Genomic DNA, 72,089 nt, shown 5'->3' with positions numbered 1-72,089 from the left:
TATAAATATTGGCTTCAGATGTCATTTTAGGACAGAGTTAAATCCTCTCAGGAAGTAGTAGCAAGGATTATGTGAGAAATCTCAGTTGAATCCAAAGTTTCTTGTGAGATTAATGCATTAGACCAAAGGAAAGCATAAAATAAACTTGAATTCAAGTTGTTTTTGAATTTTAAAAAGCTTTTGTAGCAAAGATGAAGGGTTTAATTTTCTTTTAACTTACCATGTTTTTATATGAGGCAAGTTACTTGAGTTCTCTAAGATTCATTTTCTTCCTGAATAAAATTTGAATAGATGGAGCTTACTTGTTTTTGTTCATTTATTTTGCTTACCATCTAAGCTTTTCTTTTCCTTTATTTTTTTACCCTTTTCTTCATTTTTTTCCTCACCTTCTCCTCTTCTTAGTCTATAATTAATATCATCATCATTTTTACACAATGCCTGACATATTCCAATTATCTGAGTCTTTTAAAAGATTATCTTTTAGCTACTAAAGTAGTTCTATGTAGTCAAAAAATCATATATTCACTTTCCCAATGATGTACATTTTGAATATTAAACACTACTTATTCAAACATCCATTTTAAAAATGATTAGAAGATCTTAATAAAATTACATGCATTCTAACAAGCCAAGAAAAAAAAAAACTGATGAAAATAAGAAGACAAAGAATGAGATGAAGTCAATTACAAGTTGCTATACTAATGAATGCCACAACATGATACACAAGAATTTAGACTGCAAAATGGCTGTCCGTTTCCAAGTTAATGCAGACAATAAAAAGAATAGTAAATAATAAAATATTAATAATATTGCCATGATAATAACATCAAAAAGGGAACAAAAATTGTTTTATAATTTACAGAATTGACAAGATTGTATCACATAAACAAGAACAGTAGTGGAGAACAACTCTTGGTGGTAAGAACAGAGAGTCCTGTAGTCCCCATGAGATGAGTACTGATTAATAGAAGGGGCAACAGTCTTGGCATTCTTTCAATAAATGAATAAGTTCCAAGAACCTCTGACTATAAAGTATTTTGAACTCGGGCATTGGCATAGGCCAAATTAAGGATCAACAAAAGCCATTCTATGACTGATCAAATAAATGTAGTCTCACTGTGGGCATCTATGATGATCTGATTTGATATAAGAAAAAGTTTTAGAGTATCTTAAAGAAATGGCTTTATGGCATATTTTTTTTCAATCTTCAGTGAATTCTACAGACCCAGGTAAGAGTTATGGGGCAGTGGTTTAGGGTTATGTTCTGATTAGTAGTTAGATAAGAGTACATCATGAGAAACGCTGGGCTGGAAGAAGCACAAGCTGGAATCAAGATTGCCAGCAGAAATATCAATAACCTCAGATATGCAGATGACACCACCCTTATGGCAGAAAGTGAAGAGGAACTAAAAAGTCTCTTGATGAAAGTGAAAGTGGAGAGTGAAAAAGTGGACTTAAAGCTCAACAATCAGAAACTAAGATCATGGCATCTAGTCCCATCACTTCATGGGAAATAGATGGGGAAACAGTGGAAACAGTGTCAGACTTTATTTTGGGGGGCTCCAAAATCACTGCAGATGGTGACTGCAGCCATGAAATTAAAAGACGCTTATTCCTTGGAAGAAAAGTTATGACCAACCTAGATAGCATATTTAAAAGCAGAGACATTACTTTGCCAACAAAGGTCCATCTAATCAAGGCTATGGTTTTTCCAGTGGTCATGTATGGATGTAAGCAATCAACTGTGAAGCAAGTTGAGCGTGGAAGAATTGATGCTTTTGAACTGTGGTGTTGGAGAAGACTCTTGAGAGTTCCTTGGACTGCAAGAAGTTCCAACCAGTCCATTCTGAAGGAGATCAGCCCTGGGATTTCTTTGGAGGGAATGATGCTGAAGCTGAAACTCCAGTACTTTGGCCACTTGATGCAAAGAGTTGACTCACTGGAAAAGACTTTGATGCTGGGAGGGATTGGGGGCAGGAGTAGAAGGGGACCACAGAGGATGAGATGGCTGCATGGCGTCACTGACTCAATGGACGTGAGTCTGAGTGAACTCCGGGAGTTGGTGATGGACAGGGAGACCTGGCGTGCTGCAATTCATGGGATCGCAAAGAGCCGGACACGACTGAGCGACTGTACTGAACTGAAATGAATGGAGATAATACATTGTCAGTTTAATGCGTACTCACATGGCAGTCCTAGAACTGACATTTCAATGTGAACAGTTAGGTAATAACTGGAACATCTATCTAGTTAGAAACCTCATTCCATTTCTACACAGGTATAGACAAAAAAGACATAGTTTGTCAGAGTGGTTGTTTTCCTCACAAACAAACAAAAAAATCCAACTTTGCTTTGACATACAGAAAAAAAAAATGTCTTGTGACATTTTCTAGCCATCTAATATTAATTTTCTTATAAAGGAAAGCATAGATTTAAGAATTGATTCTAATTTATATCACATTAATAGTTATTTATCTAAAGAAATAACACACCCTATGGTGTGTATAACTATTTAGTAAAACCTTTGCAAAATGCATCTGACAGTTCTCATGGTCTTGCCATATCTGTTTAAATATGCTGATATTCATAGATTCAACATTATCACACTATTATTGAGAAAGTGGCATAATATTATGTAAAGTTTGTGGACTGAAAATAAAGAGATTTGTGTTCTACTTCCAGAACTGACATTAACTGTGTAACTACCATCATCTTAGGCTGTTTTCCCTTTGGTAAATGAGAGATTGGTAAGAGATAAATTCAAAGGCTTATTCCACCTACAAATTCTGATGAGTTTTCACTCACTAACATTTAAGTGGGTGCACTTCATGCATTTCAAAATTTCATTTAATTGCTAAAATAGCCAGATACAGATGCTTTTATAAATTTTTCACTGAATACAGATGGTAACTGTCTCTTCAAAAATGAAAGAAGTAATGACTCAATCAACAAATCATTAAATGTTTACCTAACAAGCATCCATAGGTTACATTAACAAGCAAATGTGAAAGTGAAAGTCACTTAGTCCTGTCCGACTCTTTGTGACCCCATTGACAATACAGTCCATGAAATTCTCCAGGCTAGAATACTGGAGCGGGTACCCTTTCCCATATCCAGCGGATCTTCCCAACCCAGAGATCGAACTCAATTCTCCGACATTGGAAGCAGATTCTTTACCAGCTGAGCCATAAGAAAAGCCCATTAAAAAGCAAGTTGAATAATAAAAATCACTCACATACTTAATTCAGTTCAGTTCCATCACTCAGTCATGTCCAATTCTCTGCACCCCATGGGCTGCAGGACATCAGGCCTCCCTGTCCATCACCAACACCCAGAGCACACTCACTCAGGTCCATTGAGGTGGTGATGCCATTCAACCATCTCATCCTCTGTTGTCCCCTTCTCTGCCTGCCCTCAATCTTTCCCAGCATCAGGGTCTTTTCAAATGAGTCAGCTCTTCACATCAGGTGGCCAAAGTATTGGAGTTTCATTACAACATCAGTACTTTCAATGAACACCCAGGACTGATCTCCTTTAGGATGGACTAATTGAATCTCCCTGTAGTCCAAGGGACTCTCAGGAGTCTTTTCCAACATCACAGTTCAAAAGCATCAATTCTTCAATGCTCAGCTTTCTTTATAGTCCACTCTCACATCCACACATGACTACTGGAAAACCATAGCCTTGACTAGATGGACCTTTGTTGGCAAAGTAATGTCTCTGCTTTTTAATATGCTATCTAAGTTTGTCCTAGCTTTTCTGGAAAGGAACAAGCATCTTTTAATTTCATGGCTGCAGTCACCATCTGCAGTGATTTTGGAACCTGAGAAAATAATATCTGCAACTGTTTCTATTGTTTTCCATTCTATATGCCATGAAGTGATGGGACCAGATGCCAATATCTTAGTTTTTTGAATAAGTTCAGTTCACTCAGTTCAGTTCAGTTGCTCAGTGCTCTCTGACTGTGACCCCATGAATCGCAGCACACCAGGCCTCCCTGTCCATCACCAACACCCAGAGTTTACTCAAACTCATGTCCATCGAGTCAGTGATGCCATCCAGCTACCTCATGCTCTGTCATCCCGTTCTCCTCCTGCCCCCAATCCCTCCCAGCATAAGAGTCTTTTCCAGTGAGTCAACTCTTTGTGTGAGGTGGCCAAAGTATTGGAGTTTCAGCTTTACCATCAGTCCTTCCAAAGAACACCCAGGACTGATCTCCTTTAGGATGGACTGGCTGTATCTCCTTGCAGTCCAAGGGACTCTCAAGAATCTTCACCAACACCACAGTTCAAAAGCCACAATTCTTCCGCGCTCAGCTTTCTTCACAGTCCGACTCTCACATCCATACATGACCACTGGAAAAACCATAGCCTTGACTAGACGGACCTCTGTTGGCAAATTAATATCTCTGCTTTTTTAATATGCTATCTAGGTTGGTCATAGCTTTCCTCCCAAGGAATAAGCGTCTTCTAATTGCATGGCTGCAATCACCATCTCCAGTAATTTTGGAGCCCCCAAAAATAAAGTCTGACACTGTTTCCCCATCTATTTCCCATGAAGTGATGGGACTAGTTGCCATGATCTTCATTTTCTGAATGTTGAGCTTAAGCCAACATTTTTACTCTCCTCTTTCACTTTCATCAAGAGGCTTTTTAGTTCTTCTTCACTGTCTGCCATAAGGGTGGTGTCATCTGCATATCTGAGGTTATTGATATTTCTCCCAGCAATCTTTATTCCAGCTTGTGCTTCTTCCAGCCCAGCATTTCTCATGATGTATTCTGCATATAAGTTAAATATGCAGGGTGACAATATACAGCCTTGATGTACTCCTTCTCCTATTTGGAACCAGTTTTGCCAAGAGAACGCATTGGTCATAGCAAACACTCTCTTCCAACAACACAAGAGAAGACTCTACACATGGACATCACCAGATGGTCAACACTGAAATCACTTACCTAAGACATACATTATAATCCTCATCTTGGAGAGATAAAAATTAATAACCAGAAGATTTAAGTAAATTTCAAAGGTGATATATCCAGTAAGATAGAGTGGGAGTTTTGATTTTTGGATTACCACACTTAAGATATTTTTCCCAACAAAGAAAACCTATTGATGACATAGGCAGAGATTAGGGTTATGGAAGATATAGAGGCGATAGAAGAGAAATAGATATCTATAGAAATAGATAGATTATGGAAAATGCCAAAGACATTCTGAAGAGCAAATCAATAATATTAAATGACTTATTCAGTTCAGTCACTCAGTTATGTCCAACTTTTTGTAACCCCATGGACTGCAGCACACCAGGCTTCGCTGTCCATCACCAACTCCCAGTGCTCACTCACTCATGTCCATTGAGGCGGTGATGCCAACCAACCATCTCATCCTCTGTCGTCCCCTTCTCCTCCTGTCCTCAATCTTTCCCAGTATAAAGGTCTTTTCAAATGAGTCAGTTCTTCTCATCAGGTGGCCAAAGTATTGGAGTTTTAGCTTCAATATCAGTCCTTCCATTAAATATTCAGGACTGATTTCCTTTAGGATGGACTGGTTGGATCTCCTTGCAATCAAGGGACTCTCAAGGGTCTTCTCCAAAACCACAATTCAAAAGCATCAATTCTTTGCCACCCAACTTTCTTTATAATCCAATTCTCACATCCATAGATAAGTACAGGAAAAACCATAGCCTTGACTAGACGGACCTTTGTTGGCAAAGTAATGTCTTGTCTTTTTAATATGTTGTCTAGGTTGGTCATAAATTTTCTTCTAAGAAGCAAGTTTTTCTTAAATTCAAGGCTGCAGTCACCATCTGCAGTCATTTTGGAGCTCAAGAAAATAAAGTCAGCCACTGTTTCCACTGTTTCCCCATCTATTTCCCATGAAGTGATGGGACCGGATGCTATGATCTTAATTTTCTGAATGTTGAACTTTAAGCCAACTTTTTCTTTCATTTCATCAAGAGCCTCTTTAGTTCTTCTTCACTTTCTACCATAAGGGTGGTGTCATCTGCATATCTGAGGTTATCGATATTTCTCATGGCAATCTTGATTCCAGCTTGTGCTTCCTCCAGCCCAGCCTTTCTCATGATGTATTCTGCATAGCAGTTAAAGAAGCAGGGTCACAATATACAGTCTTTTGTACTCCTTTTCCTATTTGGAACCAGTCTGTTGTTCCATGTCATTATACCTCTTGCTTCCTGACCTGCATACAGATTTCTCAGGAGGCAGGTCAGGTGGTCTGGTATTCCCATCTCTTTCAGAAATTTCCAGTTTGTGGTGATCCACACAGTTAAAGGGTTTGGCATTGTCAATAAAGCAGAAATAGATGTTTTTCTGGAACTCTCTTGCTTTTTCGATGATCCAGCTGATGTTTGCAATTTGATCTCTGGTTCCTCTGCCTTTTCTAAAACCAGCTTGAACATCTGGAGGTTCATGGTTCATGTATTGTTGAAGCCTGGCTTGGAGAATTTTGAGCATTACTTTACTAGCCTGTGAGATGAGTGCAATTGTGTGGTAACTTGAGCATTCTTTTGCATTGCCTTTCTTTGTGATTGGAATGAAAACTTACCTTTTCCAGTCTTGTGGCCACTGCTGAGTTTTCCTAATTTGCTGGCATATTGAATGCAGAACTTTCACAGCATCATCTTTCAGGATTTGAAATAGCTGAACTGGAATTCCATCACCTCCACTAGCTTTGTTTGTAGTGATGCTTTCTAAGGCCCACTTGACTTCACATTCCAGGATATTTGGCTCTAGGTGAGTGATCATACCATCGTGATTACCTGGGTCCTGAAGATCTTTTTTGTACAGTTCTGTGTATTGTTGCCATCTCTTCTTAATATCTTCTGTTTCTGTTAGATTCATACCATTTCTGTCCCTTATTCAGCCCATCTTTGCAGGAAATATTCCCTTGGTATCTCTAATTTTCTTGAAGAGTTCTCTAGTTTTTCCATTCTATTGTTTTCCTTTATTTCTTTGAACTAATCATTATTGAGGAAGACTTTCTTATCTCTCCTTGCTATTCTTTGGAACTCTGCTTTCAAATGGGTATACCTTTCCTTTTCTCCTTTGCTTTTCATTTCTCTTCTTTTCATAGCTATTTGTAAGGTCTCCTCAGACAGCCACTTTGTTTTTTGCATTTCTTTTTCTTGGGTATGATCTTGATCCCAATCTCCTGTACAGTGTCATGAACCTCCATCCATAGTTCATCACAGTCTGTCTATCAGATCTAGTCCCTTGAATCTATTTGTCACTTCCAGTGTATAATCGTAAGGGATTTGATTTAGGTCGTACCTGAATGGTCTAGTGGTTTTGCCTATTTCTTCAAGTTAAGTCTGAATTTGGCAATAAGGAGTTCATGATCTGAGTCACAGTCAACTCCCGGTCTTGTTTTTGCTGACTGTATGGAGCTTCTCCATCTTTGGCTGCAAGGAATATAATCAGTCTGATTTCAGTGTTGGCCATCTGGTGATGTCCATATGTAGTCTTCTCTTGTGTTGTTGGGAGAGGGTGCTTGCTATGGCCAGTGTGCTCTCTTGGCAACACTCTTTGTGCCTTTGCCCTGCTTCATTCTGTATTCCAAGGCTAAATTTGCCTGTTACTCCAGGTATTTCTTGACTTCCTACTAATGAAAAGGACATCTATTTTGGGTCTTGTAGGTCTTCATAGAACTGTTCAACTTCATCTTATTCAGCCTTACTGGTCGGGGCATAGACTTGGATTGTCATGATTTTGAATGGTTTGCCTTGGAAATGAACAGAGATCATTCTGTCATTTTTTAGATTGTATCCAATTACTGCATTTTGGACTCTTTTGTTGACTATGATGGCTACCCCATTTCTTCTAAGGGATTCTTGCCCTTGGTAGTAGATATAATGGCCATCTGAGTTAAATTTACCCATTCCAGTCCACTTTAGTTTGCCTCTTCCTTAAATGTTGATGTCTTTGTCATCTCCTGTTTTATCACTTCCAATTTGCCTTGATTCATGGATCTAACATTCCAGGTTCCTATGCAACATTGCTCTTACAGCATCAGGCTTTACTTCCATTAGAAGTCACATCCACAACTGGGTGCTGTTTTGCTTTGGCTCCGTGTCTTTGTTCTTTCTGGAGTTATTTCTCCACTGATCTCCAGTAGCATACTGGGCACCTAATGACCTGGGGAGTTCCTCTTTCAGTGTCTTATCTTTTTGCCTTTTCATACTGTTCATGGGGTTCTCAAGGCAAGAATACTGAAGTGGTTTGCCATTTCCTTCTCCAGTGGACCACATTTTTCAAAACTCCCCACCATGACCCTTCCTTCTTACATGGCCCTACATGCCACAGCTCATAGTTTCTTTGAGTTAGACAAGGATGTGGTCCATGTGATCATGAAAAGTTAAAGTGAAAGTGAAGTTGCTCAGTCATGTCCAACTCTTTGTGACCCCATGAGCTGTAAGCCTACCCGGCTCCTTCATCCCTGGGATATTCCAGGCAAGAACACTGGAGTGGGTTGCCATTTCCTTCTCCAGGGGGATCTTCCCAACCTGAGGATTGAACTCGGGTCTCCTGCATTGTAAACAGATGATTTACCATCTGAGCCACCAATGATAAACATCATCAAAACTCTTAAATGAAGATTACATTTATTTTTTTTCAAAGAACACACATATTAATGTATTGAGAAGCACAAATAAAGTCACTAGTTTGCTAAAATATACTTAAAAATAAGCAAAAAGTTCTGAGAGATGAAAATGCTCAGTTTAATTATAAGCACTCATCTTGAGAAACTCATTGCATCATATTTAGCTTGATATTATTATGCAAAGAACCATAAAAGTCATTTTTAGTTTTTTGTGTCATGGAAATTTTTGAAAATTGTCAGGTGCACTTAAAAATAGACGTTAGAAATAATAGAGGTGCTTCTCCCCTATGTACCACTAAAACAGGACTTTTAAGAACAATAGGAGATAGGATGCAATTGTTCTCCTTTTAGCTCTGTGAGTTTCTTCTCAGTTTTATTTGCAGATATCTTTTCCTTGATGCCTCTTAAATTTTACTTGTCTCCTTGTCCATATTCTCTTAGAACACTACTTAATCTCCCTCATGATCACATCACTTACACTATCTTAGCTGTGACCTCAATCCTGATTATTCTTAAGTGTGTGTCTTCTAGGTCTTGGCCCTATGTAAGTGTTACAGCATCTCCCCTGGATGTCTTCCAGGTACCTTAAACTCAGTATGTCCATTGGAGAAGACATTATCTATAGACCTTGTTGAGGTCCTTATTGGAGGTAACAGTCACAACTCCACCATGCAAGTGCCCTATTTCACCTGTCAGTTATGGTATCTGCCTCTTTTACTAAAGTTCAAATCTTGAAGACAGATCCTATGTCTTTTTATCTAAGTATCTTCATACTCACCACTTCTCTTGGGGCTAATTGATATATAATAAAAGATTATGAAATGAATAAATGAAGCCATTGTGCATCACTCAAAACAAAATCCTGAGTATATCCAATTACTTTAAATGAGTACTATATGTTTTATTCTCTTAAATATCTCCCCAAACCATATCTTCTTTATCAAAACTTTTCCTTGGTTTAGGTTCAATTATATTTTCCTGAGGACATTGTTATGTTCCCTAAATGTTCTTTCTGTTTCCAGAATAGACCTTTCCCACTCAATCTTACACAAAGAACTTTAAAGCTCGACTTAGATTCTATTTCTTCTTTGCTTAAAATCCTTTTGCGGCTCCCCATTACTCAAGGGAAGAACTATCATATACAATAGCTACTTCCTACTTATTCACCTCTGCCTTTTTTTCAAAAAAACAGTGACCCAGTTGAGAACTAAAAGAGTAGAAGGAAAAATATATTTTTCCTCCCATACAGTATGATACCACAGGACTTTCGTTTTCTGATGTATAAAATATAGAGATTGGTCTAAATATTATCCAAGATCCTTTCTGACCAGACATATTACTAAAATAATCAGTGGTAAAATAGCTATAATAAAAGAGAGAAAAGGAAGGAAGAAAAAGCTAGTGTAAATAAAGTAGGGTAAGAAAGATCACATTTTAGCATAACCATGACTCTTTTAAGGAGATTTTTCTTAGTAGGAAACATTTCTCAAAACAGATGATATTCTCAATATGAGGAAGGCAGGTTTAACACTTGCCTCACTCATGTCTTATATCACCTTGCATATTGTCTAACAATTTCATTAAATATTGTAAAATAATGAGCCTACAATTAGACATACATACTACAAACTTTTGTGAGTTACATTTTGAAATTGAAGTCAATATTGAATTTCAATACAGAATGTAAAGGAAACGAACTATTCTATATATCAAGTGATGTTTTATTATGAAGACATGAATCAGTATCCTCACTAGAACCAAAGTATTAGAAAGAAAATGCCAGTATCTTAGTGTATTGCAACAGTGAATTTTTGCACTTCCAAAATATTGCATAATTCGTGTATAAATTATATGATATTGACAGTGATTTATATTTTCTTTTAATCTTTATAAATACAGAAACGCTCAAGATAATCACCACTTAGGACAATATCAACCCAAACAGCTTGCAAGGGGGAGCCTGAAACATATTTCTTGTTTGTCGGGTTCTGCACATTTGTATTTAAAAATAAACATCTTGAAAATTTAAGACCAAAGATAAAACTAAATTAAACAATAATCACTAAAATCCATAAGCATTCCCATCAAAGATGTTTAAACTGTAATTAGCATCACCAATATAATTCAGGAGTTGGAGAATACATGAGAGAGAGTTAAAGGTATGTTTAGGTTAAGAGATCTTATCCAGAACATGAATCTAAATGGAACAAATAAAATTAGTTGCTTATGACAGAGACAATCATTTTAAGATTCAAATCTCAAAACATTTCAGAATGACTTATTTATGGAAAGCTCATTTAACTAAAGACTATTTGGATATTCATATTGTTGAAATTTCATTCATTTTGTAACTAGGTTTGGGAATACAGCACAAAACTTTGAACTGGACATCCAGACGTCACTGCTAACCACAGACTTAGATTCTTTTGCTATTTATACCATTTGTTTACTTTTTGCATTTCCTCAACTTGGACAGGGACTTTCTGCTTCTAGTCAATTTCACTCTTATTTTTGGCACATAAGTAAATTTTCCAGTACTTCTGGAAAATGTTACATCTAACAAATTCTTAGCAAAAAAATAATGGAAACATTCCTATTGGGATTTAATAAACTGGTTAGTGATATTTACCACTATTGTCCCAGAAGAAACTCATAGTAACCAAAAATACATCTCCCAATTGTCTCCAGGAGGTTGGTAGCAGTAATAAATGGTACTTCCTCTCTTTCACCTTTATATAATGCTACCATTTAATGTTCATTTTAAAAACATAAATGGCCTCCAAGTTTAGCTTAGCAACAACTCAACATACTACAGTCCCTCTTGAGTTTTCTGAATGATTCATTGAGAATGTCTGTCAATACTGTAGACCAGAGAAGTCAACTCTGGTCCCCAATGAGTACAATTAACTCTGGTTTCCTGTCAGGTGCTGAGTTTTTTTATGTTAAATCACCTGGTATTATTTAAAACTAAATTTTAGACCACCATAAATATATACTATTTTTTTCAAAAACTACCAAAAAGTAAGGAAATATTTTGCTATAATAAGTTATAGCTCTTATGAATTAAACATACTCTTAAAAGGAAATGTAGAAATTCATTTATAGATCAATACTCATCCAACACCTTCATTTAGCGTGCTTGCAAAGAAGTTGACTTATTTGAATCTCAGAGTTTTCTCCTGAATTCTAACCAGTGATCTCAACTTTATCCACCAGCTCGTTAGGAGTACATTATGCTTGTTTTCTCCAACCAGTCCATTCTGAAGGAGATCAGCCCTGGGATTTCTTTGGAAGGAATGATGCTAAAGCTGAAACTCCAGTACTTTGGCCACCTCATGCAAAGAGTTGACTCATTGGAACAGACTTTGATGCTGGGAGGGATTGGGGGCAGGAGGAGAAGGGGATGACAAAGGATGAGATGGCTGGATGGCATCACGGACTCGATGGACGTGAATCTGAGTGAACTCCGGGCATTGGTGATGGACAGGGAGGCCTGGCGTGCTGCAATTCATGGGGTCTCAAAGAGTCGGACTCGACTGAGCAACTGAATTGAACTGAACTGATGCTTGTTTTATTTCTCAATCAGAAGAAAATTTCCATATAAGTATAATTAAATTAAGAAGAAGTAAGAAATTATAAATACTCCTTGAGGAGGACGGAAAGACCATTTGCTTTCAGCCACTCTCAACTTGGCTGCCTCAGTCTATGGACAGTAGTGCCTCAGTTACAACAGATACTGTGCTGCCTCTGTCTACAGACAGCACTGAGATTGCATCACACTCAGTGCTGCCGCCAAAGATTCTGGTAATGGCCTGAATCCCCTAATTGGTTAGCCATCTCGGTAACTTTCAATCTCAGTCAAAATCTTCAGTTCAAATGCTGAAATTACTGTTACAGCATAAATATTATGACTAACAATTTTTATACCATTATAAAGCTGGATTCTTTACCAGCTGAGCCACAAGGGAAGCCCAGGAATACTGGAGTGGGTATCCTATCCCTTCTCCAGGGGATCTTCCTGACCCAGGAATCAAACCAGGGTCTCCTGCATTGAAGGTGGATTCTTTACCAATTGAGCTATCAGGGAAGCCTCTATGATTAACAATTTTTATGCAATTTTAATGGAAATGCCTGTGGTGAGTTTCGTATCTGAGTTAATGCCTTTTTGCATCAGGGAATAACTCATCAATTATTGCTAAAATTTCCTTGCATGTCAGGAAGGGAACAGGCTAAATAAAGGTTATGACTTTCTTTGATAGAATCTAAAATATTTCACAATTAATAATTTTGCTCTTTTAATCTACATAGAGCAATTAGAAACATTTCCTTGCATACCTACATTCTAAAACAACTCTCAATTAAAGAGAAAATGAACCAATTTTACATTAAAATAAAAATAGTCTATATAATCTTTTAAATGTTTTCTAATTTTACCTTTTACATTGAAATCTATGATCCATTTTGAGTTGATTCTTGTGGAAGTTGTGAGGTTTAGGTTAAGGTTTTCAGCCTGGTGAAACACACCTATGACATGACACCAAAAGCATGATCTATAAAGGGAAAAAATGGATAAACTGGACTTCATCAAAATTAAAAACATTTGCCCTCCAAAAACCCTATTAGGAAAATTAAAGACAAGATATAGGCTGAGAGAAAATATTTGCAAGGCCACCTATCTGACAAATGACTTGTATCTAGAATATAAAATGAACTCTCAAAATTCAATATTAAAATAATAATCGAGTTAGAAAATGGTCAAAAGGAGAGATAGTTTATCAAAAAGAATGTACATACAAAGAATTTACCACAAAGGATAGAGGGTGAGCAAACACATGCAAAATATTCAATATCACCAGGTGAAGAATATGCACATTAAAACCACAATGAGATATCACAACACGCTTATCAGAATGGCTAAAATTTTTAAAGCTACAACACAAAATGTCACCTAGGATGTAGAGAAACTATCTCTCATTCATTGGTTATAGGGATGCAAAATAATAGAGCCAGTTTGGAAAGTAATTTGGTAGTATCTTACAAAAGAAAACAGATGCCATAGAATCTAGCAGTGGCATTCTTGTGCATTTATCCCAGAGTAATAATGAATTTATGTCCTCCCCTAACAAAACTATGAAGAAGGAAATGGCAACCCACTCTAGTAGTCTTGCCTGGAAAATTTCTTGGAGAGAGGAGCCTGGTAGACTATATCCATGGGGTCACATAGAGTCAGCTATAACTGAAGGTCTGAGCACAGTCAAACCTGGATATGGTTGTTGATATAGTTTTTTAGCTTAAAACTGGAAACTACAAAAGTATCCTTCAGTAAAGGAATGAGTAAGCAGACAATGATGCATTCATTCATGGAATACTACTCAGCAATGAAAAAGATGGAACAATTGATACATGTAACAGTTTGCATTGCTCTCAGGGCATTATGCTACGTGAAAAAATTCAATCAAGAAAGGTCACATGCTTTATGTTTCCATCTCTATAGCTTCCTTGATATGACAGAATCATAAACATGGAACACAGACTAGTGGCAGGGCGTGTGGGCCTGACTATAAAGGAATAGCATGAAAGATATCTCTGGTAAAGATAAAATAATTCTATCTCTGAATTGAAGTAGTATTTACACAAAACAATTTATGTGATAAAATGATACAAAACTATACAAACAGTGTGTGTGTGTATGTGTGTGTGTGCACGCTTACTAAGTCACATCCAACTCTTTACAACTCCATGCACTGTAGCTTGCCAGGCTCCTCTGATTATGGGATTCTCCAGGGAAGAATACTGGAGTGGATTGCCGTGTCTCCTCCCCAGGGGATCTTTCCAACCCAGGAATTGAACCTGCATCTCTTATGTCTCTGATATTGGCAGATGGGTTCTTTACTGCTAGCACCACTTGGGAAGCCCATACAAACTGTACCCATGCCAAATTCCTAGATTTCATAGTGTATTACACATGTAAATGTAACCACTGGGAAAATTTGGGTCCATTGGACTTCTCTGCACTATCTTTACAATTTCCTATAAATAGATTCACTGACTCAATGAACATGAATTTGAGCAAACTACCAGAAATAATGAAGGACAGGGAAGGCTGGTATGCTGCAGTCCTTGAGACTGCAAACAGTTGGACACAACTTTGTGACTGAACAACAACATGAATATATTATATTGGATGCTATGGAAAAACACAAACAAACTTTTTGGCAAATCCAATATCAGTTCAGTTCTGTCGCTCAGTCGGGTCTGACTCTTTGCAGCCTCATGGACTGCAGCACGCCAAGTCTCCTTGTCCATCACCAATTCCCGGAGTTTAGTCAAATTTATATCCATTGAGTCGGTGATTCCATCCAGTCATCTCACCCTCTGTCATCCCCTTCTCCTCCTGTCTTCAATCTTTCCCAGCATCAGGTCTTTTCAAATGAGTCAGTTATTCGCATCAGGCTGCCAAAGTATTGTTCAGTTCAATCCAATATAGTTATTCCAAAATAAAGAATTGTATAAAAAGTTCATTAGAAGATCGCCTTTTGCACAGGTTATTGAGTATATTAATTTCTCTTTTAAGATTGAAAGTAATTCTATCAAAGTTATTACATAGACTTACATGCTTCACTTGGCACATTTTATCCTAAAGGTGAAATCTTTCCAAGGTATTATTTAAAACTAAGTGTGATGTTGGACCTATTTTATACCTGCCTGCATTCATCCCCATTTCTTCTAACAATAACAAGCTAAACTGGAGAAAGGAAGTTACACTCTGTGCCCTCGCGCATTCAGCATTGTTCATATAGGGCCTTGATCCCCATCACCAGACCTAAGCTGAATAATTTCAAACAAACAAACTTCACCTTCTTGACAAGAGTGATTGTCTTAGGCGTGAGAAATGTGACACATATTAGTCAGTCTAAGTTATTCTAAGATTAACTCATGGACAATGAAAATTGAATGCTTTGATTTTTTTTATGTTCATAATCAATGACCATAGGTTTATATATTTTTATCTTCTGATCACATGGAGAAGGTTGCCCTGAGAATTAAATCAACACATAAGCATCACCCTGGGGTCAAGAATTCCTTTGTTTTTGTTTTGCTTAAATTAATCTGGGTGAGGTCTCTGTCACCCATATTCTAGGGTCCTGATAAATATAATAAAGCATAAATATATATATTGAAAATATTATAGTTTCAGAGTTACTATAATATTTTTCATTTGAAGAAATTACAAAGAAAAGATAGGCTTCCCAGGTGGGACAGTGATAAAGAATCCATCTGCTGCTGCAGGAGATGCAAGAGACCTGGGTTTGATCCCTGGATGGGGAAGATTTCCTGGAGGAGGAAATGGTAACCCACTCCAGTATTCTTTTCTGGAAAATCCAATGGACGGAGAGGCCTGGCAGGCTACAGTCCAGGGGGTTGCAAACAGTCGGAAATGACTGAGCAGACACACATTTGTACACAGAAAACACATATGCTATTATTTATAGGTGAATTGAGAAACTGGATGATATTAAATTATATATATAAAGTTATTGATCTTTGACTTATACAATTGTAATATTTTTTGGTTCAATCATGTATTGGATAACTAGTTCAATTACTTCTAGATTTATTTATACTTGTTCTTTTAAGAAAAATTCAAGATCACCATTTTTTAAATATTCTGATGATAGTATATTCCTCCAGTGAAGTTTCTGAAATTCCTTCTGTTGGTTCAGTTCAGTCACTCAGTCATGTCTGACTCTTTGCAATCCCATGAATTGCTGCATGTCAGGCTTCCCTGTCCATCACTAACTCCCGGAGCTTGCTCAAACTCAAGTCCCTCAAGTTAGTGATGCCATCTAACCATCTCATCCTCTGTCGTCCCCTTCCTTCTTATGCTTTCAATCTTTCCCAACATCAGGGTCTTTTCAAATGAGTCAGTTCTTCACATCAGCTGGCCAAAGGATTGGAGCCTCAGCTGCAGCATCAGTCCTTCCAATGAATATTCAGGAACTGATTTCCTTTAGAATTGACTGGTTGGATCTCCTTCCAGTCCAAGGGACTCTCAAGAGTCTTCTCCAACAGCACAGTTCAAAAGCATCAATTCCTTGGCACTCAGCTTTCTTTATAGTCCAACTCTCATATCCATATATGACTACGGAAAAACCAAAGCTTTGAATAGACGGACCTTTGTTGGCAAAGTAATGTCTCTGCTTTTTAATATACTGTCTAGGTTGGTCATAGCTTTTCTTCCAAGGAGTAAGTGGCTTTTAATTTCATGGCTGCAGTTACCATCTGCAGTGATTTTGGAGCCTAAGAAAATGAAGTCTGTCACTGTTTCCATTGTTTCCCCATCTATTTGCCATGAAGTGATGGCATGGGATGTCTTGATCTTCATTTATTGAATGTTGAGTTTTAAGCCAACTTTTTCACTCTCCTCTTTCACTTTCTGTTGGTTACCTGGTTTTAAACAGAGTATATTTCAAAAATCTTGCTATACTTCCTACATAAATGAAAGGATAAATAAAATTGAGAACTTGATTTAGAGTATCATTTGTTACATAATATCATAGTGATGAGTTACCTCTTTAAAGGATATGAAAAGTAAATCCTTAAATCCTCTATTATATGGTCATGTTTTGACTTCATTTACTCCCACTCCAATAATAAAGTATTTCAATTCAAGAATATTTTTAACATCTGTCAACACTATGATGAACCTAGATACATTATAATTTTAAGAGAATCTTTTGTGTTCTGCACATGAAATGTTAGCTTCAAATGAAGATAAATGATAAAATATTCATACTATATTCACTGGATTTTAAAAAATTTATAATGACAAAATAACCCCAGTTGTAACCATTTCCTTCCAAATTGGAACTTCAACCCATCTTTTTGAAAATAATTCTCCTCTTTCCTTCAGTATCCTTGCCCCCTGTTCCATTTTATCATCGAATATAAAGCATCTCATGATCAAGCTGCATTTTCACAACTGCCTCAAATTTTTTGAACACCATCTTCCTCCTGGGCAAAACAGGTAGAAAGAATTCAAAGAAAAAGGCAAGTGTGCTCTGAGGAGCAGATGGTCTCCATAGATGAGAGCTATATCCCTAGAAACACAGTAAGAGCTTTTATCACCATATCATAACATGTATAAAAGGGTCTTTTAATTTTTATCAAACTTTGTATGTGTGTGGATTTAACACAATTTATTATCCAAACTGAAACCAAAAACTAGAATTAGTATACACAGAAAGGAAATTGCCTAGGAAATGATGCGTTTTATACTTTTCATTTTACCAGAGTAAAAAGGAAATCATAAGTAGAATGATTTTTTTTTACAGAAGTGAATTCCACATAACATAAAATTAACCATTTTAAAGCTTACAACTGAGCAGCATTTAATATATTCATGGTATTCAACTGCTATGTTAAGTTCCAAGCCATATCCATTTCCCCCAAATGAAACCTCTTACCCATTAAGCAGTTTTCTCCCATTCTCCTCTACCATGTGTGTGCATGCTCAGTCACCTCACTTATGTTCAACTCTTTGTGACCCATGTGCAGTAGCCCACCAGGCTTCTGTGTGCACAGGATTCTCCAGGCAAGAGTACTGGAGTGCGTTGCCATGCCTTCCACCAGGCAATCTTCCCGACCCAGGGATCGAACCCAGGTCTCCTGTATCTGCTGCATTGCAGATGGATTCTTACTGCTGAGCCACCAGGGAAGCCCCCTCTTCTACCCTAGTCCCTCACAAACATTAATCTGCTTTCTGTCTTATGGATTTAACTATTTTTGACATCTCACATAAATAGAATCACCATGTGACCTCTTGTCTTTCTCTTAGCATGTTTTAATGTTCACCCATGTTGTACCATGTATCAACACTTCACTCTTTCGTGTGGCTGAATAATATTCCATTATATGTATTAATATGTACCATATTTTGTGTATCCATTTATCTGTTGACAGATTCTTGTGTTATTTCTACCTTTTAGCTATTGTGACAGTGCTGCTATGAACATTCATGTACAAGTAACTGTTTGAACACTGGTTTTCAATTCTTTGGGGTCTATACCTAAGAGTGGAATTGCTGGTTCATATAATAATTAGATCTTTTTGCTTTTCAAGATCTGCCAACTCTGTTCAACAATGGTTACACAATTATACATCCTTACTATCAATGTATAAGGGTTTCAATGTCCCCACACCCCTGGCAACATTGGTTCTTTGTTGATGGTGATGATGATTGCCACCTTACTGGGTGTGAGGCATTATCATTGTTTTTGGATTGGCATCTCCTTGATGACCTATGTATGATATTGAAGCACTTTTTCATGTGCTTGTGGTCCATTTGTGTATCTTTGAGAAAAATATGTTCAAGTTCTTCGCATGTCTTTTTTTATTGAATTATTTGTTTTTCTGTTATAGACTCATAAGAGTTCCTTACATATTCTGGATACTAAACTCTTATCAAATATATGATTTTAAATATTTTTTCATGTATTTTGGGTTTTTTTTTCCCATTTTCTTCATACTGTTTCCCACTTTCTTGGACTCTTTGATGCCCCAAATATTTTAATTTTGATGAATTCAACTTCCCTGTTTTCTCTTTCACTGCTTATGCTTTTGCTGTCATATCTAAGCATACATTGCCAAATCCAAGGTCATGTAAACTTACCCCTATATCTTCCATCACAGATTTTAGAGTTATACTTCTTCGATCATTTGGATTTAATTTTTGTATACAGTATGAACTCTGTAGCCTTTTAGGGCTCACTTCATGAATATTTGAGCCAGTAGAGAAATAACTATGACAAAATAGAGAAAATGTTTCACTGAGATTTATAGCCATAAAATTAAAAAATAATAACAATGAGAATTTTAATGCATGTAAAGCTCTTATAAAACTTGAGAATTAGTTGATACTACTCTGGAAATACGGGCTTCCCTGGTGGCTCAGTGGTAACGGATCTGCCTGCTAATGCAGGAGATGTGGGTTGGATCCCTGGGTTGGAAAGCTCCCCTGGAGAAGGAAATGGCAACCCACTTCTGTATTCTTGCCTGGAGAATCCCATGGACAGAGGAGCCTGATGGGCTATAGTCCATGCATTCACAAAAGTGTAGGACATGACTTAGTGACTTAACAAAATAACAACATCTGGAAATAAACCATATTTTATTTGGTAGAGTCATTGGAGCTACTGTGCCTTTTTTATTTGTTTCTGTCAACCACTTTAACACTAGTCCACCAAGTCTGGCAGTGACTGGGCAGTACCTAAGGCTGTATAATATCTCAGATATATCTGTTGGTCTTCCTTTAGTCCTTAAATCTGAAGGTAAAAGAGTGGAGGTTCTAAAGGTCCTCTGTGATTACAACCCCTCATATTTAATAAGGTTTTCCATTCTACAAAGCACTTTTTATCACATTGTTTTATTTGATTCTACTACTACTTTTTGAGGTAAGCAAGATATATACTTTTTCATCAATATACATATAAGAAAGCTGAATCTTTGTAAAGCTAAATGATCTTTCAAGGGCACATGACAAAAAGCAGCATGTTAGTACTCAAAACTCAGGGACTCCTAGGACTCTGAGCCAACGCCTTTTATCACCATTATGATGAGACAATGCGGTTCTGGAGCAAATTCTTAAGAGGGTTTTTTTAAAAGAATTATTTTAACTCATTACTGAAAATCATGTTTAAAAATTGAGAAAAAGCCATATAGTGCTATTTTCCCTCTAAATGAATGTGTAGTACATATTTATGAGCTTTTAGTACAATAATTTTATAACCACACAGCTGCTGAAACAGTAAATTTTATGACCAGCGTCTCAGCTGGTATTTTCCTCCTAAACTTGATAAAGCTTTTGTACTACAATTCATCTATTTCAGATGCATTTGACAAAAGCATCAGCGAAAGTATCATCCTGGTGGTAGAGTAAAATGAAAAAACACGTTAGTTATCTAATGTTTTTAGTCATACATTGCTTAATGATAGTAAACGACAGTATTTTATATTCTTTAAAAGAGATCACAATTAAGACTTTGTTTAGAGCTTTGTTTAGAGATGGTATGGATATCCATCCTTGCTCATCATCAAATAATCTATATTAAAGTACCTTTCATATGGGTAGCCCTGTGCTAGATATTATAATAGCATAGCAATATGAATAAGACTTTGAGTTTATCTTTAGTTTATAGTCAAAGAAAGGTGACGTACATGTAGGCAGCTAACTAGATTATAAATTAATATACCATGATCAAGGTAATGAGCCACCATGAGGAAATGAATTTCCTTTCCCTAGAGGTGTTGAAGCACTAGCTGGCGTTCCCCTCAACAGCTTTTTTATAACACGGGCCTTTGCTTGGTTAGAGGTGGCAGTGAATCACTTCTAAGGGCACGTCCAATTTTCATATAAGCTGAAAATAAAATACTTTACAGTTAAAGGTGTAAAATAAACCCCTTCTCAAAGCATTTGCTTGCTGCTATATTAATGTTTTCCCCTGATGATGATTTTCTTTATTCATTATTTATATTGGAAAACAGTTTTTATTACTTCTTGAATGAAACATTTTCTACAAGAGAAATAACTTGATAGGTCTTTTGAAATAGTCCCATGTAAAATAAGTCCTATAGTTATTCCTAGCAACTTTCTTTGGTTTTTCTTTAAACAGCCTTCTAACGTTTGATAATGATGTTCCACTATCAGAACACCCTGGAGTTAATGCTATCACATTATTATTATATACTGGATCAAAGGATTGTATAAAAACTGAAATATGGTGCAATTAGTAGCCTAAAGCCTAACTAACAAAAGTAAAATAAATTTCAGGAAAATGTAAAATGTTATTTGGCACTGATCTGTACCATATAAAGCATGTCAAATTAAATAGCATCCCAATATGCTCACAATGTGTTTTCTGAAAGGTGAAGAGGTTAATTGTGTTGTAAAAGGAATTTCCAAAAGAATGCATCATCTATTTTACATTGAAACCTCAATTTACTATGGCAGAAGGCCATATTACTGAACTTTGTAGATTAGCAAGTAATTGACCAAACATTCAGAAATAGTTTTCCCTAATTGTTGGTTGTCGGGGCAGTATATGTTATTATATTTAGAAATTCTAATTAAGTTTAATAAATTAAGGTGATCTTTGTTGTGAACTAAGATTTTTATTAAATGGTTTTAAGTTAATAAACATATAAATTTGCTAAAAGATTCTTGTAATTAAATTTGTCATGGTTAATATAAAACTCTTCAGCCATTTGGAGGAAATAAATAATTTTTTAATGTTTTATGTTAGCAAAGGAGAATTACTGATTATTATTCATCAGTAATTATTATTCATTCCTCAAATTATGAACTGAATACATCTTGATTGTGGTTTATAGTAATATGTATAAAGTTTAATTAGCATTTACAAGTGAGTTGGGCTTTTTTCTCAATAAATCATATAGGTTTTGTTTCCAATGAAAGGTTTTATTTTTCAACTTGTCCAGCTTTCAAAGAACTAGAGGACCCAGCAAGGACTGATGGATTCCACAAAACCAACCATAATAAAGACTCCTTACCACGTATTTCCTTCTTTTCTTGCATCATCCCTTAGCTAAATACCAAAATGACTCTTAAAATTTTAAAGTATTAGTAACAGCGATAACATTACCAAATGTTTGTTCAGAAAAGCAGGCCTGTAAAATTTCTATTTAGCCAACACAATTTGTATTGACTCCAGCTAATTTTCTTAGCACACATCCTCTGTCTTGTACTGTTGCCATAAATATCCTAGCAAAACTGGTGATAACTTAATATAATCTGTTCAGGCACAGTCTGTCCTAGATATTGTGTAATAGCAATAATTGTTATGTATAAATGTCTGTAGATACTTGAAAGACTAATATATGATTTGGGCAAAGTTTGAAATGGTTCTTATATTTATAAACTGATACATATTACTATTTTAAAAGGCAAAGGATGATTAACTGAATCACAGGCATTTTTCAAAAGTGCTATTTAATGAACAGTAGACTAAAGGGAGAGAAGACACTAAAGCTGTGATTTTTATTCTACTTTTTTTCTACCAGTATATAATCTTTTGGTAGCTCTTAAAGAAAACTCAAATCAAAATAATTCAAACTAGAAAGGAAATGCATTGGCTCAAGTGACCAAAATGTTCTGAACTTCCTTTTATACTTTTAGAAAATGCTTGCTTTGACAGTTCCAATGTCGGGACCAAAATCCTTTGCTTTCTCTGGTTCTCGGTTCTGCCTCCTTGGTGTTCAGTTAAGTCGTTCAGTCGCTCAGTCGCTCAGTCGTGTCCGACTCTTTGCGACCCCATGAATCTCAGCACGCCAGGCCTTCTGGTCTATCACCAACTCCCGGAGTTTACCCAAACCCATGTTGATCAAGTCGATGATGCCAGCCAGCCATCTCATCCTCTGTCGTCCCCTTCTCCTCCTGCCCTCAATCCCTCCCAGCATCAGAGTCTTTTCCAATGAGTCAACTCTTCACATGAGGTGGCCAAAGTTTTGGAGTTTCAGCTTTAGCATCAGTCCTTCCAATGAACACCCAGGATTGATCTCCTTTAGGTTGGACTGGTTGGCTCTCCTTGCAGTCCAAGGGGTTCTCAAGAGTCTTCTCCAACACCACAGTTTAAAAGCATCAATTCTTCGGTGCTCAGCTTTCTTCACAGTCCAACTCACATCCATACATGACCACTGGAAAAACCATAGCCTTGACTAGACAGAACTTTGTTGGCAAAGTAATGTCTCTGCTTTTCAACATACTATCTAGGTTGGTCATAACTTTCCTTCCAAGGAGTAAGCATCTTTCAATTTCATGGCTGCAATCACCATCTGCAGTCATTTTGGAGCCCCCAAAAATAAAGTCTGACACTGTTTCCCCATCTATTTCCCATGAAGTGATGGGACTAGATGCCACAATCTTAGTTTCTGAATATTGAGCTTTAAGCCAACTTTTTCACTCTACTCTTTCACTTTCATCAAGAGGCTTTTTAGTTCCTCTTCACTTTCTGCCATAAGGGTGGTGTCATCTGCATATCTCAGGTTATTGATGTTTCTCCCAGCAATCTTTATTCCAGCTTGTGCTTCTTCCAGCCCAGCCTTTCTCATGATGTACTCTGCATAGATAGAAGCAGGGTGACAATATATAGCCTTAACATACTCCTTTTCCTGTTTGGAACCAGTCTGTTGTTCCATGTCCAGTTCTAACTGTTGCTTCCTGACCTGCATATAGATTTCTTAAGAGGCAGGTCAGGAGGTCTGGTATTCCCATCTCTTTCAGGATTTTCCACAGTTTACTGTGATCCACACAGTCAAATGCTTTGGCATAGTCACTAAAGCAGAAATAGATGTTTTTCTGGAACTCTCTTACATTTTCCATGATCCAGCAGATGTTAGCAATTTGATCTCTGGTTCCTCTTCTTTTTCTAAAACCAGCTTGAACATCCGGAAGTTCGTGGTTCACGTATTGCTGAAGCCTGGCTTCGAGTTAGCTTCATGCTTAGCCACTTTCTGTCCTGGTGGCCCTCCATTGTCAAATAGTACCTCCCCAGCCCCAGGCCTCTTTTCTTTCTCATTTGTTTTACATAGAGAAGACTATGACAGCATCTCTTCCAAAAGTCTTAGGAAAGGTTACCCCTCCATTCCATGGATAGATTTGGACATCAATCACTTTGGGCAGAGGAATTATCTTAAACTACTGGGGCTTTATTTCTAGCACTGAGGAGGTATGCCATTCTCTCTGAAATAAATGGGATACATGAGGAAGAATAAAACCACAACCAAAATCAGGACATACTTTTAACAAGAGAAAGAGAATGACTATTGGCTAACAGAACATGGTGTGAAGTTGTGTTGTACATCTTGAATTTTCCACTAATCATCTGCTCACCTTTAAGTAATTAATAGAAAAGGCATTTTCGTAAAGATCAGAGATCACACATCTCAGGAGCTAGTTATTCTCATTCCTCCCATCTAGAGCCCCATGACCAAATGTGTGTGTTGCAAGAAGCTTCCTCCCCCCTGCTGAGTGTTCCAATGTCCATGGAAAATGACCAAAGAAGTTGCTGAATCACTATCCCTTGGGTAATATCCTCTCCTAATTGTTAAATAAAAATCATGAATGTAAGTGACCTTCTCTTCAAATATAGAACAAGGTAAAGCTTCATAAACACTCTCTGCTAAATAAATCCTATTTCACAATTCCCTGGCTTTCCAAATAAAACTACAGCTCTCTGTTCTTAGTTGTAGGTTCTTTGGTTTTTAAACAGGGCCTCTGAGCCAATTAGCATGAATCGAAATATGCATCAGTGGGCAAATAAAATATGTGAGTAGATGACAGATATAGGTTATTAATCTGCCTTCAGGATGTTAGTGAATTCAAGTTTTCTGTGCCAAATCCTATATGATAGGGCTCTACTAAATAGGGGAGAGGTCATTGCACAAGCTGTAACTGTGCTATTTATTTTCTATTTGTTCTTTCAATCCATGTTCTGTCTGTCTTCACCCTGGCCTGTGTTCTGATAGCTAACCTGTAGGGACTACATCTCTTCCTTTGCACCTCTGATTTCTGATTAGACTTATTAATTTGTGGATAGACCTAAAGATTGTCTTACAGAGTGAAAAAAGTCAGAAAGAGATAAACAAATATCATATGTTAATGCAGAAAGGTAGAATCTGAAAAAAATGGTATAGATGATCTTATTTGCAAAAAAGAATAGTTACACAGACATAGAGAACAAATGTATGGATACCAAGGAGGAAAGGGGAGATGGGATGGGAGATTGGGATTGACAAATATAAACTACTGATACTATGTGTAAAGTAGATAATTAGTGAGAACTTATTGTGTAGCACAGAGAATACAGCTTAATGCACTATGATTTTTCTGTACAGTAGAAACTAACATAACTGTTCCTTCTGCCTACCTTTAAGACCTAAGAATGATGAGAGCTCTCCACTAAAACTAGCCCCAGGAGTGATCATTGGATTCCTTAGGTAATGCACACATGTTTGTCCATAGTCTACTAACTAAGCTCATGCCACTGTACCTCTTAGACTGCCATCCATTTCCTGCCAGAATTATGACTGATACCAGGGTCAGCTGGGTAATAGAAATAATAAAGGAAAAAACAAGTTGTGATCAGAAAAAGTAGGAATGGCTTGACTGGAGAGAAACATTAAAGAAAGTGAGATAAAGTTAAATTGCCAGGAGAGGGCCAGATGACAGAGCCCTTAAATCCAAAAGGCTAAGACTTTGCTTGATAAGAATTTCAGTTCAGCTCAGTTCAGCTCATTTCACTCACTCAGTCTCATCTGACTCTTTGCAACCTCATGGACTGCAGCACACCAGGCCTCCCTGTCCATCACCAACTCCCAGAGTCTACTCAAACTCATGTCCATTGAGTCAGTGATGCCATCCAACCATCTCATCCTCTGTCATCCCTTTCTCCTTCCACCTTCAATCTTTCCCAGCATTTAAAACTAGAATTTAAAAACTTGGAGAAGGCAATGGCACCCCACTCCAGTACTCTTGCCTGGAAAATCTCATGGATGGAGGAGCCTGGAAGACTGCAGTCCATGGGGTCATAGAGGTTTGGACATGACTGAGAAACTTCACTTTCACTTTTCACTTTCATGCATTGGAGAAGGAAATGGCAGCCCACTCCAGTGTTCTTGCCTGGAGAACACCAGGGACGGGAGAGCCTGGTAGGCTGCCATCTATGGGGTCGCAAGGAGTTGGACAAGACTGAAGCGACTTAGCAGCAGCAAGGCATGCTGAAAACAGCATTAATGATATTTCTTTTGTTGCTCACAGTGACCTGGTAACAGAAAACAGACTTCAGAAAAGCAAAGGGAATTTAAAGGCTCTTAAAGTCATATATAGGCAAAGACTACAGAAACCGATATGAGCCAGAGTTATATGCTGATAAAAAAGAAATGTGAAGAAGAATGGATATATGGAATCTTTCAATTATGAAAAAATGAATAAGGAAAAGGAATGGGGGTACAGAGGGTAATCTTATAATTTATCATCTGAAGCAAGAAACTTGTAGATGTTCCATTGATATTTCAGACAAGACAGAAGATGTATTCCAACTGTTCACATCAATCAAGTGTATATATATATATAGATATAGATATAGATATATAGTTACCTTGGCAATAAAAAAAAAAAACTCAAGATAACAGCCCTGCATTCTTTAGGAATCAACTATTTTTCGTGGGGGCAAGGAAATTGAGCAATAAAACCAATTATGTGAAATTGAGGAAGACAGATAAAGTCATTTTTGGACAGAAGTTGGAAATGGCCAGATAACCCATAAGATCAAACTCATGGTTAGAAATAGATTTGAATCTTGTCAACATGAAGAAAATATGTTCTACCAAAGAGATAATTCCCCTGACAGAAATCCCTTCTCTCTTAATTATTTATGTCTCTAAACTGTTTCCTTCACTACAGTCTATGATCCTTAAGGGCAGGGCCACATCCTGATTCATGTCTGTAAATCACCAGGCTTAGCACAGTGTTATATATCTAAAGGTACTAATAAACATGTATTGAGTTATAGGCTTGTTTTACTGAGGCCAGTTTAACAGAATAACTATTACCATGTCATTTTGCCACTATACTGTTCCTCATTCTTTACCTAAACACACCCTACTGCTGTTCAATCTGGTTCGCCATTTAGAAATGGGGCAAGTCTAAGAATCAGGGTCTAACCAAGGACGGAGCTCTGGCAAGATTCCTCTGGCAAAGTGAATGGGAACATAAATTAACTAAATTGTACGTAAAAGTCTTATATCTTGTCTGGACAAGATTGGACAAAAAATTTCATGGTGGTGCTGGCTAAATAGTATTATATACTTAAATGTTATCTTTTTTCTTACTCCCCTTTTAATTTTTAAGGAGATATTTCTAAGGAGTTGGGAGATATTATTTTTTCATTTTAATAATATTAATAGAAAAAATTCCCTATGTGCTTATGGTATTTTGATGTCCCATATCAATATCTGATTTCTAGCAAAGAAAGTATACTCTAGCTGTCTACCTATTCCTATGTTTTTAGCAATTGGTTTTAAAGCTTCTGTTTCTTTATTTGTCATAAAATCAACTTCTGTGCTTTGCAGTAGATAATTATATAGCCCATGTTGATAGAGGCTTTCATTCATCAATTGACAAAAATTTAATAAGTATATGAAACAGTGTTAGGTGAAAAGCATGAGATATAGATTTTGAGGACCAGGAAACACAAAAATAAATTAATAAAACATTGTCTCTGACCTTATCATGTTTTAAAATTTTATGGTGACTTACTTATGTGATTCTTTTGTCGCAATATGATTTGACAAAAATAAAAATTTCTTAAGTGCTATAGAATCTCTCTGCCTCAGTCCTGTCTTATCTCTTCCTTATATTTGACACCTATTTTGAGAGCGTGTCAATATTGAATATTCATTAATTTTGAAAGTCCTGGGTTTTTGCCAGTTTAGATTTAGTTGATGTTCCATTACACTGTTGAGCAGATTTCATGGTTCTCTAAGCAAATTAGCTCACTTCTAAACGCAAACAGCTTTATAAGACATTTGCCCAAAGCAATTGTGACTTAGTTCCCATCTTACTTTTTAAATAACAAATTGAACAGCAGGTTATTAAGTTCAGTACATCACCTGCTGTGAAAGAGACCAATGCACAGGAGTTGCAACCAATCCTCCTACAGTAAACATTATATTCACATAGTATAACTCACACTGTAGATCAGAGAGTTGTTACCCCACTAATATTCAAAGTCCTCTAGATTTCAGTTATACTTTATTTATTGCCTTAGCTACTCCACTGTTTGCAATTCATAGTAATCTACACATTCACTGCTTCTACCTTAATGGTTGTGAAGTATCTTCTATGATGCCTTTTGTCATTTCATATTAGGTTTACTATGCAAAACACAGCGAAAACTTGACAGGCCCCATAAAAACCCATCCTAAATGAACCATTATATTGTATGCTGTCAACACAGACTAAGAAAATACAGTGCCACTCCACAAAGCTTGCAGAAGCAGCAGAAAGTAGAGTAATGTAATTTCCAAAAAAGAGCCTGCAACTATATTATTTCGCACTTGACAAGATACATTCTCAATCAGGATATGGGGTGAGGATAACTGGAAAAAATGGCAGCAATTAATTAAAATTCAATTCAGGTCACAAAGTAGCTTTTGAGTTCTTGTGGGGGATGAATTTTTTAACAAGACTTGGATCCTGCTGTCTATAAGTCAGCCAATGCAGAAGGAAAACAAGAGGGACACAGTGACTGTAAATAAGACCAACTGTAATACATGATGTCACAGAAGCATAACCAGAGAACTATGGCAGAACCAAGTAGAGGGAGTTAATTGCAGCCTCCTAGGCTCTTGGCAAGTGATGAGTTCAGGATTCCAGGCCCTCCCAGTCTCTTTAAGTGTGCCAAAACACAGTGCTGTGAACCTACTGTATTGGAATCATGGGGAGAAGCAAAGCTGGGACCTTTGGTACCTGCAAGGTCCCACAGGGACAGAAGGGATTTCCTGCTACTTTGAATATCCAAATCATCACGAGAGTTAATAAAGAAACAGATCCTTCTGCCTTGTCCAAGAGCTGCACTACCTTCCCAAGGCAGAGTCTGTTTATTTAACAAGTGTGCTGGGTGAATCAGAAGCAGAACCAGGCACTGAAGACACAACTGTGCTGCTATGACTTGCCAGATGAGCAACCGCCCATGAGCCACCCATGCCTCCCATGAGCACCTTTATTGTATGTTTGCTGTTCCTTTCAATACTTGGCCCAATAAAAATCATCCAGTTATCTCTTACCCCCCAGCAACCCCTTTTTGTGGCCAAGCTAACAAGTATGTCATTACAGTACCAGAGGTACATGCTTCTTAAGCTCTAACACAGAAAGGCCCCATCTTCTCCAGAAAATTCAGCATCTTCAACCAAAGAGAAGCATATACAAACACTGCTGCTTTGGAAGTAATAGGTCATTTGCATTAATATTAATAACAGTTAAAGCAAACATTTCTGAATTTGAATGATTTAATTTTTCATCAAAACTTACTGACTCAAGTCATCATAAACAAATATATGCAAAAATGTATGACATATAAATGATACATAACATACTACAGAGTGGACTTAAAGACAATGGACCTAAATGCAATATATTTTCCCTGGAAACCAAAATTAACCCCCTAAAATGTAATCTATAAAAATTTTAGTTACTTGTAGATAATGGCAGAATTATTATCATACAGAAGAAATGAATCTTATGGTAAGATTAAGTAGAAAGCTCTGTTCAGCAATATAGTCTGATAGATGATGACTCTTTAAAATCTATCTGGACTTCACTGACTTTAGAACTACAGCTTTTGCCATAGCTTTAACCTATATTCAGACTTCAGAGTATATCCTGTGACCATCTTGCACTTGTGTACTAACATGTGACTTGGCTTTCAATGGGCAAGTTTAAACAGAAATTCTTTAATATCATCTTTTCCTCTATTATTTTATTTCAGAGTAGATATTAAAATTTTTGCTGCTATGGAATATCTGGAAATACTTATTAAAATAAAGATATTTATTAAAATAAAAATAAGCTTTTCAAATAAATAGAAGAGAGTAAATAGTCCCAAAATTTTTGTTGGTAAATGAAAAGGTTTTAGGATTCCAAATTGGGAAGTTGCATTAAAGCTGCCATAGCGCTAGGTTATTTATTGTTCCAAATCACCTAGAATCTTGATTGCTAAAAGCAAAGCCAGAAAATAAAGACAAGACTTCAGGACCCAAACATGGAGAGTTGAAACCAATCACCTGAAGAAAGAGTTGGGACAATCAAAGGGTTTCAACTTCAGTGCAGAGATGCACTAGGGAAAGTTCACCATCTAGAAAGGAAATATGATAAGAAACTTTTCTGACTTAGCAGGACTCTGGAGGGACAAATGAAATAAAATATTCTCCTTTAAAAATGTATAACGTGGGCCTACCTTCACACTGATGGAATTGGATTCGTATCATGCAGACCATGATCTCTGACAAAAAAGAAGTGAAGGAAAGATCATCACCACTGGCATAGTAAATAGAAACGAAAATAACAACAAGCCTTAAAGATAGGTATAGTTTTTAATATTTTAGGATTTTTCCAAGTAGTGACACTCAACAAAGTAATCATAATGAAAACTTGAAAAGATTTAGATATCAACATAAATGGAAATATTATAAATGGAAATTTTTGAGGCAGGGCTAAAGTAGTTTTAAAAAATAAACACAAAGTTTAAACCTTCTCTTTATAAGGAGGAAAGACCAAAGAAAAATTAATTAAATATGGCTTGAGTACTCTTTTAAGTGTGCACTCCAAATTCATCTTTGTGTATAAATATCAATTTCCATTTTGTGATCCCAAACATCTCATTCTCCTTAAACTTAGCTTATATCCAAACTATTTTCTACAATTTGAGATGGTCAATAATGGACTTGGTCACACCCTTTCACTGGACTTTGCAGCCCTATCTTCACCCAGTTGTACAATCTTAGCCTTTATAAAAGCAAATACATTAACCACCTATTCAATCAATCTATCCTTTCCTTCTAAGAAATTTGCGCCTGTCCCAATCTATTTTAGGTCTTAATAATCTGGTAGCATCCCTGATAGCACTGCAAAAGAAAAATATCAAAAAACAAAAAAACACTTCCTGGGGACCGTGAAGAGTTGAAGAAATGCACACTTGAATTTATACGTGTTCACTTGTCTGAAAGGAACTGAGTCCTAAGGGCTTGCATTCAGACATTTTCTCTGTGGTGATGAAAAAGAACATTTTTCTTAGTCTTTAAGAAAAATTAGAAGGCACTTCCTGAGGAAATTCCTGCACATATACCTTAGACTAAATTCAGTGCTGGAAGGGTAACCCCCTTACATTCTCATCAACCATGGCATCTTTGTGCTAGAAGTGCACAAACACTTTCACTATGCAGTGTGGGTGAAGGATAAGATGATTTTTTTTTTCCTTCTTTAAAGAAAATCCCCAGAGGAAATAAAGATATCAATCAGTCAGTACAAATGCTCCAATAGACACTCCATTTGGTCTTTTAATATGAGAATTCATCCTGCCTTCTTTAACTGAACTGGAATAAAACTGATACAGTAAGCAGTTCCAGGAAACTCTAAGCAATCCTCTCTGAGATGAGTTTGTCTCAGTAAATATAATCATCATGTCCAGCTCAAGTTAAATGCTAGTCTTTCACATAGAAAAATCTAGATAACTTTATGGTAGGACAATTTGTTGTGTTGTGCAGGCATGTATATTAACATACCTGTTGCACAGACATGCTCCCTTGAGAGAATAAATTAGAGGTAAATGATAGAAAAGTCTCATTCTACCAATTCAAAAAATATGTATCTTCTAGACTTAATACTGGTTTACAGGTATAGATTAGTTCAGGATCAGGCAACACCCCTCCGTATTCTGTGTAGATTAATTTTACATACTTCTCAAAGCAATTCTATGGCTTAGGTTATATTTTCCTCATTTTACAGATGAGACAACCAAGGCACAGAATGCTTAAGTAATTTGACAAAGCTAAGTGGAAAATGAAAGTGTTAAGATTCGAATCCAGATATCTGGGAAAATTTGAAGGCAGAGATGATTGGATAGTATCATGGATGCAATGGACATTAACTTGGTAAAGCTCCATGAGATGATGGGCGACAAGGAGGCCTGTTGTGCTTCAGTCCATGGGGTCACAAAGAGTAAAACATGACTTGGCAATTGAACAACAACAAGCTGAGCTTAGAGGCCATGTTTTGAACCTTATTACTTCTACCTCCATTTTGAGTTTCAGTGAGATACCCAATAGTCAATAATAAAATATAGACATCAATGAGCTATCTAAGATATGCAAAGGTTTCTGATTTCATTCAATATTATTATTGTTCATCTTGCCAACTACCTCCTCTATTATTAGATTTTCATCCTAAGCACATAATGTGTGGCCCTGGGCCCACGAGTGGCCGAGTGGAGATAACCCACGTCCAAGGTAAGGAGCAGTGGTTGTACTTGGCTGGAGCAACTGTGCAGAGATATGCACGTCCAAGGTAAGAGAAGCCCCAGTAAAATGGTAGGCAAGGAGAGAGGGCATCAGAGGACAGACAAACTGAAACTACAAGCACAGAAAACTAACCAATCTAATCACATGGACCACAGCATTGTCTAACTCAGTGAAACTAAGCGATGTCATGTGGGGCCACCCAAGATGGCCGGGTCATGGTGGAGTGTTCTGACAAAATGTGGTCCACTGGAGAAGGGCATGGCAAACCACTTCAGTATTCTTGCCTTGAGAACCCCATTAACAGTATGAAAATGCAAAAAGATAGGATACTGAAAGAAGAACTTCCCAGGTCAGTAGGTGCCCAATTATGCTACTGGAGAACACAGAAGAAATAACTCCAGAAAGAATGAAGAAATGGAGCCAAAGCAAAAACAACACCCAGCGGTGGATGTGACTGGTGATAGAAGCAAGGTCCAATGCTATAAAGAGCAATATTTCATGGGAACCTCGAATGTTAGGTCCATGAATCAAGGCAAATTGGAAGCAGTCAAATAGGAGATGGCAAGAGTGAACGTGGACATTCTAGGAATCAGCGAACTAAAATGGACTGGAATGGGTGAATTTAACTCAGATGACCATTATATCTATTACTGTGGGCAAGAACCCCTTAGAAGAAATGGAGTAGCCATCATAGTTAACAAAAGAGTCCAAAATGCACTACTTGGATGCAATCTCAATAACGACAGAATGATTCCTGTTTGCTTTCAAGGCAAATGATTCAATATCATGGAAATCTAAGTCTAGGCCCTGACCAGTAACACTAAAGAAGCTGAAGTTGAATGGTGCTCTGAAGACCTACAAGAATTTTTAGAACTAATACCCTCCAAAAAAAATGTCCTTTTCATAATCAGTTCAGTTCAGTCGCTCAGTCGTGTCTGACTCTTTGCGACCCCATGAATCGCAGCACACCAGGCCTCCCTGGTCCATCACCATCTCCCGGAGTTCACTCAGACTCACGTCCATCAAGTCCGTGATGCCATCCAGCCATCTCATTCTCGGTTGTCCCTTTCTCTTCCTGTCCCCAATCTCTCCCAGCATCAGAGTCTTTTCCAAAGAGTCAGCTCTTCACATGAGGTGGCCAAGGTACTGGAGCTTCAGCTTTAGGATCATTCCTTCCAAAAAAAATCCCAGGGTTGATTTCCTTCAGAATGGACTGGTTGGATCTCCTTGCAGTCCAAGGGACACTCAAGAGTCTTCTCCAATACCACAGTTCAAACACATCAATTATTTGGTGCTCAACCTTCTTCACAGTCCAACTCTCACATCCATACATGACCACAGGAAAAACCATAGCCTTAACTAAACGGACCTTAGCCGCCAAAGTAATGTCTCTGCTTTTGAATATACTATCTAGGTTGGTCATAACTTTTTTTCCAAGGAGTAAGCGTCTTTTAATTTCATGGCTGCAGTCACCATCTGCAGTGATTTGGGAGCCTAAAAAATAAAGTCTGACACTGTTTCTACTGTTTCCCCATCTATTTCCCATGAAGTGATGGGACCAGATGCCATGATCTTCGTTTTCTGAATGTTGAGCTTTAGGCCAACTTTTTCACTCTCTTCTTTCACTTTCATCAAGAGGCTCATTAATTCTTCTTCACTTTCTGCCATAAGGGTGGTGTCATCTGCATATCTGAGGTTATTGATATTTCTCCCTGCAATCTTGATTCCAGCTTGTGTTTCTTCCAACCCAGCGTTTCTCATGATGTACTCTGCATAGAAGTTAAATAAGCAGGGTGACAATATACAGCCTTGACGTACTCCTTTTCCTATTTGGAACCAGTCTGTTGTTCCATGTCCAGTTCTAACTGTTGCTTTCTGACCTGCATACAGGTTCTTCAAGAGGCATGTCAGGTGGTCTGCTTTTCCCATCTCTTTCAGAATTTTCCACAGTTTATTGTGATCCACACAGTCAAAGACTTTGCCATAGTCAATAAAGCAGAAATAGATGTTTTTCTGGAACTCTCTTGCTTTTTCCATGATCCAGCAGATGTTGGCAATTTGATCTCTGGTTCCTCTGCCTTTTCTGAAACCAGCTTGAACATCAGGGAGTTCACGGTTCACGTATTGCTGAAGCCTGGCTTGGAGAATTTTGAGCATTACTTTACTAGCGTGTGAGATGAGCGCAGTTGTGCGGTAGTTTGAGCATTCTTTGGCATTGCTTTTCTTTGGAATTGGAATGAAAACTGACCTTTTCCAGTCTTGTGGCCACTGCTGAGTTTTCCAAACTTGCTGGCATATTGAGTGCAGCACTTTCACAGCATCATCTTTCAGGATTTGAAATAGCTCAACTGGAATTCCATCACCTTCACTAGCTTTGTTCGTAGTGATGCTTTCTAAGGCCCACTTGACTTCACATTCCAAGATGTCTGGCTCTAGATTAGTGATCACACCATCATGATTATCTGGGTCGTGAAGATCTTTTTTGTACAGTTCTTCCGTGTATTCTTGCCACCTCTTCTTAATATCTTCTGCTTCTGTTAGGTCCCTACCATTTCTGTCCTTTATCGAGCCCGTCTTTGCATGAAATCCTCCCTTGGTATCTCTAATTTTCTTGAAGAGATCTCTAGTCTTTCCCAATCTGTTCTTTTCCTCTATTTCTTTGCATTGATCGCTGAAGAAGGCTTTCTTATCTCTTCTTGCTATTCTTTGGAACTCTGCATTCAGATGCTTATATCTTTCCTTTTCTCCTTTGCTTTTCACCTCTCTTCTTTTCACAGCTATTTGTAAGGCCTCCCCAGACAGCCATTTTGCTGTTTTGCATTTCTTTTCCATGGGGATGGTCTTGATCCCTGTCTCCTGTACAATTCACTAACCTCATTCCATAGTTCATCAGGCACTCTATCTATCAGATCTAGACCCTCAAATCTATTTCTCACTTACACTGTATAATCATAAGGGATTTGATTTAGGTCATACCTGAATGGTCTATCGGCTTTCCCTACTTTCTTCAATTTAAGTCTGAATTTGGCAATAAGGAGTTCATGATCTGAGCCACAGTCAGCTCCTGGTCTCGTTTCTGTTGACTGTATAGAGCTTCTCCATCTTTGACTGCAAAGAATATAATCAATCTGATTTCAGTGTTGACCATCTGGTGATGTCCATGTGTAGAGTCTTCTCTTGTGTTGTTGGAAGAGGGTGTTTGCTATGACCAGTGCATTCTCTTGGCACAACTCTATTAGTCTTTGCCCTGCTTCATTCCGCATTCCAAGGCCAAATTTGCCTGTTACTCCAGGTGTTTCTTGACTTCCTACTTTTGCATTCCAGTCCCCTATAATGGAAAGGACATCTTTTTTGGATGTTAGTTCTAAAAGGTCTTGTAGGTCTTCATAAAACTCTTCAATTTCAGTTTCTTCAGTGTTACTGGTTGGGGCATAGACTTGGATAACTGTGATATTGAATGGTTTGCCTTGGAGACGAACAGAGATCATTCTGTCATTTTTGAGATTGCATCCAAGTACTGCATTTCGGACTCTTCTGTTGACCGTCATGGCTACTCCATTTCTTCTGAGGGATTCCTGCCTGCAGTAGTAGATGTAATGGTCATCTGAGTTAAATTCACCCATTCCAGTCCATTTTAGTTCACTGATTCCTAGAATGTCGACATTCATCCTTGCCATCTCTTGTTTGACCACTTCCAATTTGCCTTGATTCATGGACCTGACATTCCAGGTTCCTTTTCATTATAGGGGACTGGAATGCAAAAGTAGGAAGTCAAGAAATGCCTTGAGGAACAGGCAAAATTGGCCTTGGAGTACAGAATGAAGCAGGGCAAGAGCTAATAGAGTTTTGCCAAGAGAATGCACTGGTCATAGCAAACACCCTCCTTCAACAACACAAGAGAAGACTCTATACATGGACATCACCAGATAGACAACACCAAAATCAGATTGATTATATTGTTTGCAGGCAAAATGGAGAGGCTCTATACAGTCAGCAAAAACAAGACTGCGAACTGACTGTGGCTCAGATCATGAACCCCTTATTGCCAAACTCAGAGTTAAATTGAATACAGTATGGAAAACCACTAGACCATTTAGTTCAGTCACTCAGTCGTGTCCGATTCTTTCATAGAAAAAGCAAGAGAGTTCCAGCAAAACATCTATTTCTGCTTTATTGACTATGTCAAAGCCTTTGACTGTGTGGATCACAATAAACTGTGGAAAATTCTGAGAGAAATGGGAATACCAGGCCACCTGACCTGTCTCTTGAGAAATCTGTATGCAGGTCAGGAAGCAACAGTTAGAACTGGACATGGAAAAACAGACTGGTTCCAAACAGGAAAAGGAGTACGTCAAGGCTGTATATTGTCACCCTGCTTATTTAACTTCTATGCAGAGTACATCATGAGAAATGCTGGGCTGGAGGAAGCACAAGCTAGAATCAAGATTGCTGGGAGAAATATCAATAACCTCAGCTAAGCAGATGATACCACCCTTATGGCAGAAAGAATGAAAGAGCCTCTTGATAAAAGCGAAAGAGAGTGAAGAAGTTGGCTTAAAGCTCAACATTCAGAAAAGACTAAGATCATGGCATCCAGCCCAATGACTTCATGGCAAATAGATGGGGAAACAGTGGAAATAGTGGCTGACTTTATTTTTTGGGGCTCCAAAATCGCTTCAGTTGGTGACTGTAGCCATGAAATTAAAAGATGCTTACTCCTTGGAAGGAAAGTTATGACCAATCTAGATAGCATATTGAAAAGCAGAGACATTACTTTGCCAACAAAGGTCCGTCTATTCAAGGCTATGGTATTTCCAGTGGTCATGTATGGATGCGAGAGTTGGACTATCAAGAAAGCTGAGCACTGAAGAATTGATGCTGTTGAACTGTGGTGTTGGAAAAGACTCTTCTTTTTTTAATTTTTATTTTTACTTTATTTTACTTTACAATACTGTATTGGTTTTGCCATACATTGACAGGAATCCGCCACGGGTGTACATGAGTTCCCAAGCATGAACCCCCCTCCCACCTCCTACCCTATATCATCTCTCTAGATCATCCCCGTGCACCAGCCCCAAGCATCCTGTATCCTGCATCGAACATAGACTGGCAATTCGTTTCTTACATGATAGTATACATATTTCAATGCCATTCTCCCAAATCATCCCACCCTCTCCCTCTCCCTCAGAGTCCAAAAGTCTGCTCTACACATCTGTGTCTCTTTTGCTGTCTCGCATACAGGGTCATCATTACCATCTTTCTAAATTCCATATATATGTGTTAGTATTCTGTAGACTCTTGAGAGTCCCTTGGACTGCATGGAGATCCAACCAGTCCACCTAAGGAGATTAGTCCTGAATCTTCATTGGAAGGACTGACGTTGAAGCTGAAACTCCAATACCTTGGCCACCTGATGCTAAGAGCTGACTCATTTGAAAAGACTCTGATGCTGGGAAAGATTTAAGGCAGGAGGAGGACGACAGAGGATGTTATCATTGGATGGCATCACCGACTTGATGGAGATGAGTTGGGTAAACTCCATGAGTTGGTGATGGACAGGGAGGCTGGCATGCTATGGTCCATGGGGTCGCAGAGTCAGACACGACTGAATGACTAAACTGAACTGAAGCACATAATACCTGTCCTTACTGGAGACCTCTTTGTATTCAAAATATAACCGTTAATGTTAATATGTTATAACATATTTTTCTGATTCCTCTAACTTCTGAGTAATATATGAATAAAAGCCTGGAGCCTTGGAATAAGACTATAAATACAAACTCAGCTCTTCATGTTCTTGCCTACTGGGGGGTATGCTGCTGCTGCTAAGTCACTTCAGTCGTGTCCGACTCTCCGTCCCTGGGATTCTCCAGGCAAGAATAATGGAGTGGGTTGCCATTTCCTTCTCCAACACATGAAAGTGAAAAGTGAAAGTGAAGTCACCCAGTCATGCTTGACTCTTAGCGACCCCATGGTCTGCAGCCTACCGGGCTCCTCCGTCCATGGGATTTTCCAGCCAAGAGTACTGGAGTGGGTTGCCATTGCCTTCTTCGACTGGGGGGTATAGCAGCCTTTATAAGCATCAATTTTCCCTTTTGCAATATTCATAAATAGTACTGACTCCATGGGGTTGTGTTGAGTAAGTCAGTTCAGTTCAGTTGCTCAGTCGTGGCCAACTTTTGTGACCCCATGGACTGCAGCATGCCAGACCTTCCTGTCCATTGCTATCTCTCAGAGCTTGCTCAGACTCAGTCTGTTGAGTCGGTAATGCCATCCAATCATCTTATCATTCATTTACTCTCATGTGATGAGTAAATTTTATAATGTATAGAAAGATGCTCAATAAATTTTATGTGATTCATTAAGTATTCAACACTTTAACAAATTAATGGTTCAGGAATAAATTGCTGAGTAATTTGAAAAAATACATGATGATGAAGATTTCAGAAAATAATTCGTATTAATGTGATTTACTATTTAATTTTTTTTTAGGTTATTCAACCTAAATTCTCATACTTATCTAGAATGCATTTATTGTAAAAACCACTGTGCCTTTCTCATTTGTTACATTCCAGGATCATAGTTTAGTGTTTTATACTTCTCAATATATTCTACAAAGCCAAAAAGAAATTGGTGAAAGTTCAGAGAAACCAAATACAATAAAGGAAAGTGATTCTTAACATACTACAGAAAGTGGGGTTATTGAGTCAGCATCCTGACTGTGCCCTATTATTATGATGAAGCTTCAGTGAAAACATAAAGCAACACCTTAAGGAAGTTACATAGAGCTGAAGGGTTAGAGCTAAAAGAACAGATTCAGTATGGACTCAGGTTTGCTCTCTCCTAGTTCAGGGACAAAAATGTCTCAGCACTCCCACTGTTAGACTGTTCCTACAATATGTAATGAGAATTTATGGTGCTGATATGTGCTTACTTTCACCTAAAGGTTTCAGAAGAGTCAGATTTGCAAATGTCTGTTATTCTCTAAAACTTTTATGTTTTAAATATCGATACTACATTTATGCTTGATTAAGTCAATCATTATTGATTTATCCTGAGGATTATTATACTCACCATTGCAGTTTTTCTTCCTTATAAGATATTTTTGAGGGGTCAAGTTTACATTCTCTTTTTATGATTTGAAGAATATCCATTTAGGATTTTTTCCCAGGCTTTGGTGGCCTTATTTGAGGTCTTAATGGAATTAAATAGTGACAGAAGAATAAAACATCAGCTCTATCCTTTTAAAAATTATGTCTCTCTTTTTTTCTCACTCATGCTACAAACTTTCACAGAGGTTTATTTAGAAAAGATCCATTAAGGGATGAGTAAGTGATTCAAAAAGGAACCATAGTAAGTCTGCCCTTCCAATTTGTTTCATTGTGTGATTCTGAAGAACTGCCTTAGTCTCCGTTAGTTTATATTTCTCATTTGTACAATTGAATGATACACTTTTTCTTTCCTAATATGTGGAATTACTGAAGAGTCAATATTTTCTTGGAGAGATCTTGGCACTCAATATATACTACACAATAATACACAATCTTGGGAAGCATTTTAGCTGTTGTGGAGATTAGTACTATTATTGATTCTAAATTGATGAGCCATTTAGAGTAAAATCCAGAAACAAGCCAATTCTCAGTATCACAGATACACATACGTAGCTTTCATAAGTTTGTAGAATAAGCAAAAGAAAAAAAACGAAATAATAAGAAATTATCATTTACACTTTGTTTTTTCTGAAATGTTTTTCTTAAACCAACTTTCTGATATCATATCCAATGTAAATGGATTACACAAACAACATGGGATTTTTATCTAAAGCAATTATTTTACAATTGATTTGGATTTTTTTTTGCATTAATGACACAGTCTCTTCCAATTTAAGTTTAGCATTAAGAACCTGTAAACAATGGTTTAAATTCCTTAGATCGCCAGAATAGAAATGTCCTGGAATTGCTGCTACAGTATACAAAGTGCTCACTGTTGGAGATGCCAGATGACAATCCATAGACAAGGACCAACCCTCATAGACATGAGCTTGGTTAGGCTGACAAATTTTTAGCTAAATATTGAATTAGATATCAGAAGCATGATCTCTTGAGCTCAGCCCAGACCCCATCCTTGCCTATGTCCTTGTCTCAAATCTAATTTATACATTTATTTACTGGCCTGACTCTTGCACATATTAGAATTTGCTTATGATTTAACACAACTGCCAAAGTGACAAACTTAATAAAGTAGGAAATTAGGCATGCTGCTAAAATGACTTGAGCAATTTGAAACTATATATTTTCAAGCACATCTGTTAAGTAGGTGACAATTACGTTCACCAATTACTGAATCTGAAAGAACTTGTGCATGAGAAAATAACATGATTGTGTGTTGTTCTTGCCAAATATCTATACTCACTCAAGTATGTGAAAGCATCAATGATTTTTTTAGCCAACAAGATGATTGTAAAAGCAAAAGGTGAATCTCAGTGCCCCCAGTCACAGTCAGTGGCAGATGCAAGGAGCCTGATTTCCAGTGATATCTGTTAAAAGAAATAGAGCTGACATTACGTAATTTGATTCAAAGAGTTTTAATTACAAGATATAAAACGTTCTGTAAATGAGCCATTATGCATTTTCCATTTTGCTATTTCAGTGAATAAAAGTTCAAAACCAGGCAATATTTTAATTAAGGCACAAGTTACATGGACTGGGAAACAGTATTCTCTAAATATCACGCACTGGTTTGGGTACCCCAAATCGTAAATCCTTTTAGTTTTATGGAATTTCTACATGATCTCAGGTAAGCTTGCTCTCAGCACATGAGTCTTTGCAGCTTATAAAATGAAGACTAATACCTGCTGTAGATTAATCCCATTGATTATGTAGATTTAGAACACTGATGTGTAAAGTACATTGGGTTTGTTTTTTTTTTTTTTTGGAAGCAAATGAAAGGCAAAAACAAACACATGTTTTTATTGTTATTGCTATAAATTCTGTGATTACCTTGTTGATATTTTCCTCAATGAAGGATTTACTCAAAAGATTGCCATTTGGAAAAATCTTATCCATGCTAATATTTGATTTGTTTGTTAAACTATCCACCCACAGAGTACTTCATTTTTTTTCTGTAATTTGTACATTCTTTGACCTCCACTGAATTACTGAAGAGGAAAAATTGCCTTTTTTCATGCTTGGAAATATCTTATAAATCTCATTCCATGTTCCTCCCTTCAAAAGAAAGAAAGGAAAGAAGGAAGGAAGAAAAAAGGATGAGGGAAGAGGGAAGGAGGGAGGGAGAAAGGAAGAAAGAAAAGAAGAGAGAAAGAAAGAAAAAGCCTCTAAAAATAAATGAAGGCATATTTGAAATGAGGTGACTTAGTCTATAAACACTCCTCAAAATTTTTTTTTCATTTTCACTTCCTATATGAAATTGCACAGGATATGACTTAATGCATTCTGATTTTAAATGACTGGAAGTGAAAGATAGTGTTTGTCATAGAAAAAGTAAACAAGAGCTTTAAAGCCTAATTTATCCAAAAAAATAACCTGGGTGCAGAGGAAAGTGTCTACTTTCAGACTTTGGAATGTGGTGTCCATAAAGTCCTCCTCTATACCGGACACCTTATAACAGCTCACCCCGAAGACCAGCCTTAAATAGTTGCAACAGCGAAGGCTTTGAAGCTTTTATATGTTTGAAGTAAATGACCTTGCTTTTTGCCTTTTTTCCCTTTTAATTGCTTTATCACAATGAAAGGTAATTAACACTGCAAGTCATTAAAAACCCTGCAGAAGCACAGATACAGAATTAGCCTTGCATATAACACATTATAAAATAACTAATATAGTGGTCTACTATAACCCACATTCACAAATATCTATTATTAACAGGAAATAAAAACTGAATTGATTTTGCTTCTAGAGACTCCTGGGTATTTTACGCACCCCTTGATGTGTATATGTGAACAAACTCTTAAGAGGAAATGAGGAAGGGCAAATAATTTAGTAGTGAGAGAAAATAATAATCATTTCAGCAAGTGGATCAAGCTGAGTATAAATTTAAGTCACTCAGGTCTTCCCTTTGTATCCTCCCTTTTTTCCTTTTAATTCATATGCATGGGTTAAGAAGAGCCCTCAAAAAATCATCTCATCAAAGCCACAATAAGATAATATAATCAAGACAATTTCAAAAGTTAGTATCCAGTAATGAAATATGGCAGGAAGTATATTCACTGTTTCACTATCTTGACTCATGAAATGACTTTCCACTTGTCACTTCTGAGAACTCTCATTGTGACACTGGATCTAAGGACACACCTCACCTTCTCCATTTCATGGTCGTAGTTTCTCTTATATGTTTTATGGGCTGAATTGCATCATCTCCCCAAAATTCATGTAAGATGTCTGTTAAAACAGAATCATTGTATTAAGCATTTTCTTTCAAAGGAGCCCTTAGAAATTATATCATGTAATGTCTACAATTAAAGGACATGGGCCACCTTAGAACAGGCTACCTGAGAATGATGCTTCTCAGGAAAATTGCAAGGAAAATCCATTATTCTACAAAAAAAAACACTACATTTTTAGCACTTTAGCAAAAGATACCTTTCTGCTTAGTATGCATTGTTAATCATTAATGAGGTGAATAGGTGTCTAGATCTTCTGGGTAGGATAAGATCAAAATCCTAATTCTCATTCCCAGATACTTAATACATTGACGATAGCTCAATATTCTTAAACTCAGAGAGTTCTAACCTTGGAACTTTAGGATAGGACACCATTCCTTCAAATATAGAGATAGATGGGCATAGCTTCAGAGGAGCCAAGTCTCCATGAAACTGGTAGAACAATTCCTCAACAGGAACATATGGCAACAACAAGCAGTGGGAATGGAATAAAACAACCCCAGGTTCTCTGGGAAGCAAGACTATGCCACCCTTCTGGGATTAAATAAATGCAGGAGTTCTTGCATAATTTACAACAGTGAGAGAAAGGTCCACAAATAAAAGACAATGGATTTCTTGTAAGTAGGATTTATGGATTCTTAAGGAATTAACCAACAAAATAAAAGAAGGGATCTTATTTGAATCCCATCCTTCTCGGCTCTATTTGCCTTGATTAGTGCCATCCACATCCTACACAATGAAAGTCAAAATCATAGAATCATTTGTCAAATGTTCTCATTCATAACTCTTTCCGCTCATTGTATGTATGCACATACCCATAAGAATCAACTTTCTAATTCTTATTTCACAATTTCAAATCTGTTTCTTCTTTTATACTCCTACAGAATGACAGAATCCAAACCATATCTACTAGGGGGTCTACCATCAATTCAGTTCAGTCACTCAGTCGTGTCTGACTCTGTGACCCCAGACTGCAGCACGCCAGGTTTCCCTGTCCATCACCAACTCCCGGAGCTCACTCAAACTCATGTCCCTCGAATCAGTAATGCCATCCAACCATCTCATCCTCTGTCATCCCCTTCTCCTCCTGCATTCAATCTTTCCCAGTAACAGAGTCTTTTCCAAGGAGTCAGTTCTTCACATCAGGTGGCCAAAGTATTGGAGTTCCAGCTTCAGCATCAGTCCTTCCAATGAATATTCAGCAACTGATTTCCTTTACGATTGACTAGTGTGATCTCCTTGCAGTCCAAGGGACTCTCAAGAGTCTTCTCCAACACCACAGTTCAAAAGCATCAATTCTTCGGTGCTCAGCTTTCTTCACAGTCCAACTCACATCCATACATGACTACTGGAAAAACAACAGCTGTCACTAGACAGACCTTTGTTGGCAAAGTAATGTCTCTGCTTTTTAATATGCTGTCTAGGTTGGTCATAGCTTTTCTTCCAAGGAGCAGGCACCTTTTAATTTCATGGCTGCAGTCACTATCTGCAGTGATTTTGGAACCCAAGAAAATAAAGTCTGTCATTGTTTCCATTGTTTCCCAATCGATTTGCCATGAAGTGATTGGACTGGATGCCAAGATTTGGTTTTGTGAATGTTGAATTTTAAGCCAACTTTTTCACTTTCCTCTTTCACTTTCATCAAGATGCTCTTTAGTTCTTCTTCACTGTCTGCATAAGGGTGATGTCATCTGTGTATCTGAGGTTATTGATATTTCTCCTGGAAATCTTGATTCCAGCTTGTGAGTCATCCAGCCTGGCATTTCCCATGATGTACTCTGCATGTAAGTTAAGTAAGCCAGGTAACAATATACACCCTTGACATACTCCTTTCCCAATTTGGAACAACCTGTTGTTCCATGTCCAGTTCTAACTGTTGCTTCCTGACTTGCATACAGATTTCTCAGGAGGCAGTTAAGGTGGTTTGGTATTCCCATCTCCTTAGGAATTTTCCACAGTTTGTTGTGATACACACAGTCAAAGACTTTGGCACATTCAAAAAAGCAGAAGTAGATATTTTTCTGGAATTCAATTGCTTTTTTGATGATCCAGTTGATGTTGGCAACTTTTTCTCTGGTTCTTCTGCCATTTTTAAATCCAGCTTGAACATCTGGAAGTTCACAGTTCACATACTGTTGAAGCCTGGCTTGGAGAATTTTGAGCATTACTTTGCTAGCATGTGAGATGAGTGCAATTGTACAGTAGTTTGAACATTCTTTAGCATTGCCTTTCTTTGGGATTGGAATGAAAACTGACCTTTTCCAGTCCTGTAGCCACTGCTGAGTTTTCCAGATTTGCTGCCATATTGAATTCAGCCCTTTAACAGCATCATCTTTTAGGATTTGAAATAACTAAACTGGAATTCCATCACCTCCACTAGCTTTGTACATAGTGATGCTTCCTAAGGCCCAATTGATTGATGTTCCATTTATGCAGACTACCATAAATAATATCAAATAGCAGTTTCTATCTTTTCAATAGGTCCTTCACATAATTTATTTCTCATTCCAATGTGTCATCTATAAAACATTGTTTTGATTGTATATTATTAAAATTAAAGTTAATATCTAATACCAGAATAAGAGTCAAAATGGTGGCTCTACTAAAATTCCAGTTCTATTACTTATTAACAAAAGGATTTTGGATAAATTTTTAAACTTTTATTAGCTTTAGTTTACTAAGAAATTTTCATATCTTTTATATCTCTACTAACAGCCAGGCTATGCTCCAAACATGGACAATAAAGCAGTGGATGATATAAACAAACTTCTTTTCAGGGGTGTCTACATTATGATATGAAAGAATTTCACCTGAAATTTCACCTCTAAATGTCACAATAAGTAGATGAGCTTCAGATGGTAGTTGTAAATATTTAATGATAAAACATGGACAAAGCATCCAGCATAGTGTCTAACACCAAGGAGCTGATTAATAAAAGCCAAATTGATAGGATAATCTCAATGAAATGAAAGAAATCATAAGACTTGGTGACTTAGCAGTAGCAGTACCTTTAGAGGAAATGCTTTCTTGTTTCTCTGGGAAGGACTCTAAATCATGAGTAACCATAAAAATGCTAAATTGAAAAGGTAGTCTTGATGCAGAGCTCTGAGCCCAAAGACACAAAAAGCAATGCTCAAAATACTCTCTGACTAGAAATCCGATCTCATTTTTAAACTCAGAATTCCATTCATTTACTCACATATCACTGTCTTTCTTGTTTTCTACTCTTCTAGTTTTCTTCCCAAAATGTTATTATGATGAATAACTGTAAAATATTAATATTCAAAGAAGCATTATGCATTCCATCTCCACTGAGCATAGAAAATAACTTATTGCAATTTCAATGAATTTTAGAAAAAGAAAATGTTACATCTACTTGTTACTCTAGGTCGTGGTATACTAAAGTTAACTTTTGCATCACTCTCCTGACTTCACCATTTCTTTGATACTTTTTTTCTTATCTGTCACCTCTGTGAGTATTTAATAAGCTATATCTAAGTATGGGCTCCTTGCTAGTTGCAAGATCCCAAAATTGAACACAATGTCTCAGTCCCCTGCAGAGACCAACAAGGTAATTAATTACCTCTCAATTCCTATATTCAATTTCTAAAATTAAAGTACCAAGTTATCTGAACTTCCCTGGTGGTCTAATGTTTAAGACTTCACCTTCCAATTCAAGAGGTATGGGTCTGATTCTTGGTCAGGGAGCTAAGATGGCATATGCCTCAAGACCAAAAAAACCACACGTAAAAATAAGAAGCAACATTGTAACAAATTCAATAAAGACCCTAAAAATAATAAATAAAATGCAAAAAAACACCAAGTTATTTATGATTAACATAATCTATAATACACACCTAGCAAATTTTAGTACATTCTTAATTTTTATATTTTGATTACATAATATCATACTTAAAAACCTTTACAGAACATGCTTTGTGATGCTTAGGTTGAGGTAACATGTGGCAGTATTTCATCATTCATTATCATTAACGTGAGTGAATCTCCTTCCTCCCTAGGTCATGTTACCACATAAGTTTGTATATGTAGGCTTATTCTGTTATTTTTAGAATATATTCAGCTTTATAGTGTTAGACTGATTTTCTCATAGTGACCATCATCCCTTCTGCTTTGTTTAAGAGTATATTAATTATTTTCAGATAGGTTATTAATGCTGAAATCTAATAGTTCCAGAATAGAAACCAGATAAATGTTTTATTCTAAATGTAATCATCCAATCTAATGAATATCCTTCTTATTGACATAGGGTAGTCAATGAGTTTACATTTAAATTTTTAGCTGAAGAATTCTTAATGCTATTCATTTAACCTAGATGCCCAATATATAAAGCATTAAACGAAAAATAACTGTTCTGTTTAACAGATTGTCCTGACAGCTCAACACTTCTGACTCTTAAGATGATGACAAGAAATCGTCAAAGGATCTTCAGAGCACAATTCCAAAATTAGAACTCTTGATGCTGCCTTAAATTCTGACTTAGAATTATGCTGCACTGAAGGGATTCTCAAGGAATCAAGAGATTCCAACATTCAAATTACCCAAAGCAAACAGAGGGATGAAATTTTCAGTGCTGAAATAAGAAGGGTCCTCACTTATAAAGTACATTTTTTAGAAATCATTGTCTATTATTCTATGAATGATACAATGGTAGTTAAGTATAGCTGTCAAAAACAGCAAAGTTTTTAAAGGTTAAATCTATCTGGTAATTAATTATATTCACCAGACCTGATCTTTGCAAAAGCATAAAAATTATTATAGTTATAAAAGCCAAAGTAAAAATATTTATTTAAAATATTTTATAAGTTTAGATGGGCCTCCCAGATGACTTAGGGTTTGATCCTTTGGTCAGGAAGATCCCCTGGAGAAGGAAATGGCAACCCACACCAGTATTCTTGCCTGGCAAATCCCATGGATAGGGTTGCCTGGTGGGCTACAGTCAATGGGGTCTCAAAAAGAGTCCGACATGACTTAGTGACTAAACAACAAAATATTAAGTTTAGAAAAGATGCCTGTCTGAACTCTGTCAATTTCTCACTTCAAAGGGAGACCTTACAATAAGTAAGATCAGAATCTATTTTTCCATCCTTCACTGTCCTCAAGACCATAACAGGTATATACATTGTAATTTCAGTATACACAATGAGATTTTAGGCTGGTTAATCATGTGAAGAAAATATCTTCAGTTACCTTCTTTAGAGTTTCTTGATCTTTGAACACTGCCTCTTCTTGCCACCTTCACTATTTATTTACTTGTCTCTCTGCCAATGACTTTCTAATAAGAACATGAGTCCCAGTAGTAACAAAGTACACATCTTATTCAGTTAGGACCACCACCTAAAAATTAAAAATTTAAAGAAATCTCAGAGAAGACTTTTTAAAAACTTAGTTTCCTATAAATTCTCCAGTATTTAGAGTTCTTCCTTGAATACATTTTTAGGAATTCTCATTCCAATTTAATTTAATAGATCTATCTACTTAGCACTGGGACAAAGATTATATTTTTTGTTTCAAACCACTTTGTAGCCACATTTTAAAAGTAATAAATGTATTTGTTGATTCCCTTAGAGAATTAAATAATTCAAAGATAATTAACTCTGGAATATATCTTTGTAATTTCTGAGTAAAGATAGTGAAATAAAGCTTAATTTTTATCTTTACTTCTATGCTCCATTGAGCTAATTTTGCTATGTGGAATTGGGTAGGTTAATTACACTGAATAATTTTTAAATGTAAAACTCACTAACACTGAATTCTCAAGACAAAACTTCTGCTCTTATCTTGTCTTATATTTTGACATTCCACTGAACTTAATCACTGATTTTTTTATGAAGAATTGTTGCATTTATGTTTGTCAAAGATATTAATCTGTAGTTTCCTTTCCTTGTGATATCTTTTTCTCCAGTTTTGGAATTAAGATAGCACTTGATTCATAGAATGTGTTGTTAAGCATTCACTTGATTCATAGAATGTGTTGTTAAGCATTCACTTGTCTCAATCTAGATTTAGGATTTCTATTATTTCTTTCTTAAATGTTTAGAAGAATTTACCAAGTGGTATGGGCCTGGAGTTTCCCTTACGGGAAAATTTGTAACTACAAATTAATTTAATAGAACAGTGCCATTCAGATTGTTTATTAACATAAAGATTTAATCTATTCAGTGAGCTCTGGAAACTGTTGTGCCTTTCAAGAGTTTGTTCACCTCATCCCTGGTGGCTCAGACAGAAAAGAATCTGCGTACAGTGAAGGAAACCCAGATTCAATCCCTGGGATGTGAAGACTCCCTAGAGAAGGAAATGGCACTCCGGTATTCCTGCCCAGAGGATCCCATGGACAGAGGAGCCTGGTAGGCTACATTCCAGGGATTTGCAAAGAGTTGGACATAACTGAGTGAATAACATGCAAATTGTTAAATTTATTGCCATAAAGTAGTTCAGCAGTTCAGACTATTTCTTTACTAGCCTTTTAATATCTCATAGAATTTGTATTGATGGCACCTCTCTCATTCCTGATATTGGCAATTCATGTCCTTTTTTCCCCCTATTTTGCCAGGCTAGAAATTTATCAGTTTTATTAATTGTTTCATAAAACTACTTTTGACTATATTGATTTTTCTCTGTTGGTTTCACTATTTTCTGTTTCATTGATTTCTGTCATTATTTTCTATCTGTGATTAATTCGAGTTCAATTTGCTCTTCGAGTTTCTTGGAGAAAACACAGATACTGATTTGAGACTTTTTCTCATTTCTTGTATTGGACTTTAGGACTTATAATTTTTCCCCTCATTACTATGATAACAGCATCTTACAAGTTTTGGTGTGTCTGTTTGCACTTCCATACTGTTAAAAATACTTTACTTTTCTTCTTTGAACTACCAGTTAGTTCAAGTTATCATTTCTGGACTTCCCACCTGTTTTTCTTTTATTGATGTATAATTTAATGCTCTTATAGTCAAGGAACATACTTTATATAATTGAAATCCTTTTAAACTTATTGACACTCATTTTTGGCCCAGAATATATCTACCTTGATAAATATTCTGTATTTGTTTGAATAGAATGTATAATTTTCCATAGATAAAACCACACAGAAAAAAATAATAATATAGAACTCTTAACTCTCAAGCTCTCAAAGCCCAAACTGATATATACATAGGCATAGAATTAATATATGCAAAATATGACAAATACAAAATGAGAAGTCAGATAAAAAATGCACAGAGAGCTTTTTGTAAACTATTTTATTTTATGTATACTTCACAATATTGTTGTTGAGAGGGAAAATTAGTTTTGATGGGATTCATTAGATTAAATAATATAATCTAAAGAAATGGTTAACAGTTAATTCAGTTAGTTTTAATTTGTTAATATTTGCTTAAAAATTAAAATGACAGAAAAATACTATCATTAGTATGATCTTCTACCACAAACACTATAAATAATAACAATAGTATTTCTATCAAGTATTATTTTGAGGATAAATACAGAATTGTAATTATACAGTAGTCTTGTATGATTATTATCAGTAAATTAATTCTAGAAAAAACATACATTGCATTATGTACTGCAAAATAAAATTAACCCAACTCTATTGACAAAAATTCTTATAGTATACAAATTTTAGATAATAATATTGTATGTTTGGGTTTATTTTTGAAAAATACAAATAATACTATGACGCTGGCAGGGTAAATGGCAAAAATCTCTTAATGACAAATCTCAAGAAATTCCCTTAAAAATCATTTTTTATTCATACCTCCCTTTTGTTTTAGTTACATTTCACTTGCTTAAATGGTAACTTTTTAAAGAAAAGAAAAACTCCAGTAGTAGTAAAAATAGTAATATAAAAATAACTTACAAAATAAAGAACGTAGAAAACAGTTGCTCTGGTTAGGGCTGCAACAAATTATTTTAGGAAGCTTTATTATTTTGAATCATTTTCAGCTATGGAAAGATTCAAATCTCAAAGTCTCAACTAATGAGAGGATTTTTGTATGTTAATTTTCTGCCTGCTTATAAACAGTGATCAAAATGTTGTTCAAAAAAGAAGCTGATAGCTCCCTAGAGACTGTATATTGGGGAATAAAAGTTATTATTAAGTAACATTTTCTTGAGTGTTTAAGGATTTTGGAGAACAGGGTAAGAGTTACCATGGGTACAATATTCACAGAAAGAGTTTGATAGCTCTCTGGAGACTACATGCAGGGAAATAAACATTTTCATTAAGTAACATTTGCCTGAATGTTTAAGGATTTTTGAGGATAGAATAAGAATTACCAGGGGTACAACATTTGATATATATCCCAGTGAATTTTAAAATGGATCCTAAAATGTCTTTAAAGATTATGTAAGACTTATGCTTTCAATTCTGACAGATGTTGAGCTTGGAAGATGTTACTGCTGTTCTTAGTAGAATCAGCTGAACAAAGAGAAACTAATCACTCAAACTCATCAGAAAAAGTAAGGTGGCAGGTCACACTGACACCCTAAAATCTGGAGAGTCAAGGAATAGAGAGAATCACACAGAGACCAACTTACCTGGAAAAAAAGGGAATGGAACCATAAACTGGTAAGAAGTCTGAATGGAAATTATGACAGCATCACTGAGTGTGCTTGTGAACTAGTATAATAATGAGAAATTCCTCAGGGATGTGGATTTAGGTGGACACCAACATTGTCATAGTTTTAAATTTAAAGAACCCCAACAAGTACTAATGAAGAAGAAGAAAGAAAAAAAGTTTCCTTGTTTTCCTAACAAGGAGAGGAAAGCAACCATTTTGAAAATACCCAGAGTATTCTACATAACAGGCATAAAGAGGAGGTAGGAATTGGAACTACTTTTGGGTTTCCCTGATGGTTCATTTGGTGAAGAATTTGCCTGCAATGCAGGAGACCTGGGTTTGTTCCCTGGGTTGGGAAGATCGCCTGGAGAAAGTATGGGCTACCTACTCCAATATTCTGGCCTGGAGAATTCTATGGACTGTATAGTCCATGGAGTCACAATCAGACACGACTGAGTGAAGACAGTAAAAAGTCTGCCTGCAATGCTAGAGTCTGGGTTCAGTCCCTGGGTCTGAAAGATTCCCTGGAGAAGGGAATGACTATCCACTCCAGTATTATTGCCTAGAAAACTCCATGGGCAGAGGAGCCTGACAGGCTACAGCCCACGGGGTCACAAAGAATCAGGCATGACTGAATGACTAACACTTTCTCACTTTCTCATTAAGTATCTACACTGCATGTGACACTGCATAGTGTTATTTAAAAGTAGACTCAGATTACTTATTAACGTGTATTTCAAATTCTAGAGAAAACATTAAAAGTTTTAAAAAGGAGTACAATTGATATTCTAAGAGCAGAGATAAATGAAATAATATAAAATATCTAGAAGAATAATATCAGAGAATAACTGCAACAGACAGAAAAATCATTACAAACATATTAGACATTATCTCAACTGGATCAGTAATCACTTTAAATGGAATAGTCTAAATACATCAGTTAAAAAACAGAATCATAAGAGTGGATAAAATTTTTTTTTAATCTAAATATGGGTTTGGAGAAGGCAATGGCAACCCACTCCAGTACTCTTGCCTGGAAAATCCCATGGATGGAGGAGCCTGGTGGGCTGCAGTCCACAGGGTCGGAAAGAATCAGACACGACTGAGAGGCTTCACTTTCAATTTTCACTTTCATACATTGGAGAAGGAAATGGCAACCCACTCCAGTGTTCTTGTCTGGAGAATCCCAGGAACGGGGGAGTCTGGTAGGCTGCCGTCTATGGGGTCACACAGAGTCGGACACAACTGAAGCGACTTAGCAGCAGCAGCAAATATATATTACCTACTCACTTTAAGAAAGCTATTTTAAGTGTAAAGACACAGCTCGGTTAAATGAATGGAGAAATGTATATCATGCTCTTTATAATCAAATGAAAAATTGTGTAACATTATTAATTTCCAATAAAGAAGACTTCAGAACAAGCGAAATTATCAGGGATAAAGAAGAATATTATATAATGATAAAGTGGTGAATTCATAAGGGAGATGTAATAATCCTTAACATACATGTACCTTAAAAAATCATCAAAATAAGTGACATGAAAACTAATAGAACTTCAAAAAGAAATAGACAAATGCACTCTTAAGTTGGAAACTTCGATACCCCTCTTTCAGCAGTTGGTAGATCCAGCAGGTAGAAATCAGTACAGATATGCTTGACATGAACAGTATGCTACAAACAAGATAGTAAGAAGAGAATGGTTCACTTAACATATTAAGAATTGGGGAAAGGAGGAGGAATCCCAGAAAGGTGGTATGAATAGCTCATTGTAAAATGGCACACCTCACATGGGACTCAAACTCACATACACCTAGTTGGGACTCAAACCTGCAATCTTTCAACCAATACCCCTAAACTCATCTCAGGACTAAATGAAGTTCAAGTTCTTTATGTCTCAACACAGAGGGAATTCAGTGAGAGGCAAAGTGATAGGCAAGTAGTAGATTTATTAATATAGCCTGCTTGTGAAGAATACAAGCAGCAGTGAGAAGGGCTCAAGCTTTAGAAATAAGTGGCATGCATGCATGGTCAGTCATTCAGTCATGTCCAACTCTGAATCCCCATGGACTGCAGCCTGCCAGGTTCCTCTGTCCATGGAATTTTCCAAGCAAGAATACTGGAATGGGTTGCCATTTCCTTCTCCAAAGAGTCTTCCCAACCCAGGGATCTAACCGCTATCTTCTGCATCTCCAGCATATCATTTACCTCTGTGCCATGTGGGAAATAAATGGGCTACATATTTATAATCAATGGAAAATTGGAAGGGAGAGAAAAGACTATTTTCCTCCTCTCCTTTGTAAAGGTGTTGCAGGAAAATGGGGGCATGAGAGGATAGTCACATCCCAGGTCTCAGGTGAGTTCACTGGACAAGCCACCAACCTGAGGGTCCTTGGCATCATGCAAGAAAGAATTTAAGAGCAAGTTATGGTAAAGTGAAAGCAGAGAGATACCTTCCATAGGCCAAACATGATCCATTTCAAAAGGTGAGAGTAGCCTTGGAAGAAATACACTCCACAGAGTGTGGGCTATCTCAGAAGGTGAGAGTGGCTCTGGAAGATATATTAGGTTGGTACAAAAGTAATCGCTGTTTCAGACCATGAATTTTAAATCATTATAACTCAGCTTAAACACATCTTTATTAATCAAAATAAGAACAATTACATCAATATATGTCTGCCAAAGAGAAACAAATTTATTTACTCCTGTAGCAAAAAAATCCATGCTTCAGAATTTGATGAACCCTTGGAAAACATTGCTCTTTACAGCATCAGACCTTGCTTCTATCACCAGTCACATCAACTCGGTATTGTTTTTGCTCTGGCTCCATCCCTTCATTCTTTCTGGAGTTATTTCTCCACTGATCTCCAGTAACACACTGGGCACCTACTGACCTGGGGAGTTCCTCTTATTAATAATCCTATTATTTTGCCTTTTCATACTGTTCATGGGGTTCTCAAGGTAAGAATACTGAAGTGGTTTGCCATTCCCTTCTCCAATAAAGTAATGCTCAAAATTCTCCAAGCCAGGCTTTAGCAATATGTGAACTGTGAACTTCCAGATGTTCAAGCTGGTTTTAGAAAAGGCAGAGGAACCAGAGATCAAATTGCCAACATCCACTGAATCATGGAAAAAACAAGAGAGTTCCAGAAAAACATCTCTTTCTACTTTATTGACTATGCCAAAGCCTTTGACTGTGTGGATCATAATAAACTGTGGAAAATCCTGAAAGAGATGGGAATACCAGACCACCTGACCTGCCTCTTGAGAAACCTATATGCAGGTCAGGAAGCAACAGTTAGAACTGGACATGGAACAACAGACTGGTTCCAAAAGGAAAAGGAGTACGTCAAGGCTGTATATAATCACCCTGCTTATTTAACATATGCAGAGTACATCATGAGAAATGCTGGGTTGGAAGAAACATAAGCTGGAATCAAGATTGCAGGGAGAAATATCAATAATCTCAGATATGCAGATGACACCATCCTTATGGCAGAAAGTGAAGAAGAACTAAAAAGCCTCTTGATGAAAGTGAAAGAGGAGAGTGAAAAAGTTGGCTTAAAGCTCAACATTCAGAAAACAAAGATCATGGCATCCGGTCCCATCATTTCATGGGAAATAGATGAGGAAACAGTGGAAGAAGTGTCAGACTTTATTTTGGGGGGCTCCAAAATCCCTGCAGATGGTGACTGCAGCCATGAAATTAAAAGGCGCTTACTCCTTGGAAGAAAAGTTATGACCAACCTAGATAGCATATTCAAAAGCAGAGACATTACTTTGCCAATAAAACGTCTGTCTAGTCAAGGAAATGGTTTTTCCTGTGGTTATGTATGGATGTTAGAGTTGGACTGTGAAGAAAGCTGAGCACCAAAGAATTGATACTTTTGAACTGCCGTGTTGGAGAAGACTCTTGATAGTCCCTTGGACTGCAAGGAGATCCAACCAGTCATTCTGAAGGAGATCAGCCCTGGGATTTCTTTGGAAGGAATGATGCTAAAGCTGAAACTCCAGTACTTTGGCCACTCATGGAAAGAGTTGACTGATTGGAACAGTCTCCGATGCTGGGAGGGATTGGGAACAGGAGGAGAAGGGGACGACAGAGGATGAGATGGCAGGATAGCATCACAGACTCGATGGACGTGACTCTGAGTGAACTCCGGGAGTTGGTGATGGACAGGGAGGCCTGGTGTGCTGCAATTCATGGGGTCACAAAGAGTCTGACACGACTGAGCGACTGAACTGAACTGAACTGAACTGAACTGAACTGAACTGAACTGGAAAACATTTTCCAACTCCTGCTGGTTGTGGAAACATTTTCTCTGCAAAAAGTTGTCAAGATGCTTGAAGAAATGGTAGCCAATTAGAGAGAGGTCAGGTGAATATGGTGGGTGAGGCAAAACTTCGTAACACAATTCATTCTACTTTTGAAGCATTGGTTGTGTAACATGCAGTCTTGCAGAAGTGGGCCCATTCTGTTGACCAATACCAGCTGCAGGCACTGCAGTTTTCAGTGCATCACATCAATTTGCTGAGATGTAACGGAATTCAGAAAGCTGTAGTGGATCAGACCACCAAACAGTGACCATGATCTATTTTTGATGCAATTTGGTTTGGGGAAGTGCTTTGGAGCTTCTACTCGGTCCAGCCACTGAGCTGGTCATCACCAGCTGTCATATAAAATCCACTTTTTGTTGCATGTCACAATTCGACCAAGAAATGTTTCACTGTTACTGTGTAAAATAAGAGAAGACAATACTTCAAAATGATGTCTTTTTGTATTTTCGGTCACCTTACAAGGCACCCAATTATGGAGCTTTTTCACCTTTCCAATTTGCTTCAAATGCTGAACAATCATAGAATGATCAACATTGATTTCTTCAGCAACTTCTCATAGTTGTAAGAGAATCAGCTTCGATGATGCTCTCAGCTTGTTATTGACAACTTCTACTGGCTGGCCACTACACTCCTCATCTTTAAGGCTATCATCTCCTTTGCAAAACTTCTTGAACCACCACTGTATGTTTTTTTATCAGTTCCTGGGACCAATTAGTTGTTGATGTTGCAAGTTGTCTCCACTGCTTTAAGACTCATTTTTAACTTGAATTTAAAAATTGCTTGAACTTGCTTTTTGTCTAACATCATTTCTATAATCTAAAATAAATATAAAATAAACAGCAAGTAATGCCATTAGCAAAAAAAAAAAAAAACAAGAAATGTGCATTAAAATGATGTAAAACATAATCATTTATTTAAGAATGTATTCCAATATCAAACAGCAAAGCTCAATATTGCAAAGGTGCAATTGCTTTTGCACCAACCTAATACATTCCACAAGCAGAATATAATCTGTCTCAAAAGTCAAGAGTACCCTGAAAAATGGGTTTGTTCATTTTTATGGGTTGGGTAGTTTTATAGGCTAATCAGTAGGAGTCCAAGGCTAATCCCTTGGACTGCAAGGAGATCTAACCAATCAATCCTAAAGGAAATCAGTCCTGAATATTCATTGGAAGGACTGATGTTGAAGCTGAAAATCCAATACTTTGGCCACCTGATGTGAAGAGCTGACTCATTTGAAAAGGCCCTTATGCTGGGAAAGATTGAAGGCGGGAGGAGAAGGGGATGACAGAGGGTGAGATGGTTGGATGGCATCACTGACTCAATGGATATGAGTTTGCATAAACTCCAGGAGTTGGTGATGGACAGGGAGGCCTTCTGTGCTCCAGTCCATGGTGTCACAAAGAGTTGGACATGACTGAGCGACTGAACTGAACTGAATCAGTAGGAGGATTATTCCAACTATTTTGGGAAGAGGGTTGGGATTTCCAGGAATTGAGCCACTGCTCATTTTTAGTCAGCTTTTCATAGTCAGCTTTGGAACTGTCATGGCACCTGTGGGCATGTCATTTAGCATATGCTAATATATTACAATGAGTGTATAATGAAGCTCAAGGTCTACTGGAAGTTGAATTTTCTGCCACCTTGGGCCTGATCATTTCTAATTAGATTTTATTGTATCCTTAATGGCCCTGTCATTCGTTTAAAGGTTGTGCTTTGCCTCTCTTCCCTCCTGTCTCAATAGGAAAACCTCTCCTCTGGAGAGATGTCTATTAAACTGGTCAAAATTAGCAAAGATGATACTTGAAAACTTTAAAGACTGATTAAATGACTCACAAATTTGACAAGTATTTATTCAATAGAATCAACGGAAATTTGTCAATAACAATGAGAGACCATAGCTCTTGAGCTAGAAACTGTACCTACCCCCTCCCATAGTTCTGCTTTGTGACAGTATCACTCATTATTCTATCTCATTTCTGACAACATAAGAAGGATCGTCAGCAGGAAGCTGTTGAAGACTATATTTGCCCATTCATACTATGCTTCATAAGACCTGCTCCAGTGGTCTCAGTAGCTGAGTGACCGTCTTTAACAATCTCCTCGAGTGAAAAGACTAGGTTCAGCAATCGGTGAAATCAACAGATTCCATTCTCCCACTCTGAGCTGAGGAATATTCATGCTGAGTGGTGGCAGCAGCTGGACAGCAGCACGGGTTCCCAAAGGCCTCCAACACACAGCCCCTGTGGGAGGATCTGGGAGGGGCGGTCAGTAAAGAGCAAGCTTCCCATTTCTCACCAGGCACAGTTTCTGGCTCCATAGCCCAGAGGCTCAGCCTAGCAGAAGATCAAAGCAGCTTCAAACACTTACAACACTCTACCCTTGCTAGGGAAATTACTACAATATAAGCAGAATGTGAACAGTTTATATCTCAGGGTATTATCTAAAACAAAAGAGCAACCAACTAACAATTAGTGGAGATTAACATCTGACATGATACCAATAGAAATAGACCACTCAGAAATTTAGCAGATTAATAAAGGTCAGACAAAGAGCCTGACCAAAAGGACAATCATCCCTAGTAGTCAGGTAAATTGTCTGTGTGCCCAAAACCGGGATATTTAAGGGATGTTAGAGACAGCATACTCTGCAGGAAAGAGACTTCACTGAAGAGGTACAACCAAGTTACTAAACAAACACACAAACAATAATAATGAAAATGAAAATTCCCCAGGCCAGTGGTGGGGGCAGGGAATCAATATCCAGAGTTGCTACAAGATATTGTCTAAAATATTGTTTTCAGCAAATAGTTATAAGACATGTGAAGAAACAGTAAAGCGTGACCCATACAAACAGACTTTGAGGGATTATACTTAGCAGATAAAGCTTCTAAGCAGCTATAATTATATTCAGAGAGGTACAAACATGTATATCTACATATAGCACTTATGCTAATTTTCTATAACATTGTGGAATATTTGAGTTGGAATTCAGTTATATGCAAGTGAAAGAGTAAATTCAGGGGATACAAGTGATTAACTATTAGAACTACAGTGGTAACATTTCCTTGTACTAGCACCATGGAAGTCATGTTGATACAAGTGGTAATTTAATTATTGAGCTTTCTCCTAAGTAATTCCCTTCTTGTTAGGGACATAAGAAGACATGTTAGTAACCAAAGATAACCCAATTTAAAAACATACCAAAGAGCTTTTGATGAGGACATGTAGGGTGAGAAAGCAGTAATGAGACTACCACCTCAATAAATATTTTGGCAGGACAAGTTTTAAGACCTGCACAATAGTCCATGATGTTGATTGATCTACCAGGGTTTGGTGAGTCTGTTCCTCTTTGAGAATATTTTGGTTGCTTTCCTTCTACTTCGGTGCTTCTCAACTTCAGTGCTATTGACATTTTGTGCTCGTTAACCCTTCCTTGTGGTGGAATGTGTTGTGTGTTGTAGGAGATCCGGCAGCATTGCTGGCCTCTACCCACTAAGTGTCAATAGCACATCCCCGCCCCCAAGGGGTGACCAAAATACCTCCAAATATTGCCAAATGCCCCCTCAAGAACAGAATCACCTCTAAATGAAAACCACCACTCTAACATTTTAATGATTGCCCTGATTATAAAAGCAATGCAAAATTTATTGAAAACCATTGTTTAAAATACAGAAAACTAATATGAAAAACATCAGCATTTTATTTTATTTTACTCTGACATCATCACTTAAAACATTTGTATTTCAGGATATTTTTTGTCTGTTATTAAATTTAAATTTATTATGTCACTTGTCATCCTATAATTCTGTGTACTTATTCAATATTTTTATGAGCCATTTGCTCATGTCATGAAATAGTCTTTTAAAAAGTGGTTTTGAATGGCCATGCAGTGTCCAATTGCACAGTTAGTTTCTCTTTTTGTTCTTCTTTTTTCAATTTAGGATAACTCTCCTGAGCCCATGTCAAACTTTAGGTTCTCTGGTATAATGAGCTCTTTGTCTGGTAAGAAAATGATTCTGAACAAAGCCCTTTTTATCATTTTGTTTAGTAAAGAGCATATGGAGTCATGGAATTGGACCTGCAGTGATTCAATATATACTTAGTGCCTTAATTTTCTAATTTTTGGTATTATCCAGTTAGACACATTTCATATTAAAATATTTCAAATCCAAAGACACTTCAAGTTTTACTTAACTAATGAAAGAATGAATACTAGTTTAGAAATAATTGTGATATAGCTTTGATAATGTGCTAAGCACCAGATTTGCAAGTTTATGAGACAATTTAATCCCACCCTTAAGCTGCCTAATAATAAAGCATGCACAAAAGTAACTACAACATACAATATAATGAGAATAAGAAGCAAGAAGATATAAAAAATACAATGGAAATTCAGAAGAAGGAAAAGTCCAATAGGTGAGGTAAGGATAGGCCTGGATGAGGAAGCAGTACTTAAAGTAAGAATAGAATTTTCGCATGAAAAGCAAGGTAAGCTAAAGGGGGGCTTCCTAAAAGAAGAAATGAGTTGAACTTGGAAGATGGACACTAAGAGAAAAGATTGGAGGTCAGTGAGGTCAGGGAAAAGACTTGGAATTCTAGATCAAGATATTTGGCATGAAGAGGAAAGGGGTGGAAATGCAAGGGAGTAAAGGGAAAGGGAAGGAGCCGAAGTCAATGAGAACTTATTCTTGCCAGGTACTGCGCTAGGCGTCTTACCTACATCATGTCAGTACTCACATCTCCACGTTTAAAATAAAACCAAGACACCTAGTCACCCAGCTTTTAAATGGCAAAAAATGGCTTTGTAGTTAACAAGTGGTTGTGATGCGATTCAAGCAGAGGATTTCCCCCGATGATCTTTAAATTACCCTATGCCACCTTTAAAATGTCATATACTCTATTACTTACTCCAAATCCAAATAAATCTAGAAATCCTCTCAAGCCTTTCCTCTTAAACAAGATCCATCAATGTTTTCAGGGTTCTGTGGACACCTCCTTCATTACCCCCCCCATGATACTATACTTTATATATACATACACACACGCACACACACGCACACACACACACACACACACACCTGCCTCTGTCTTCAACCCACTCCCTGTGATATAGTATATTTTTTGAAAGTCAAGAAAATATCTTCATCATCACTATGGCTTTAATGATGGGAACAAGTGTCCCCAAATATTCACTGATCTGACAAAACAGAATCCAAGTAGGGGTACTGACATTAAGCACTTCCAGCTTCTCCCAAATTGTTGTCAATATGCCTCTCTTCCAAAGTAATTATAAAATTTGGGCACATGCCTTCATCCCTTTCTTGCCTCCACGTATGTTGGTGGTGGATCCTGGCTTGTTAGAATTCTGTCTTCAAATATTACAAAGAAAATCTGCTGATAGCAAGTTGCATGTGGGAGTGAGAGTTTTAAGTTTGCTTTCGGTGTTAGGCTTAGAACTGGATTGATTTTTTAACTAATAGTGTAATTTCCAGGTATTTGTTTTAGTAACAAACAGTATTTGAAATGACTGCTCTTCAGCGGTAAGTTTATAGCTAATTAGAAGAGTGTCTCACTGATGCTCACTAATGAAAGGGAGAGCTATTACTGATCAGAGTGTGAATGTTTCAAGGATAGCATCATAAAATGCTGTTTGCTCAGTTCTGCAAATATATGCTATTTGCTTTACTTACAACAACCCATCGATGACTTAAGTGCATACTACGCCTGTATGTTGGGTGAAATAAAAATCTCACTAACATGAGCTCTCACCAAAGTGCCCTATCTGCTATTAAACTTTTATTAAGAACAGAGATAAAACAATTCTCTTCGGAGTAGGAGTTAGAGTGCCTGTTGATGATCACTGAAGTGAATAAGGAAGAGACGATATGAGAGCGAGCCACGTTCTCAAGGAAACCCCTCGCTGGTCATGCCTGTTGTGATGTGACCTTGCCCTTCCCATTCCCGGAGGTACTTCAGGTCACTTCACATCAATGGATAACAGAACGGCTAAATGTCCTGGAGTGAGTGCTGCAGTGTGTGAAGATATAGAGGCCACTCTTGGGATGAGTGTCTGAATGTAGGTTTTGTTGTCAGGATAGAAAGCAGCCTCAGAGCCAGCGAGCCAAGTGCGGCATTCCGCGGTGAGACAGGAGCTTTTGAGAAAGCCACCACCTCGACTCCAGTTTCCGTGGGTTTTGGGGAGGACAAGCTACTTAGGGAGGAGCTGGAAACTAGGAAAGTGAGAGACAAAAGATATTTTTATAAACAAAATACATAGTTTCAGCATTAACCAAAACAAAGAAAGGGCAGTTAGATGGCATAATTGTTTTCACTCCAGTGCTTCATTTTTCTGTTTTACTGGGAGTGATCTGACTGAATCAGTCAGTTGTTCCAGCTTTGAAAAGACCTGAGGATGTGTTCAAGTGTCTCACCAAGACATTCAGACAAAAACAGAGTGGAATACAATTAGAATGTTTACTTTTAAATGTATTTTTATTTCAGTATTTTTTTACATATCTCATGTCAAAATAGCAGAAAAATTGCCAAGATTTCTATCACTTCTTTTTTGACTCCTTCTTTTATTTATTTATTTATTTATTTATTTATTTTTTTAATTTTAAAATCTTTAATTCTTACATGTGTTCCCAAACATGAAACCCCCTCCCACCTCCCTCCCCATAACATCTCTGTGGGTCATCCCCATGCACCAGCCCCAAGCATGCTGTATCCTGCGTCAGACATAGACTGGCGATTCAATTCTTACATGATAGTATACATGATAGAATGCCATTCTCCCAAATCATCCCGCCCTCTCCCTCTCTCTCTGAGTCCAAAAGTCCGTTATACACAGCTGTGTCTTTTTTCCTGTCTTGCATACAGGGTCGTCATTGCCATCTTTCTAAATTCCATATATATGTGTTAGTATACTGTATTGGTGTTTTTCTTTCTGGCTTACTTCACTCTGTATAATCGGCTCCAGTTTCATCCATCTCATCAGAACCGATTCAAATGAATTCTTTTTAACGGCTGAGTAATACTCCATTGTGTACATGTACCACAGCTTTCTTATCCATTCATCTGCTGATGGACATCTAGGTTGACTCCTTCTTAAAGTTTCCACCTCTTTGCTTATATTACTCATCTGTTCTTGGATGTTGTCTACTTTTTCTATTAGAATCCTTAACGTAGTTTTCATATTACTTTAATTCCAGATCTGTTAATTCTAAAATCTGTGTCTTAATCTGGTGCTGATGTTTGCTTTGTCTTTTCATACTGTGAGTTTTTTATTTCTCCATTTGTTCTGGTTTTTGTTTGCTGCCCCTTTAGGTCACCTTGTGATCTTTGTTGAAATCTGGACATGGACCTGTTATATTAAATAATAGGAACTCAAGAAAATAGGCCACTAGTATGAGGTTTTATGTTGATGTGGCTGGAGTATTATATATAATATTTGCCACAACTGTAGGCGTCAGAGCTGTCAAAGTTCTCTACTATCTAATTTTGTCTCTCCTTTGTATTGGAGCTTCTCTTTATACTGTTCTTCAGACAAAATCTGTTTCTTGCAGTTCCTTCTGCCAGAATCCACTGTTATTTATTGGAGCCTGTTGTGGGGAGGGAAACTTTCTACACTATTATCATTCCTTTAGTAGCTTTATGTCCCTTTGCAGTTACTTTAATACATGTTTCCTAGCATTTTTCCCCCCTATGTGAGAACCACCCCAACCAAAAAAAAAAAAAAATGCTAGAGAAGGCTGGAATCCAGGAAATGACCCACACTGGGGTGGGTTAAGGCACTGGTAAAATATTTGCTTTCTAAAGTGGAGTAGATCTTTGTTACGAAAAATGATTATTTCACAATTTCACAATGATTACTTTTCCCCTCTCCTTCCCAGAGCCATGAAGGGATCTTTCTTGGCTCTTTACCTTGAGAACTTAGTGATGGTCCTGGAGGTTATACTTAGGAGAGTGTGGGTCCAGGACATTTCTTCTCTCAGACTAGTTCACATTCAGCCTCCACAGTTTGTCAAACTTTCTACTTATCTTCCTACCAGTTTATGGCTCTAGTGGACCTTGTTCCAGGTAATAGCATTCACTTCTTGTATTCACCTAACTCTCCAGATTTGAGTGTTGAAATCTGCCCTATAACCTCACTTCTCTAATAGGCCCAGGAAAAATCATTAATTTTGTTTGCTCACCCTTTTTCTTACTGTAAGGGTAGGGGTGATGGCTACCAAGACCTTTACATAATGGAGCTGAAGCCAGAAGTGTCTTTCATTCATTATTTTATTCAACAAATGTGAAGCTAATGGCAAAGTTGACTATATTTAACTTTTAAGATTATCTTCTCTCCTGTCTTTGTCAGCATTCACTACTTTTCCTCTTCCTTCTCCACTGGCTTATTATTAATTATTCTTTCCTCTAATCCTAGATTTTCAATTACTGCCACCCTATACATTATCGCTGAGCTTGGCTTTAGCACCATGAATATGATGCAGAATTCCCAATCTGTATCACCATCCCAGATACGATTTCCCATTTTATTTTCAATGGCCAATCTGACTTATTTTAATGGAAGTACCAGGGCTTCCCAGGTGGAGCTAGTGTTAAAGAGCCCATCTTGCTAATGCAAGAGATGCAGGAAACTTGGTTTAGATACCTGGGTCAAGAAGACCCATCCCCTGGAGAAGGAAATATCAACCCACTTCAGTATTCTTGCCTGGAAAATTCTATGGACAAAGGAGGCTACAATCCATGGAGTTGTGAAGAGTCAGGCACTACTGAGCACACACACACACAATGGAAGTATCAAATAACCTTCAACAAAAAAGATGTCAAAACTCATAATCTTATTCCCATTTCTATTTGCCTTCTTCATTTCCATCTTGATGGATAGCACAACTTTTCATCAATCAAATGAGTAAACCTGAACCCTTAATCTTTCTCAAATGATATCAACAAATTTATTCCCATTTTTAAATTATAAATCCTCTTCTCCATATCTACTGGCATAGACTTTGTTCAATTTTTCACCATCTTCATTATCTCTTACCCAGACTATGTCAATCAATCCTAAATAACCTTTCTTTGGGGTCAATCCAATATTTATGAGTCGTGTAATACTACAGGGGTTCCCTGGTGGCTAGGTGGTAAAGAATCCACCTACCAATGCAGAAGACACAGGGAAGATCCCCTGGAGAAGGAAGTAGCAACCCACTCCAGTATTCTTGCATGGAAAACCTCATGGACAGAGGAGACTGGTGGGCTACAGTCCCTGGAGTCACAAAAAAGTCAGACACATCTTAGCTACTAAACAACAACACAACTGCTACAAAACAGAGCATTCAGACATAACCTGATTGTTATCCCTCTGCTTTAATCTTTCAATGGCTTTGAAAACTTGTAGCATAAAATGCAAATTCTTGAACCTCATTAAAGCCTTTAACTTTACACCCTGGCCTAACTCCCTACTCTCACTTTCCTATTTTTTTCTAAATACATGACTTGTTTCCATCATTTTGAACTATATACAACCCACCCTATTATAAAATATTTTTACAGGTTTTTCTTTTTTGTTTTTAATGACCTTCCCATAACTTTTTGCTTGAATAATCCTTCCTGAACTTTCAAGATCAAGTTCAAGCATCACCTTTTTTTTGGAAGTCTTTCTCTGTCTCTTCCCCACATCATCCTTCTTGCTACTCCCATGCTTAGTGACTCCCTTTGTGTTCTACCTGTACTCTTGAAACATAGCCTGAAGTAATATGAGCTCCTCGACTGGATCCTAAAACAGAAAAAAGGAGAAAACTGGTAATATCGAAATGCTAAGAAACTACAGTTCAGTTAATAGCAATGTACCTAGACAGCATTTTAAAAAGCAGAGACATTACTTTGCCAACAAAGTCCATCTAGTCAAAGCTTTGGTTTTTCCAGTAGTCATATATGGGTGTGAGAGGTGGACTATAAAGAAAGTTGAGCACTGAAGAATTGATGCTTTTGAACTGCACTGTTGGAGAAGACTCTTGTGAATCCCTTTGACTGCAAGGAGATCCAATCAGTCAATCCTAAAGGAAATCAGTCCTGAATATTCTTTGGAAGGACTAAAGCTGAAGATGAAACTCCAATCTTTTGGCCACCTGGTGAGAAGAACTGACTCATTTGAAAAGACCCTTATGCTGGGAAAGATTGAAAGCAGGAGGACAAGGGGATGACAGAGGATGAGATGGTTGGATGGCATCACCGACTCAATGGACATGAGTTTGAGTAAGCTCTGGGAGTTGGTGATAGACAGGGGGACCTGGCGTGCTGCAGTCCAGGGGTCACAAAGAATTGGACACGACTGAGCGACTGAACTGAACTGAATGCGTATTTCTTAATTTAGCAAATGTACCATAGAAATATGGCACAGTTGACTTATGTGTAAAATTAGGTTAATAACAGCACTCATCTCTGATACTCTAACTGAGGACTGAATCAGAGAAGCCACATGAAGGACTAAAATAAGCAAGCACTTAGGACTAAGGACCAGCCAACAATCACTTAACATTAGGTATTATTATAATTATTGACAAAAAAGTGCTTTTTTCATACCTCCCCCCCCACTGGACTGTGAACTCCCTAAGTGCCTAGCATGGTACCTATCAAACAGAAAATACTCAGTAAATATTTGTGGAACAAATATTGAGTAGGTTCTAATATTTTCCTCTTCTCTCCCTAGATAGGCTTCTCATAACATGACAGAAATAAATCCCCTGCTGGTTGGTTTACTTAATTGATCAGAATTCATGACAATTTCACCATTACCTACATTCACACTGAACTCTTCTACACCTCAGACCTCGAAAGAAACTGTATTTCATCCCCATTCTAGAACTCTATTCTACAGTACCAAGAGGTAGATTTTTTTCCAGCCCACATATCTTTTGGAAGTCAACACTCTCTTTTTATTGAATTTCTAGCTTTATGGTCAATGAGAATCCTCAACTTGCCCCCAGATAGAAATTTTTTCTTAATATCGGACAGTCTTCAGAATTAAAATGGATAAGCTGTAACTGTGAAGTGTCTAGTCTATCTGGAGCCATAAAATTTGCAAAGCAGAGAAGAAAATTTAACTACTCAGGATTAATTCAATAAAACCACTGAATTCCAAGCTAAAACATACTTAAATTATGCATAATCCTACTTACCTGAGGACACACAAGCAATGATCAATTTCAATGCTACTGCTCTTTTTTATGCCCCATGTCCCCTGTGCACCATGGGTGATTAAACCTATATTCTATCTTTTTCTATTCCTTATTCATTTTTAATATACCAATGAACATTATTCCTCCTGGGGAAAGTCCTGGCATGCATCTGCATACAGACTCATAGACAAACACACCACAAACATGTATGCACACAGAAAGACACACACAGATACACACATCACAAACATTCACACACACCCACCAACCAGCATGATACTATGTGCTCCCAGGAACCTAGTCCTCCTTTATCAAGGCATTGGTTGCACTTATTTTCATTTTATTTTTGTTTGTCTTACTTGCTAGACTTTAAACTCTGTGATCAGAGAGGTAGATAACCATGTCTACCCAGTTCTTTATTTCTGGTTGTAAGTACAGTTAGTTGCTCAGTCATGTCCGATCCTTTGATCCCTTGGACTGTAGCCTGCCATGCTCCTCTGTTCATGGAGTTCTCCAGGCAATAATACTGGAGTGGGTAGCCATTCACTTCTCCAAAGGATCTTTTTGACACAGGGATCGAACCCAGGTCTCCTGCATTGCAGGCAGATTCGTTATTGTCTGTGCTACCAGGGAAGCATTCTAAGTACAGTAAGAATTGCATAATTCAACACTGTTGAATGATAAATGAATGAGTGAATAAAAATAAATTTTTAAAATCTTAGTAACTCTGAATACCAGATTCCAAATATATTGTTACTTTGGAGTTAAAATTGACATCAGGGAAGTAGGTATTTGTATTTTTCTCTACATGTTACATGGTCTAAAAGATAGGCACGCACAAATGCAGTCAAGAATCTGCTATCCCACCCTTTCTTTTGCCAAATCATCTTAGACACTTGGTCCAGATTGCTGGAAAATATTTGGCACAGACTTTTTCTTTCACTGAAGTAATTCTATAAACTGATATGATCAAAAGATACTATCATTTGAAAAATTGTTGTGCAAAACACTGGCTATTTCCTTTTGTTATTCCCACCCAGTGGAGCCAAATTTAGAAATAATTTATATCCAGAATATGTTTTACCACTAAGAATCACAGTAAAGTAGAGAAGTAATTCTTTAAATATCTTTAAATAAATAAAACAAATTACAATATTCTGAATAAACAATAACTATACAATAATTATGTCAGCTTAGACTTCCCTGGTGGCTCATATGGTAAAGCGTTGCCTACAATGTCTACAATGTGGGAGCCCCAGGTTCAATCCCTGGGTCAGGAAGATATCCTGGAGAAGGAAATGGCAACCCACTCCAGAATTTTTGCCTGGAAAATCCCATGGAAGGTGGAACCTGGTAGGCTACAGTCTATGGGGTCGCAAAGAGTCGAACACAACTGAGCGACTTCACTTCACTCACTTGTGTCAGCATATAGGATTTGCATTAGAAATACTGTGATGGAAACAGGTTTGTTACAGGTGTGTGGGTAGAAAAATGCTGCTCTAAGTTTTGCATGGTGAATGTGCTTTGTGATTGCAGAATTTTCCAAAGCTTGCTATAATTTTTGTTTTTTCTCTTCTTGTCTGTCTCATTATCATCATATATCGACCAAAATTTTTAACCACATTCCTGAATGTCACCCTCCAGTACAGTCAAATATATGTATATAAACAATAGACATCAAACTGCTGGTCATTTCACAGAAGAAATTTTCCTGTTACTCACTAGCAGTGATAACAAGTGAAAGCCATGGGCAACCTTTCCTTTAAGCTAGATAACCTCAATATTATGCTAACAGGCTAAATGAGTCCTAAGTTGATTCAGTATCTTCTACAAACATTTATTATACTGCACAGTAATTATTCATATATAGACTGATTTCCCAGGTGGATTAGAACTCTTTGTACGTGGAGTCTGTATCATATCTCCTTATGTATCTCCAGGTTCTAAAACAATACTCAGAATAAAATAAATTTTTGTAAATGTTCCTTGAATAAATGTGTATTATAATCCTAATAATGCCCCTTAACTACTATACTAATTTTGAAACAATAGCATATCATAATTAATTTGTATGGTTAACTGTAGCCCACAATGGGATGTTACTGAATGATCAATTGCCTTTCATCTTCCACCTTTGCAGGGCCTTTCTGCTTGAATAGCTTACTATTTGTGTGTTGCCATTTGCCTTCTGTAAAATAATTAGGTATGTGAAACCAAGAACAGATTATTGGATAAGATAAATCCAGTACTTCCTTTTTAAAGTATAAATTGAAAATAATTTCGTAATAAAGTAAATATTCTTTCCCAACTGACTACTACACATCTTTCTGTATATCTCATTCAACCATTGAAGAAAATAAAATAGCAAAGGCCCCTTCAGCAGAAAAGAAGCAAAAAAAAAAAGCTAAGACAATCAGAATTAAAGATTATTTTTTATTATTCTAGAACTGATCAATCTCTACCCCAAGAAAATTAACATCTTACTTTCCTTTACCTCTTTCTCCATAGCCATGGGCCACAGATGACCCTCTTGCTAATCAGAAAGAAGCAAATCCTATTCTTTCTCATTCTCTTTCCATTTTTATTCTCCATGAATTCATCTATAAATTTACCACTTTCAGCCTTTTTTATTATGCATCTGTTCTTAACAGTTGCATGAATTAAGCACTCATGCTTATGCAAACAATTAAAGTTAAATATCCAGCCCCAATCCTGCTTAAATAAATTCTAGTACATTTCTGTGTAACTGTTGGACACCACATTCTGTAGTCCTTCTGAAAATTTAAGTCTGTTATATCCAAAATGGAGCTCACTGTTTTTCATCTGAAGTCTTCTCCTTCTTTTATGCTCATTTCTGTTTATGCTAGCACAGTTCCACCCATCAGTAAACTTTACAGGCATAAATGAAACTTCTCTCTCTCTTACTCTCCTGGTGGCTCAGATGATAAAGAATCTACCTGCAATTCAAGAGTCATAGGTTTGATCCCTGGGTCAGGAAGATCCCCTAGAGAAGGAAATAGCAACCCACTCCAGTACTGTTGCCTGAAAATTCCCATGGACAGAGGAATCTGGTGGGCTACAGTCCATAGGGTCGCAAAGAATCAGGCACAACTGAGTGACTAACACGTTCACTTTCACACTCTTTTACTTGGTTCTTGGGTCCAATAAGTTTCCAACTCCTCTTTATACCTGTGTAATAACTTATCCTATCTTCCCCTCACCTTTATACATATATATATATATATATATATATATAAATATATATATATATATATATATATATATAAATATATATATCATTACCTCTCCAGTTCAGGTATTGTAATATTCTCCAGTCTACCTACCACATATCTAAAAGCCATCCAGTTATTTAGCATTCTATTATTAAAAACCACCTGTGAGGGGAAAAAAAAGACATAGTTTTGAAAAGGTCGTATGCTGAATGTGACTTTCTACCTTTCCAGACAAAATGATATGCATTCACTAAATCTAATTAGTGAATGGGTTGACAGGAAGGCTACGTTTTCTCAGCTCATATGGAGTTAATTTCAGACATATGAGTGAGTTCTAGTCAATAGAATATATATCAGTGTCATAAATATGACTTACAAATTGGCCTAAAACTTCTTTACACAATCTTCTACTCTTTTCATCTTTCACCTTTTGTGGTTGTCATAGAAGAATCATAGGTCTCTAAATGACTGGGCAGCATAAAGAATAGATGCATGTGTATGTATTACTGAATCACTTTGTTGTACACCTGAAACTAACACAATGTTGTTATTTAACTGTACTACAGCATAAAATAAAAAGTTTTTTTTTAATTTCACTATTGTGACACTGTTGACAAGAACACGAGCCATCATCTGATTAAAATAAAAATCAGAAAAACCAAATTGATGAATGTTCTATAAGATGAATGGCCTATAATCTTCAAAAGTGTCAAGATCCTGAAAGTAAAAAAATTTTTAAATACATATTCTTTAAAAAAGCAACTAATCCAGACTGAAGGAGACTGGAAACATGACAAACTTAAAAAAATGTGACCCTGAACTGGATTCCTTGCTGTAAAGGTCACTATTAGTATGATAGGAAACATTAACTGAGGTTTGAAGATTAAGTGGTCACAATGCATTGATGTGAAGTTCTTGCATTTGCCTTGTGACTATATAGGAGAATATCTATTTATGTTATAAATATACATTAAAGTATTTGAAAATAATATAGCATAATGTTAGCAACTCAAGTGACTCAAAAAACTAAGTTCCTTATCCTCTATTTGCAACTTTTTGCATGTTTGAGATATTTTTCAAAAGAAAAAAAATTTTAAGTAATTAAAAACTAGTGTTTTACTGTATAGATACGGGAATTTTTCCAAAACTGAAAACAGATGGTGTCTTACACTAGTCATATGTTGGAAGTCAAAACTTTTGGCCTTTGATGTTCATCATTTTAATAATTCTATAAAGAATTTTTTTTAATTTTAATTGCTTAAAGATAATTTCTGTATTGATCTACTGTTTGATAATTTTATTTAGATAAGTAAAAGAAAAAACATACAACAGAGTCTATGTAGATATCTCACACCTTGTTGTCTATATTATGTACTTACAAATTAAGATCCTCATATTGAAATTTCAGTGTGAAATGCTAAAGTCACAGATGCTTGAAGTACTGCTTCTTTTTTTCCATATGGAAAGTGTTTTTTTTTTAATTTTTATTAGAGTATAGTTAATTTATAGTGTCATGTTAGTAAAACATCAACCCTTCTGGAATTGAACCAGCGATGTGATGATGACTATACTGGGAAGAACTACAGACCTCCACTCCACCAACTGAGCGATTGAAGGGAGTACTCTCATTTCTTTATTAGCAACT

This window comes from Capricornis sumatraensis, chromosome 13, assembly GCF_032405125.1.
Source record: "Capricornis sumatraensis isolate serow.1 chromosome 13, serow.2, whole genome shotgun sequence".
Classification (NCBI taxonomy): domain Eukaryota; kingdom Metazoa; phylum Chordata; class Mammalia; order Artiodactyla; family Bovidae; genus Capricornis; species Capricornis sumatraensis.
This window is presented reverse-complemented; position numbering follows the sequence as displayed.